The sequence below is a fragment of the Culex quinquefasciatus genome, chromosome 1 (genome assembly GCF_015732765.1).
Source record: "Culex quinquefasciatus strain JHB chromosome 1, VPISU_Cqui_1.0_pri_paternal, whole genome shotgun sequence".
NCBI lineage: Eukaryota > Metazoa > Arthropoda > Insecta > Diptera > Culicidae > Culex > Culex quinquefasciatus.
In genome coordinates, this window is record NC_051861.1 from 67,251,961 (window position 1) to 67,314,273 (window position 62,313).

The 62,313-nt window shown below is 37.2% G+C and overlaps 1 protein-coding gene and 1 long non-coding RNA gene across 3 annotated transcripts; both read right to left on the bottom strand.

Moving 5' to 3' along the window:
- Positions 1-6,733: 6,733 nt before the first annotated feature.
- LOC119765457 lies at positions 6,734-7,803 on the bottom strand. Its single transcript, XR_005276745.1, has 4 exons — positions 7,750-7,803; positions 7,102-7,385; positions 6,930-7,043; positions 6,734-6,871 (listed from the first exon to the last, which is right to left on the bottom strand). It is a non-coding gene; the product is annotated as an uncharacterized LOC119765457 (long non-coding RNA).
- Positions 7,804-33,798: 25,995 nt separating this feature from the next.
- LOC119765518 lies at positions 33,799-59,935 on the bottom strand. Of its 2 annotated transcripts, XM_038249524.1 has the most exons (5): positions 59,638-59,935; positions 45,604-45,760; positions 40,611-40,795; positions 40,299-40,418; positions 33,799-35,829 (listed from the first exon to the last, which is right to left on the bottom strand). In XM_038249524.1, exons 2-5 carry the CDS (start codon positions 45,608-45,610, stop codon positions 35,197-35,199), a joined length of 945 nt encoding a protein of 314 aa, XP_038105452.1. In that variant the 5' UTR covers positions 45,611-45,760; positions 59,638-59,935; the 3' UTR covers positions 33,799-35,196. The 2 variants fall into 2 exon arrangements, with proteins under 2 accessions (XP_038105452.1, XP_038105451.1); XM_038249523.1 differs by lacking the exons at positions 45,604-45,760; positions 59,638-59,935 and having other exon boundaries at positions 40,611-41,050.
- Positions 59,936-62,313: the final 2,378 nt, after the last annotated feature.

Sequence of the window (62,313 nt, forward strand, 5' to 3'; positions counted from 1 at the left end):
TCCTGGCGAATCCGCCAAAATCCTTTCCTCGTTAATCCACAGCAGCCCCCCGCCACAAAAACACAAACAATCACTTAACCACAACATATCACGGCTCCCAAATGCCACGGAACGAACGAACACACACTCCCTCGGCCACAGAACGTACTCACAACCCGCGGCGATTCGCGGATTACAATTTATCCGCGGAAAACTACTGCGCGAAAACGTACACAAACCAACCCGCCACGAACGCAAAAGCTGTCTGTCTGCCGATTGCCGATTCCTGTCACGACATGTCGCGCGCGTTGCGTGCGAGCAGTGAACGAAAGAAGAGAAAAAAGAGAGAGTGAGCGAGCGCGTGGGCTCATTTTTGCGCTTTGCGATGAAATTTTATATGCGGTAAAATACTTTTTAATGTGATTAGTTTAACTAGTGCATTTAAAGTAAATTAAAGTGAAAAAAAAATCAATAAAAATGTCCATTAACAAAACTGTCATTTTAGCTAAGTCCCGCTTGAAAAAATTAACTTTATAAATCATCTCATAATCCAGGGTTTTAAAAAATATTCTAAGTGTAGGAAAAGTGAAATTTTGTCAAGGAGTGAAAATTTTACTAAGTCCAACAAAAACAAGATAAAACTAGAAAATATCATCTCATGATGAAGAGGTCGAAATTTTTCTAAGTCCCAAAATAAAATTGGCTTTCGAAATTCTGCTAAGTCCAGCAAAAACAAGATAAAACAAAATAATATCATCTCATGATAAAGATTTCGAAATTTTTCTAAGTCCCAAAATAATTTGGCTTTCGAAATTTTGCTAAGTCCAGTGAAAGCATGATAAAACAAAATAACATCATCTCATGATAAAGAGGTCAATTTTTTTTCTAAGTCCCAAAATAATTCGGTTTTCGATTTTTTTCTAAGTCCGGTAATATCATGAGAAAATGAAAATTTAACAACTGATGATAAAAGGTCTACAAACATAGAAAGGAACATAGATTTCGGCGCGCATTTTAAGAGTTTTTGGAACAAATATCAAACATGCCATGATATCAAAAACAACTCAAGTTATTTTTTTGTTCGTCCTATGATGCGACTTTCTGCCCGGGCGCCCGGGCAGAAAGTTACATCTTCCTGCAAACTTGTCATGTTCGCAAAAACACAAACATGTCAAGTACCTGTTAACTTCCAGTTAAGAGTTAATCAAACATAAACGCGAACATAATTTACTCTACGCATATCAAAAAATTATCAACTTAAGTTCGTGTTGGAAACTTCAAATTATCATGCTATGGTGCGGAAAAATATCATCCATAAACATAAAATTATCCCGACCAGTTCATTTTTCCTGGAAAAATATGGGACGAAAAATATCATACAAAAACATAAAAGTTTCATAACAAGTTGTGATGTTTCCAGATATTTTTTTTCTGTAATAATTTGGTTGCTTTAGAAAGCGTAATACACAGTAAGAAAATATAAGTTTCATATAGACTGTTTTTCAATTGTATTTCAATAAAACAAATTAATTTAATGATATAATGTGATTTTCTAGTAAAAATTATTTTTATTGAATAAGCCTAAAATTAAAAACTCTAGCAAACAAACTGCTGGAAGACTAAACATAATGACAATCTAAATTTTTTTTAAATATTTGTATACAGTCATCCCTCATATTCGGAACAGTTTACAGATCGGCCAATGTTCAAAAAATCATAGAAAATCGATAATTGAACATAATGATTCGCTTTTACCTTCATTTGAAAGCTGTTTTTGCGATCTTTCGAATGCTGTATTGAACAACTGCAAATTTTAACATTTTATATCAAGTTTTTGAAGAAAAACTTTGACCCTTGAAATCCACAAATTCGGAACACTTTTTTCTTACGATGTAAACAATCTTTTTTATCGCTCCTGGGGTACATATTTAAAAAAAAAGTGACTTCACATTCTGAAACCAATAAAACTCATGCTTAGTAATGTTTTATTAATGGTCTGCTAACTTTTTTTGTGAAAATATCAGTTAAATTCAGGTGTTCCACAATTGTGGGAGGCACAATAACATCCCTCAATTATGGAACAGGCAATTTGGAAGCAGCGTTTTGCTGCTCTGAATAAAATGGTCTCGAAATGCAGTTTTTTGTTTAAAAGTTCTATTTATATTAATGAAATAGCAAAAGAATGTCCAAATAAAGGTCCTAAAAATAGTAGGGTACACAGAAAAGATGCATTTGGCATGCTTTTGACAAATTATCACAAAAGTGTTCCGAATTTGTGGGTGTTCCGAATATGTGGGATGACTGTATCATTTGCCGTATAATTCGAATTAATTCAAAGTTTAGTGTGAATAAGTAAGGCTGGTACAAATTTTATTTAAAGTTTTTGTCACTTCTCCCTTCGAAGTTTGCCCGAAAAATCAGGGGGCAGCAAAAAATTACATCCAAAATTGCATACTACTAACAATATTAAAACAAATCAAACTTTTTGTAAAGCCAAGTCAAAGAAAAAGCTTCGAAAATCTGTACAATTGAACTAAACAAATCAATAATGCACTAATTTATTTGCATTGGCCGCTGAAAATTTTCCTGAAATTCTAGCAAACCTATTTGAAAGTGTAGAAATTTGTAAATATTGTCAAGGCAGAAGCGTTACAACTGGGCAACGTGGCTCGGTCTTATACAAACATTTAAATTTATAAAATTCTCAAACAAAAAAAAAAATAAACAAAAATATGGTCTTTAAAGGAAAGAATCTAAAAAATATATGCAATCCTTATCAATAAATAATTAATTTTCAGAATTTTATATCAATCTGTCAAAAGTCAATAATGTGTATTCAAAATCAGCATAAATAACAGAATGAAAAACTGAACTTTGCTAAACAAACATTGAAATGTTTGAAAGAATTTCTAAACTGAAGTGATAGGTTCACTTTGAAATAATAATTCTCGTACATACCTTGTTAATCCTCATCCAATCCATCCAGAGAGCATATGATTGCAGCACAATCCATTTTTGCAGCTGATTGGTCAAAGTAAACAAAATTCTAGAAGCCGAATGTCCAGAAAATGCCCGTTAGTAGATCTGTAAGAGAAAATAAAACACAAAGCATCAATTCTCAAACAAAATTTATGGAATAATTAAAAATTCAATAGTAAACAAAGAAAAAGAAAACAAGCAATACTTATCTGAGTTTTAAAAATCGTCGAAAAATATTTGTCGGTTGACTAGTAGAACCAACATCTGTAGCCACTTCAGGTGGACTCATCTTCCTCCGTGAAACTGCTTGCGAGTCACACAATTTAATCATCTCCTCCGGAATCACAAGAGGAAGGTTCAGAAACGTAAACAATCACACGCACGGACCAAATACGGTTCCTCCACAAATCGCGATTCTGATGACGCGACGACACAAACCAAAACAAATCGAAACTGCTGTTTTCCTCCACCGAGAACTGTCAAATTCGCCAAAATCATTCCGACGTTGATCCGCGTCTTGATAGCACCTGCTGGAGGAGGAGGAGGAATGATGACCAGCGACATGCAGGCAGGAGGATTTCGATTCTGCGAACTGCGGCTTTGTCATGCACCCGCTAACGTAACTTTTTCTTCTCCAACGAGCCACAAAAACATCAACTTTCACATAAATAACAACATTTCGCAACTCTCACATAAAACGACACCAACGAACGCACATTCCCACGGCCAAAATACGCACTTACAACCCGCGGCGATTCGCGGACTGTTGTTAATCAGTGGAAAACTACTGCACCAAAAACGTAAACAAACCCTTGTCCCTTGTCCTGGCGAATCCGCCAAAATCCTTTCCTCGTTAATCCACAGCAGCATCTTGGGCAAGAGAATTACTTTTCTGGGGCAGCGGCTTGGCCGAAACTTTCCTTGCACCCGTCAACACGGAGCGAAACTTTTCTTCAACCCCAGCCACAAAAACACAAACAATCACTTAAACACAACATATCACGGCTCCCGAACGCCACGGAACGGACGAACACACACTCCCTCGGCCACAGAACGTACTCACAACCCGCGGCGATTCGCGGACTACAATTTATCCGTGGAAAACTACTGCGCGAAAACGTAAACAAACCAGCCCGCCACGAACGCAAAAGCTGTCTGTCTGCCGATTGCCGATTCCTGTCACGACATGTCGCGCGCGTTGCGTGCGAGCAGTGAACGAAAGAAGAGAGAAAAGAGAGAGTGAGCGAGCGCGTGGGCGCTTTGCGATGAAATTTTATATGCGGTAAAATACTTTTTAATGTGATTAGTTTAACTAGTGTATTTAAAGTAAATTAAAGTGGAAAAAAAGTCAATAAAATGTCCATAAACAAAACTGCCATTTTAGCTAAGTCCCGCTTGAAAAAAATAACCTTGTAAATCATCTCATAATCCCGGCTTTTCAAAAATATTCTAAGTGTAGGAAAAGTGAAATTTTGTCGAAGAGTGAAAATTTTGCTAAGTCCAACAAAAACAAGATAAAACTAGAAAAATCATCTCATGATAAAGAGGTCGAAATTTTTTCTAAGTCCCAAAATAATTTGGCTTTCGAAATTCTGCTAAGTCCAGCAAAAACAAGATAAAACAAAATAATATCATCTCATGATAAAGATTTCGAAATTTTTTCTAAGTCCCAAAATAATTTGGCTTTCGAAATTTTGCTAAGTCCAGTGAAAACATGATAAAACAAAATAATATCATCTCATGATAAAGAGGTTAATTTTTTTCTAAGTCCCAAAATAATTCGGCTTTCGATTTTTTTCTAAGTCCGGTAATATCATGAGAAAATGAAAATTTATCAACTGATGATAAAAGGTCTACAAACATAGAAAGGAACATAGATTTCGGCGCGCATTTTAAGAGTTTTTGGAACAAATATCAAACATGCCATGATATCAAAAACAACTCAAGTTATTTTTTTGTTCGTCCCATGATGCGACTTTCTGCCCGGGCGATTTTCTGCCCGGGTTCCCGCCCGGGCGGAAAGTGAGTTGGTGGATATAACTTCGAACTATCTTGGCTTGTTTATTCGCATCTTGCTGTAAACTCCTCGAGTTATGACGACTTTTGAAACCGACTGCGTATCATGGAAAGTATATTCCATGATCATACTGCATTATCTACAGTTGATATTGAGGTGTTAGTGGTAGTTTTTGGACTTAGCAAAAATTTCGAAAATTTTCTTTTTTCCAAAAATCTACCCGAACCTCATGAAATGATTATTTTGACTTTGTTTCAAATTTATGCTGGACTTAGAAAAATTTGCAGTCACTGACCGAATTTTCAATTTCCGATACTATGAATAATTTTCATGAGCTGATATTTTAAAGTTTGATTTTATTTATGCTGGACTTTGAAATTTTTGCGTATATTTTTCAATTCTTTACTTTTACAGAAAAAGCATTTTTGGGACTTAGAAAATTTTGGGAGTTTGGAAACATGATAAATTATTTTGATGTTTATTTTTGCTTTGAACCAAATTTTCGGAAAAATCGTCGAAATTACAGGAAATTTTCGTCCGATTTTTACAAAAACTTCAGTTTGTTCCTAAAATAATGTCCCTAACAAAACGTCTTCATTGAAATTTTGAAATTTGAAAGTTGGTTTTAATAATTATTGATATACCCCTACAAAAATCGTTCCGGCACTTAGAAAATTTACGGGATCCGTATCACGACAAGATTTTTGGTAGAATTTTATTGATTTTTTGGACTTAGCAAAATTTTGGCTTTCGACCAGTAAAATATTTTCAACACTTAAAATTTTTCGAGAACAGGCAACTGAAAAAAAATTGGGACTTAGAAAATTTTTGGGAGTTTGGAAACATGATAAATTATGTTGATGTTTATTTTTGCTTTGAACCAAATTTTCGGAAAAATCGTCGAAATTACAGGAAATTTTCGTCCGATTTTTACAAAAACTTCAGTTTGTTCCTAAGATAATGTCCCTAACAAAACGTCTTCATTGAAATTTTGAAATTCGAAAGTTGGTTTTTAATAATTATTGATATACCCCCCTACAAAAATCGTTCCGGCACTTATAAAATTTACGGGATCCGTATCACGACAAGATTTTTGGTAGAATTTATTAGATTTTCAGGACTTTGCGAAATTTTTGCTCTCAGCCAGTTGAATATTTTTCAACATTTTGAAAAATTATTTTGATAAGAAACATTACCAGGCTTTTTGGAATTTTACTGTAGATTTTTGGACTTAAGCAATTTTAGGAATATTTTCATAAACTGTTATTTTTAATTTAAAAAAAAAAATGAATATAGAGACTTTGGATTTTTCGTGATTTGGAAAATTATTATAACATTTTGGCAATTCAACGCTTTCTCCACAATTTTTTAATGAGTTTTTAAAGTAAAATAATTTTTCAACTTTGAAAAATCTTGTTTTGATGTAAGTGCGTATATTCCTGCAATATTACTCATATTTGTGAAGAGGAAGAAGGGGGGGGGTCTGAATTGTGGCGGGGTGCATTAAAAACCAATAAAATTATTTTTGGGATCAAAATCTACTTTATGAACTTTATATGATTTTTGGAAGATTTCAGTTGTTTGCTACTATAAACTCAACTTGATGTGGCATTGTTGGTCAAATAAACTCAACAAGATTTTTCGCAGATACGCCTCGAACAATTTATGTTCGTGGCCATGTTCGGTTATCTCTTAACCATACCCTGGGGTGAACTTGACTTGTTCGTGTTTTTACGAACATGAGTAGATTTTTCCAAGATGCAACTTTCTGCCCGGGCATACCGGAATGGGACAGCGATCGGGGTCTCTCGCAGATGATGGACGATTTCGACGTGGGCACCGGGTCAGGGCAGATCGCGCACGGAGTTGACGGAACTTTCGCAGATCGTGGACCGCCTAGAAATAGAACAAATCAAGTTCCAGAATAGTTCATACATCCCAGAATAGGTCATACCGGAATGGGACAGCGATCGGGGTCTCTCGCAGATGATGGACGATTTCGACGTGGGCACCGGGTCAGGGCAGATCGCGCACGGAGTTGACGGAACTTTCGCAGATCGTGGACCGCCTAGAAATAGAACAAATCAAGTTCCAGAATAGTTCATTCATCCCAGAATAGGTCATACCGGAATGGGACAGCGATTGGGGTCTCTCGCAGATGATGGACGATTTCGACGTACGCACCGGGTCAGGGCAGATCGCGCAGGAGGTCTCTCGCAGATGGACGATTTCGACGTACGCACCGGGTCAGGGCAGATCGCGCAGGAGGTCTCTCATAGATGGTGATAAAATCGATATGAAAGCAATGGATGATTCAGCGGACTACGATTGGGTTGAGTCCAACGCAGATGGCGAACGATTCCGACGTGCGGGCGGCCAAATCTTTGTTGAAATGCAGCGTGTTAGTCTCCTAATTAAAAAAAAAAAGTTTTATAAGTCTTCTCAACTTTGGCCAACAATCTGTGCACCGGTGGACCGATTCCCCGCAAAGATAGCATGCGGAACTGATCCCCCTTTGGACGAATTTCTTGGCCATGTTTTACAGAAGGAATCCTTCCACCGGTGGATCAGTTCCGCATTCCAACTTTGCGTGCAATCCGTCCACCGGTAAACCGTTTTCTTCTGCAAAAACTTGCCAAGAATCCGTCATGCCTTTTTGATCTTAGTGGGCAATCCGTCCAACCGCGAACCGATTATTTTCGGTCACCTCTTTAGGGATTGACAATCCGTCCGTTGCTGTATTTATGTTTCCCCAAAAAAAGACCGTCTCTTACCTAAATTTCAATCCGGAATTCCGGCTCCGATCCGACTTTCAGGTTCGTTCAATGTAAAATGACAGTTCAACATTTGACACGAAACATTTCAAAACGTTTGTGAAAATTTTGCTAAGTCTAAAATCACACTTTTGGGAGTTCGCTGATATGAACTTCTTTTTTGGTGATTTTTACACTTTTACAAGTTGGGGGTTTCGCACTTTTTTGAGTTCGCTTAAGCGAACTGTCAAAAGTGCGATTTCTGAACTCCCAAAAGTGCGATTTTCAGTAACCGTGTACTAAGGAAATGCGATGCTTTTGAAGGATGAATCGTTGGTTTTGGAGACACCGGACGTCGATCCAATGCGCACCTTGGGGACAGAATGGACAAGCCTAATTCCTTCTGGAGTGTGTTCATTGGACCATCCCCTACACACCTGTCTTTATTCCGAGTGAATCCATGTTGTCCCCAGACCTGTAGAAACGATTGAACGGAAAGCACAAAAATCCCATTGTAATTTCCATGTAAACTTTAAACCGCTGGGGACAGGCGAATTCTCAACCAAATGGGCTGATATTTGGCATGAGAGTCCCTATTGGTATCCTCAACTAGGGGAACCTCGGTTTGCCTGATTCTGAGAACTTTTGGTTTTGGAAGAAACACCTAATATATATATGACCTACGCCGTGTTAGGGTGGTCTGAAAAATTGCCATTTTCGTCGATTTTCGCAAAAAACACTTTTTTCGAAAAATCATAACTCCTCGCCATTTTTACCGATTTCAATTGTCTTATACGCAAATGAAAGGTGATAAGTTAGCCTTTCAAGGACAAATAATAAGAAGTTTCAAAAATCTAGCCTAATATACGAAAAGGGCGTATGAAACTTTAAAATGTCGTTTTGACAGTGTCTGGACCAAAGAGCCTATGTCTGGAAATATTTTTATCGGATTCTCCGGACATTTTTACTTAACATACTAAAAAATGGGAGGAGTTCATTAACAGGATTCCGAGATATGGTTTTTTGAAAATAAAATCCGTGTTTTTTGACGCGCCGCGCGCAAAAACCGGAGAATGACGAAATTGGCAAAAAATCAACTTTTTTCACTAAAACTGCGATAACTTTAAAATTTCAGCGATGACCTATAGATGTCTGGGTACCAAAATTTTTGTAATTAAAAGACGCAACTTTTGGTACCATAACATCTATAGGTCATCGCTGAAATTTTAAAGTTATCGCAGTTTTAGTGAAAAAAGTTGATTTTTTGCCGATTTCCTCATTTTCCCGTTTTTGCGCGTGGCGCGTCGAAAAACTCAGTTTTTATTTTCAAAAAATCATATCTTGAAAACGTACGGTTCGACATCGCCAATTTTTGATATGTTACGTGAAATTTTCCGAGGAATCCGATAAAAATATTTTCAGACATAGGCTCTTTGGTCCAGGCACAGTCAAAACACCATTTTAAGTTTTCATACGACTTTTTCAATAGTTAAGCTAGATTTTTGGAACTTCTTACTATTTTTCTCAAATAGCCAAACTCATCACCTTTCTTTTGCGTCTAAGACAGCTAAAATCGGATGAATTGGCGCGGAGATATGATTTTTCGAAAAAAGTGGTATTTGCGAAAAATGACGAAAATTGCCATTTTTCGGACCACCCTAGCACGATGTAGGTCACTCTAATGGCCAAACAAAAAAATACGGGTCTAATTATTTTGGCCAAGGAACCCCCAGAAAAAATTTGAGCCCGATCGGAGAACTTTTTTTTGGGTTTAGGCTCTTTTCAAATGGAATTGCTGTATATACAGCAGTTCCATATGAAAGTTAAAGAAAACAAATAAAAGTGCTTCACTTTGGCTCAAAATTTTTCTGGAGGTTCCTTGGCCAAAATAATTAGACCCGTATTTTTTTGTTTGGCCATGAGGGTGGCCTACGTCGTGTTAGGGTGGTCCAAAATATGGCCATTTTCGTTCGATTTTCACAAAAACCCCTTTTTTCAAAAAAATCATAACTTCGCTCCATTCCAACCGATTTTAGCTGTCTAGGGCGCAAATGAAAGATGATAAGTTGGACTTCCAAGAAAAAATAATATGGAGTTTCAAAAACCTAGCCTAACATTTGAAAAAGTCTAATGAAAACATCAAATGCCGTTTTGACGGTGTCTGGACCAAAGAGCCTATATCTGAAAATATGTTTAGCGGATTCCTCGGACAATTTTACATAACATATCAGAAATTGGGCGAGGTTCATTAACAGGATTCGGAGATATGATTTTTTGAAAATAAAATCCGGGTTTTTCGACGCGCCGCGCGCGAAAACGGAGATTGACGAAATCGGCAAAAATCAACTTTTTTCACTAAAACTGCGATAACTCGAAAATTTCAGCGATGACCTATAGATGTTAGGGTACCAAAAGTTGCGTATTTCACTTACGATTTTTGGTACCTAATTTTGATCCGTATTTTTTCGTTTGGCCATTAGGGTGACCTACGCCGTGTTAGGGTGGTCTGAAAAATTGCCATTTTCGTCGATTTTCGCAAAAACCATTTTTTTCTAACTCCTCGCCATTTTTACCGATTTCAATTGTCTTATACGCAAATGAAAGGTGATAAGTTGGCCTTTCAAAGAAAAATAATAAGAAGTTTCAAAAATCTAGCCTAACATATGAAAAGGGCGTATGCAAATTCAAAATGCCGTTTTGACGGACCAAAGAGCCTATGTCTGGAAGTATTTTTATCGGATTCCCCGGACATTTTTACATAACATACTAAAAAATGGGAGGAGTTCATTAACAGGATTCCGAGATATGATATTTTGAAAAAAAAATCCGTGTTTTCTGACGCGCCGCGCGCAAAAACCAGAGAATGACGAAATTGGCAATAAATTAACTTTTTTCATGACCTATACATGACCTATACATTAGGGTGGTCCAAATCCGGACTTTTTTGAGGCTACCCCCTGAAATCAAAGATTGACCCATCACTAGGCTTAATTCCAAATTTGAGCTCATTCTGAACACGGGAACCCCTCCTCCAATCGCTTAAAGTTTGTATGGGAAAAATCGTCAAAATGTATGGAGAAAAGCAACTGTTTTACTTTTTTACCTGTGGAAGGCGCCATAATTAACCGATTCTTACCATTTCTCAAATGTAGAATCTTCATTAAATTTAGAACAACTTTCCGGAAGACACCATATTTTTAGGATTTTTTCCCGCAAAGTTATTAGCGCCCAAAACTGACCCTTTTGCGCGGCCAGCTGTAAGGGCTACCTAACAACGATGTTTATTTCCAATTCGTACACGCACGTGCTCTCTCTCAGGTTCAAACTCTCTCACGAGCTTGCTCGCCTGCCTGCAGGGTAGGTAAACCATCACCATCGCACTATCATTGATGCATATTTCGGTGCGTTCCTCGTCTCTTAAAATTTCTCTTCTCTTTCGCAGCCGAGTGATGGTCGGCTTGCTATCGCGAATATCGAAAGCCCACCACATCGACGAGAAATACCCTCTCGCTGGCTCCGATGGAACTATCGTTCCAACCGGAGAGGCACGCACACGAAATTGCTGTATACATACACTGGAGCTCACGCACACAAATGAACTCATTTCTACAGGGCTTACGGGCGAGAGAATTTCACGATTGCTCTTTCTCTTGCTTTTGAGCGAGGGGACTGGCTGTGTGAGAGATTTTTTCCGTCTTACGCATCGGGAGAACGCCAAAAATTTGATGATTTGAGCGAGGGACGATATCTAAAAGCCCTCGCCATCGGTGAGGAAACGAGTAAATACCATCCCTGCCTGCCTGTTTACCAACAAGCGCGCGCTGTTTCTCTGCTTGGACTTTTGTTGTCGTCGTCGTTTTCGTTTGCTATCCGCTGCGCTGCGTTGCTGGCATGTTTATTTTAATTTTCAACTAAAATAGCAAGATTGTTTTGAGATATATTTAGCATATAAATTCTTAAATTATGACAAAAAAAAAAAAACTGCGCTGAAAAAAATAATTTGAAGAAAAGACAGCTTAGGCTCGATTAAAAAATTACAGCAAATGTCATGAGAACAGGGTCTGTTTGTTTTTCTAAGCATTACACGCAGTTTTTCATATATGCTAAAGAAACATGATAATGATTCAATTATTTTAAAAAAAAATCTTCAGGTAATATAAAAAAATACAGCAAATGTCATGAGAACAGGGTTTGTTTGTTTTTCTAAGCATTACACGCAGTTTTTCATATATGCTAAAGAAACATGATAATGATTCAATTATTTAAAAAAATCTTCAGGTAATATAAATGTTGTTCCTTTAGGTAGTTTGCTATAACAAAAATATACTTACAAACAAGGCAATTTTACAATTATTGCTGCAAATTTTCATTCATACTCTCTAAAATTATTTTTTATTCTTTCTGTGTTCCTAGACCACCTGCAACAAATATTGCAACTGTTTATCATTTTTTGTCAGTTTACCTGTAAATTTTTCGATTCAGGAAACATCTCTTTCTGCACAATCGTTAACTACCTTCAGATCCTATAGTTGCGGCATTTCTTTAAGATACTCATTTGGATTCAGTTTAAAAAAAATCTTAAGAAAATTCCTTCCTTTTTTATCTAAAAAATACTTCATGGTATGTCTTGTAACAAAAGCAGATAAATTAAAATCCAAAACGTTTGCAATTAGGTTTGGATCAGAACAGAAGACGATTCATGGATGAACTAATTCATCAAATTTGTATTCTCTCTCACACGCTCTTATAATATAATATCTTTTGTTGATCACATATTACATTTAATTTTATATCTCAAGACAAACCTGGTATTTTAGTTCAACATTATAATAAACATGTCAAGAACGCAGCGCAGCGGATAGCAAACGAAAACGACGACGACGACAAAAGTCCAAGCAGAGAAACAGCGCGCGCTTGTTGGTAAACAGGCAGGCAGGCAGGCAGGCAGGCGAGCAAGCTCGTGAGAGAGTTTGAACCTGAGAGAGAGCACGTGCGAGAACGAATTGGAAATAAACATCGTTGTTAGGTAGCCCCTTACAGCTGGCCGCGCAAAAAGGGTCAGTTTTGGGCGCTAATAACTTTGCAGGAAAAAATCCTAAAAATATGGTGTCTTCGGAAAAGTTGTTCTAAATTTAATGAAGATTCTACATTTGAGAAATGGTAAGAATCGGATAATTATGGCGCCTTCCACAGTGATGGATCAATCTTTGATTTCAGGGGGTAGCCCCAAAAAAGTCCGGATTTGGACCACCCTACTATACATGCCTGGGTACCAAAAGTTGCGTCTTTTAATTACAAAAATATATATATACACACACACACACTACCACACACGCACGCAATCAGAACGGGCTCACCAAATATGTCAGTTCCGAATGGGCTTCCTGCAGCTCCTCAGGACCGCGCGCCACCGGACGAATGTCAAAAAACGGCCCAGCACGGCCTAGTGCAATGCCGCCTCACCACGGTCAATTCTCAGGAGCCTAGCGGAGCCGTTGCCTCCTTTGATGATCCACCCGCCAGCGCACTCGACCAGTCATCACCCCAACACTGCTCGCATATAACGAAAAAACACGACGATTCAACGCACACACATTAAGAGTGAGAGGCCGCCCTCAACACAAATACCAGTGCAAACAACCGACGGAGCACAACCGGTACCGAAAATCCGGATTTTTTACGGAAACACGTCAGAGAACACTCAGAACCAAGCTTCCCATGCGCCAGTGCCAACGCACACCGCGGGTTTGGTTTTCTAGCTTCGGTACGTGCCTGAACCCATTTGTGTATTGGTATCTTGGTACATCGTACCAGCGCACCACGACACTCTCGGCTCGCCCCATCGGTTTTGTGTCTGGCACTCACCACATACGTGGAACTCCGTACAAATTCTCTCTCAAAAACTAACTTAATCCACCTATGTGGTTGATGCCTTCCTCACTTTTTACCAACAATGGGTAATATGAGTGGTTTGGACACATATTTCAGCTATTTTTTTTTAGGTCCAGAAAAATAAGTACACAGATATAACTTAAGTTGTCATAACTCGAGACAGGGTTGCCAGATTTTCAATTATGTGGACTCGTTGGAAAGGTCTCTTGATAACCTAACCAACGATGGGTCGGATGATGGTTCCGGACATCGTTTACATACATTTAAGTGAGATCCGGCTTCAAAAAAGTACATAAATATCACTTAAGTGGTCATAACTCGAGACAGGGTTGCCAGATCTTCAATTATGTGGACTCGTTGGAAAGGTCTCTTGATTACCTAACCAATGATGGGTCGGATGATGGATCCGGACATCGTTTACATACATTTAAGTGAGATCCGGCTTCAAAAAAGTACATAAATATCACTTAAGTGGTCATAACTCGAGACAGGGTTGCCAGATTTTCAATTATGTGGACTCGTTGGAAAGGTCTCTCGATTACCTAATCAATGATGGGTCGGATGATGGTTCCGGACATCGTTTACATACATTTAAGTAAGATCCGGCTTCAAAAAAGTACATAAATATCCCTTAATTGGTCATCACTCGAGACAGGGTTGCCAGATCTTCAATTATGTGGACTCGTTGGAAAGGTCTCTTGATTACCTAACCAATGATGGGTCGGATGATGGATCCGGACATCGTTTACATACATTTAAGTGAGATCCGGCTTCAAAAAAGTACATAAATATCACTTAAGTGGTCATAACTCGAGACAGGGTTGCCAGATTTTCAATTATGTGGACTCGTTGGAAAGGTCTCTCGATTACCTAACCAACGATGGGTCGGATGATGGTTCCGGACATCGTTTACATACATTTAAGTGAGATCCGGCTTCAAAAAAGTACATAAATATCACTTAAGTGGTCATAACTCGAGACAGGGTTGCCAGATCTTCAATTATGTGGACTCGTTGGAAAGGTCTCTTGATTACCTAACCAATGATGGGTCGGATGATGGATCCGGACATCGTTTACATACATTTAAGTGAGATCCGGCTTCAAAAAAGTACATAAATATCACTTAAGTGGTCATAACTCGAGACAGGGTTGCCAGATTTTCAATTATGTGGACTCGTTGGAAAGGTCTCTTGATAACCTAACCAACGATGGGTCGGATGATGGTTCCGGACATCGTTTACATACATTTAAGTGAGATCCGGCTTCAAAAAAGTACATAAATATCACTTAAGTGGTCATAACTCGAGACAGGGTTGCCAGATCTTCAATTATGTGGACTCGTTGGAAAGGTCTCTTGATTACCTAACCAATGATGGGTCGGATGATGGATCCGGACATCGTTTACATACATTTAAGTGAGATCCGGCTTCAAAAAAGTACATAAATATCACTTAAGTGGTCATAACTCGAGACAGGGTTGCCAGATTTTCAATTATGTGGACTCGTTGGAAAGGTCTCTCGATTACCTAATCAATGATGGGTCGGATGATGGTTCCGGACATCGTTTACATACATTTAAGTAAGATCCGGCTTCAAAAAAGTACATAAATATCCCTTAATTGGTCATCACTCGAGACAGGGTTGCCAGATCTTCAATGTTGTGGATTCGTTGGAAAGGTCTCTCGATTACCTAACCAACGATGGGTCGGATGATGGATCCGGACATCGTTTACATGCATTTAAGTGAGATCCAGCTTCAAAAAAGTACATAAATATCACTTAAGTGGTCATAACTCGAGAGAGGGTTGCCAGATCTTCAATGTTGTGGATTCGTTGGAAAGGTCTCTCGATTACCTAACCAACGATGGGTCGGATGATGGTTCCGGACATCGTTTACATACATTTAAGTGAGATCCGGCTTCAAAAAAGTACATAAATATCACTTAAGTGGTCATAACTCGTGACAGGGTTGCCAGATCTTCAATGTTGTGGACTCGTTGGAAAGGTCTCTCGATTACCTAATCAATGATGGGTCGGATGATGGTTCCGGACATCGTTTACATACATTTAAGTAAGATCCGGCTTCAAAAAAGTACATAAAAAACGAAACTATTGGCACTACGCCCCCCGGGGCATGGCCTTCCTCTAACGTGGGATTTCTGCTCCAGCGCCTCTGACGAGACAGGAGAAACCGGGACCGACGTTTTACTTCACCATCCGATAGAAGCTCAGTGGATAAGGCGGGAATCGAACCCGCGTCTCATAGCATCATCGGGATCGGCAGCCGAAGCCGCTACCCCTGCGCCACGAGACCCACGTATATGAAAAAAGTACATAAATATCCCTTAATTGGTCATAACTCGAGACAGGGTTGCCAGATTTTCAATTATGTGGACTCGTTGGAAAGGTCTCTTGATAACCTAACCAACGATGGGTCGGATGATGGTTCCGGACATCGTTGACATACATTTAAGTGAGATCCGGCTTCAAAAAAGTACATAAATATCACTTAAGTGGTCATAACTCGTGACAGGGTTGCCAGATCTTCAATGTTGTGGATTCGTTGGAAAGGTCTCTCGATTACCTAACCAACGATGGGTCGGATGATGGATCCGGACATCGTTTACATGCATTTAAGTGAGATCCAGCTTCAAAAAAGTACATAAATATCACTTAAGTGGTCATAACTCGAGAGAGGGTTGCCAGATCTTCAATGTTGTGGATTCGTTGGAAAGGTCTCTCGATTACCTAACCAACGATGGGTCGGATGATGGTTCCGGACATCGTTTACATACATTTAAGTGAGATCCGGCTTCAAAAAAGTACATAAATATCACTTAAGTGGTCATAACTCGAGACAGGGTTGCCAGATCTTCAATTATGTGGACTCGTTGGAAAGGTCTCTCGATTACCTAACCAATGATGGGTCGGATGATGGATCCGGACATCGTTTACATGCATTTAAGTGAGATCCGGCTTCAAAAAAGTACATAAATATCACTTAAGTGGTCATAACATGAGACAGGGTTGCCAGATCTTCAATTATGTGGACTCGTTGGAAAGGTCTCTCGATTACCTAACCAACGATGGGTCGGATGATGGTTCCGGACATCGTTTACATACATTTAAGTGAGATCCGGCTTCAAAAAAGTACATAAATATCACTTAAGTGGTCATAACTCGTGACAGGGTTGCCAGATCTTCAATTATGTGGACTCGTTGGAAAGGTCTCTCGATTACCTAACCAACGATGGGTCGGATGATGGTTCCGGACATCGTTTACATACATTTAAGTGAGATCCGGCTTCAAAAAAGTACATAAATATCACTTAAGTGGTCATAACTCGTGACAGGGTTGCCAGATCTTCAATGTTGTGGACTCGTTGGAAAGGTCTCTCGATTACCTAACCAACGATGGGTCGGATGATGGATCCGGACATCGTTTGCATGCATATAATTGAGATCCGGATATATGTGAAAACACATTTTTATTCATAACTTTTGAACTAGTCATCGAAACTTCAAACAATTCAATAGCGATGTATGGGACCCTAAACCAAGTCGAATGCAACTGGTTCGATCAAAATCGGTTCATCCAGTGCTGAGAAAACTTGGCAAGATTTTTGAACACATACATACATACACACACACACACATACACACACACAGACATTTGTTCAGTTTTCGATTCTGAGTCGATATGTATATATGAAGGTGGGTCTTCGAGCTTTTAATAAAAAGTTCATTTTTAGAGCAGGATTATAGCCTTACCTGAGTGAGGAAGGCAAAAGTGGGCCCGGAAAGATTTGTCTAGTGGTATAATAAGGATTTTGTCCACGACATTGTCATGGCATCCTTTGACCAAAGAAATTTCACTATACCAGATAGACAGAAACCAAACGTAAACAATCAAGCTCTGCTTACGGATGCGAAAAATTGTATTATTTAATCGCAGCTGAGAGGTATTTTCAACTAAAACATTTCAGCAAGTAATATTACTGAAATCTTACTGTAGAAGCTTCCTTTAAGTCACATAGGAAAAGTTGCTGACCCCGTCAAGCTGCTTGAAGAAACACGACTGTCTATAGTACATGTCCAATGACCAATCACCAAAAACATTAGCAGCAACTCCACAAATTTTGTTAGATTTATATTTGTAAGTAAAGTAAATCTTTCCCAGTTCCTGAGGGAACACCCTTGAAGAGTATCGGGGCCGGCATTTACAAAGCGGATTCAGTGGCAGTTTCATTCTCAACTTAATGTTAACATGTTAGGGTTAATGATAACATTCCATAGGTCGCCTCCCTAAGGTGTCGTGATAAGGTCCAGTTTGTGACGATACACTACCTTCCCTTTACTAAGCAATCGATTCCAGAAGGAAAAAGATCACCAGTTGTGTTGGTCCGAGCCGGGATTTGAACCCCGATCTACCGCTTACGAGGCGGAAGCGTTACCACTGGGCTACGTGGCTCGGTCTATATTTATATTTGCGTGAAACCAATATGGAAAACTTATAAGTAGGTTTAATAAACATAAATGATTTGAACGGCATTATATCTAAAGAAATTTAAGGATTATTCCATATCCAACCATTTTTTATTTATTTTGTCAATCGTTTTGATTGACTGTCCCAGTTTCATCCATGGATTACTTTGATTATGTTTTGACAGGTTTATACCAGAGTTTCACCGGGCAGCAATTTACGAGGGGTATAAATTTTGAAATCCTAATGTTTTACACAGTTTTGAAACCCTCGATCCATCTGGCAGAATATCTTGTCTAATTGTTGCAGCTCTCCACCGCTAGAGGTAGGACCGTACGATTCTCTCTTTTTGAAATTAAGTTCCACCTATGTGCACTCACCCATGGCATGAACCCAGCATGCCGTGGTATGTGTCGTGGTATTGAACCCGTTTTGTACCGCCAGCGCGTACCACGGCACGTACCTCGGCTCGTAACGAGTGAAGCACCTTGGCTCATATACCGGGTTCATGCCATGGGTGAGTGCCAGACACAAAACCGACGCGGCGAACCGAGAGTGTCGTGGTGCGCTGGTACGATGAACCAAAATACCCTCGGTTCGTGTGAGTCGGGTACGGGTGTAAACCGAACAAAGCAGGCGCAAAGCAAACCCGAGATACAAGTGAACCGCGTGTACCGCACGGTGCAGGGAAGCTTGCTCAGAACCAACAGATCTCCTGGTTCCCTGGAAAAACCCGGGCCGAACAAACCAAAATACGGGCCGAATACTCCTAAAAAACACTTTAAAAAACAAAACCAAACTGACGCGGAGAGCAACGAACCGAACGCGGCAAACGCTCACACACCCATTACCAATTCTGTGAGCATGGTGATCTGGAATATCTAAAACGTTGCTGCAACAGAAGTGAAATGTGGCGATTTGCTCAAAGAGAGATAAGCAGGGACGTACTCAGGGTGAATGATTCAGAAAGCCTATCACATTTATTCAATTTACTATTTTTCAATAGGTTTTGTACTTCATTCTTAATAATGATTATCGGTTAAAACAAAGAGATTAAATTTAAGTTTCAAGGAAGAAAGGGTATTTTTGCTTTAGCCTTAAATGAAGTAATATTTTGTCGAACATGAAAATAACATAATAAAAATCATAGAACTTCGAAGATTGGCGTCATTTTGTTCGATAAATTATGGGCTATGGATTATAAATTTTATTTAAAGTTTGTTGCCTCTCACTCAGTCGGCCTGGGTTCGATCCCAAACGGTCCCGGTGGCATTTTTCGAGACAAGATTTATCTGATCACGCCTTCCGTCGGACGGGAACATAAATGTTGGCCCTGGTCCTAAATTACCTAAATTAGATACCCTCGCCGCATCTGCTAGAAGCACTTGGACGCGTTGATCAATAACTGCTACCTGGTTATTTATTGACATAAGATTTCATCCCAATTAATCATTAGCAAATTAGGCAAAAATTGTAGGAAACTGCTTAACTTAAGTTAAAAAAAATAGTATACGGGTCATTCCACCTGAAGTGTGCAAGAAAAATGCAAATTTGAAAATTACCATCTCTGATTCTGCTCAAATTTGGCAGAGCTGTTGAGACTATCAAAACATGCAAAAATCCCGAATTTCATCCAAATCGTACCACCCTCCATTTGTGTACCCTCCCAAAAAATCGACTTTTGGCGATTTTTGAGCAAAACCCCTATCTTCAAACGACGATAACTCAGGAACCGCAAATCTTAGAGGATCGGTCTTAGACTCAATTTTGAAGGAAATTGGACGTAGAAATCCATCAAATTTTCGATTAAGATGTTTTGTCTATCTGTATTGCGCAATTGAAAACTTTAAATGGCCGTATCTCAAAACAGTCCTATTATTTTATTTTAAATTTGACCTCACTATCGTATTCTCCGGCCAATTTTACATAAGAATCACTTATCGACAGAAAAGAATATGTTTCGTTCCAGAGATATCGAATTTTTAAGTATTGAGTAGGTATTTGAGATTAGCTAAATTAGCTTTATTTGCCGCATCTGCTAGAAGCACTTGGACGCGTTGATCAATAACTGCTACCTGGTTATTTATTGACATAAGATTTCATCCCAAATAATCATTAGTAAATTAGGCAAAAATTTAATGTACACCACTGTAGAAAACAGCTGTATAATCTTAAATTAAAAAAAAATATACGGTGAATTTGTATGCTAGCCCACAGGACAGAGCAAGAACGACACGCAATACAGGGCAGAATGGAATTCACACAGAGCTAGCAGGAAATAGCAATTGATCTTGTAAGTAACACTTCTTAAGAAAAAGTGTACGATACATTATCGTTTGAAAAATTATGAATTAACATGAATGAAACTCTCGTGAAGCATAATTAACACCTAAACTCCCAAGCTCGAGAAAAGGTTTATGTGCTAAGGAGGAGGATTTCTGGAAAGTATAAAACTGAAAAATGTAAGAAAATCACAAAGATTAATCTCATTTATGATCTGATTAAGTTTAAATTCAGTTGTGTTGATTTCTGGTTTTTGTTCCTTTTGTTTGTCAATCATTTCGAAATCTTGGAAGACGATACAGCTGCTGTCCACATGTAGGTATCAGAAGTATATGGTTTTGTTTTTTTTTTTTTAAATTAAATGTACCAGAATTGAAAAAAAATCATCAATTATTCAGATGAAACTGGCTCACAATATAAAAATCGGTTAAATATGCTCAATCTTTCAAACCGTAAGGCAGATTTAGGAGTTTTTGCTGAATGGCACTATTTCGCTACCGCACATGGCAACCCATGAGAATTAGCTCTACATTTGTATGCTTTATATAAAAGAAAAAAATAGGAATTAGGAAAAATATGAAAATAATATAAAAATGATAAAATTGTATTGTAAAAACACTGTAGCATTTGCAAATAAATATTAAAAGTTCAAATTTTACCTAATATGATTCAATGACACTGAGATCAGGAAAAAAAAGTAAAAAAAAAGTTGATTCTGGATGAGTGTGGCAGAAAAATAGATTGTTCAAAGTATTGATTATCTCTATAATAGTAGCTTATGCAATAAGTTGCAAAAAGAGGATTTTTTCAGCACGAGTCGTACATTTATCCAACGAGGTTCACCGAGTTGGATAAACACGAAGAGTGCTGAAAAAATCAAGTTTTGCAACGAGTTCCATACAACATTTTTTGCAATTCCAAAAAACATCCATTAAGTGCAATTTTATGTCAAATTTTCATGTATTTTGTCAACAAATCGTTTAAATCAAAACAATGTTGAAAGTGTTACTTTTCAAAACAAGTGCTGAAAGTTCAACTTTTCAGCACCCATTTGAGTGCTCAAAAGTAGATTTTTTCAGCATTTATTTTGAAAAGTGTTGCTATTCGATTCTGTTATTTTTGGTACAGAAAAGTAGGCTATTTCGTCGTTCAAGAATGACAGGAAAAGTAAAAAGTTTCACGACGGAATTGCAAAAAAATAATTTATCATGCAGAACACCAGGTAGTATTTATTCATCAGCACGACTGAGTGCTTCGAGCAGATGCGGCGAGTGTAGCTAATTTAGCTAATCTCAAATACTCAAAACTTTAAAATTCGATATCTCTGGAACGAAACATATTCCTTTCTGTCGATAAGTGATTCTTATGTAAAATTGGCCGGAGAATACGATGGTGAGGTCAAATTTAAAAAATAAATAGGGCTGTTTTGAGATACGGCCATTGAAAGTTTTCAATTGCGCAATACAGGTAGAAAACATATTTTAATCTAAATTTTGATCACGGAAATGGATTCTACGTCCAATTTCCTTCAACATTGATTCTAAGACCGACCCTCTAAGATTTGCGGTTCCTGAGTTATCGTCGTTTAAAAATAGGGGTTTTGCTCAAAATCGCCAAAAGTCGATTTTTGGGAGGGTACACAAATGGAGGGTGGCACGATTTGGATGAAATTCGGGATTTTTGCATGTTTTGATAGTTTCAACAGCTCTGCCAAATTTGAGCAGAATCGGAGATGGCAATTTTCAAGTGCTGTTCCGCTTCAGATGGAATGACCCACGGTGAATTTATGTGCTAGCCCACAGGACAGAGCAAGAACGACACGCAATACAGGGCAGAATGGAATTCCCGCTGAGCTAGCAGGAAATTGAAATTGATCTTGTAAGTAACACTTAAGAAAAAGAGTACGATACATTATCGTGTTAAAAATTATGAATTTACATGAATGAAACTTTCGTGAAGCATGATTAAGCAAGAGGATTTCTGGAAAGTATAAAACTGAAAAAAGTGAGAAAATCACTAAGATTAATCGGATTTATTATCTGATTAAGATCAAATTAAGTGGTGTTGATTTCGACACCGTCCGAACAATTATCTTTTTTTTTGTCAATCATTTCGAAATTTTGGAAGACGATACAGCTGCTGTCCACATGTATCAGAAGTATATGGTTTTGTTTTTAAAATTTATTGTACCAAAATTGAATTGAAAAAAAAATCATCAATTATTCAGATGAAACTGACTCACAATATAAAAATCGGTTTAATATGATCATGCTCAATCTTTCAAACCGTAAGGCAGATTTTGGGGTTTATTGATGAATGGCACTATTCTGCTACCGCACATGGCAAAAGCTCTAGAACCCATGAGAATTATTTCATCTACTACATCCAGCTCTACATTTGCGCGCGCTTTAAATAAAAGAAATAATTTGATAAAGTGGGAAGGAATGAGGAATTAGGAAAAATATGAAAACAATAGAAAAATGTTATTTTTTTTTATTGTGTTCACAGAAAAAAAAATCGTGGTAATATTACATCTGGAAAGGGGTACATCTTTTATGTCAGAAAAAATGTATAATATTACCTCTAAAAAGGTGTAAATTTGCCTCATTTATGATATAAATTTACATCATATAATGCTTAAATTTACCCTAGAAAATGTTGAATTTTACCAAGGAATAAGCAATATTACATCTAAAAACTAACTTAATCCACCTATGTGGTTGATGCCTTCCTCACTTTTTACCAAAAATGGGTAATATGAGTGGTTTTGACACACATTTCAACATTTTTTTAGATCCAGAAAAAAAGAACACAGATATAACTTATGTGGTAATAACTCGAGACAGGGTTGCCAGATCTTCAATGATTTGGACTCTTTGGAAAGCCATTTCAATTGCCTAACCAACGATGGGTCGGATGATGGATCCGGACATCGTTTACATGCATTTAAGTTAGATCCGGCTTCAAAAAAGTACATAAATATCACTTATGTGGTAATAACTCGAGACAGGGTTGCCAGATTTTCAATGTTTTGGACTCTTTGGAAAGCCCTTTCAATTGCCTAACCAACGATGGGTCGGATGATGGATCCGGACATAGTTTACATACATTTAAGTGAGATCCGGCTTCAAAAAGTACATAAATTTCACTGAAGTGGTAATAACACGAGACAGGGTTGCCAGATCTTCAATGTTTTCGACTCATTGGAAAGCCCTTTCAATTATCTAACCAACGATGGGTCGGATGATGGATCCGGACATCGTTTACATACATTTAAGTGAGATCCGGATTCAAAAAAGTATATAAATATCACTTATGTGGTAATAATTCGAGACAGGGTTGCCAGATCTTCAATGTTTTGGACTCATTGGAAAGCCCTTTCAATTGTCTAACCTACGATGGGTCGGATGATGGATCCGGACATCGTTTACATACATTTAAGTGGGATCCGGCTTCAAAAAAGCACATAAATATCACTTATGTGTTAATAACTCGAGACAGGGTTGCCAGATCTGCAATGTTTTGGACTCATTGAAAAGGCCTTTCAATTGCCTAACCAACGATTAGTCGGATGATGGATCCGGACATAGTTTACATACATTTAAGTGAGATCCGGCTTCAAAAGTACATAAATTTCACTGAAGTGGTAATAACACGAGACAGGGTTGCCAGATCTTCAATGTTTTGATTCATTGGAAAGCCTTTCAATTACCTAACCAACGATGGGTCGGATGATGGATCCGGACATAGTTTACATACATTTAAGTGAGATCCGGCTTCAAAAAGTACATAAATATCACTTATGTGTTAATAACTCGAGGCAGGGTTGCCAGATCTTCAATGTTTTGTACTCATTGGAAAGGCCTTTCAATTATCTAACCAACGATGGGTCGGATGATGGATCAGGACATCGTTTACATACATTTAAGTGAGATCCGGCTTCAAAAAGTACATAAATATCACTTATGTGGTAATAACTCGAGACAGGGTTGCCAGATCTTCAATGTTTTGGACTCATTGAAAAGCCCTTTCAATTACCTAACCAACATTGAGTCGGATGATGGATCAGGACATCGTTTACACACATTTAAGTGAGATCCGGCTTCAAAAAAGTACATGAATATCACTTATGTGGTAATAACTCGAGACAGGGTTGCCAGATCTTCAATGTTTTTGACTCATTGGAAAGCCCTTTCAATTACCTAACCAACGATGGGTCGGATGATGGATCCGGACATCGTTTACATGCATATAATTGAGATCCGGATATTTATGAAAACACATTTTTATACATAACTTTTGAACTACTTATCGAAACTTCAAACAATTCAATAGCGATGTATGGGACCCTAAACCAAGTCGAATGCAACTGGTTTGGTCAAAATCGGTTCAGCCAGTGCTGAGAAAACTCAGTGAGAATTTTGGTCACATACATACATACACACACATACACACACACATACACACACACATACACACACACAGACATTTGTTCAGTTTTCGATTCTGAGTCGATATGTATACATGAAGGTGGGTCTAGGAGCTTTTAATCAAAAGTTCATTTTCAGAGCAGGATTATAGCCTTACCTCAGTGAGGAAGGCAAAACTAACTTAATCCACCTATGTGGTTGATGCCTTCCTCACTTTTAACCAAAAATGGGTAATATGAGTGGTTTTGACACACATTTCAGCATTTTTTTAGATCCAGAAAAAAAGAACACAGATATAACTTATGTGGTAATAACTCGAGACAGGGTTGCCAGATCTTCAATGATTTGGACTCTTTGGAAAGCCATTTCAATTGCCTAACCAACGATGGGTCGGATGATGGATCCGGACATAGTTTACATACATTTAAGTGAGATCCGGCTTCAAAAAGTACATAAATTTCACTGAAGTGGTAATAACTCGAGACAGGGTTGCCAGATCTTCAATGTTTTTGACTCATTGGAAAGCCCTTTCAATTATCTTACCAACGATGGGTCGGATGATGGATCCGGACATCGTTTACATACATTTAAGTTAGATCCGGCTTCAAAAAAGTACATAAATATCACTTATGTGTTAATAACTCGAGACAGGGTTGCCAGATTTTCAATGTTTTGGACTCTTTGGAAAGCCCTTTCAATTGCCTAACCAACGATGGGTCGGATGATGGATCCGGACATAGTTTACATACATTTAAGTGAGATCCGGCTTCAAAAAGTACATAAATTTCACTGAAGTGGTAATAACTCGAGACAGGGTTGCCAGATCTTCAATGTTTTTGACTCATTGGAAAGCCCTTTCAATTATCTAACCAACGATGGGTCGGATGATGGATCCGGACATCGTTTACATACATTTAAGTTAGATCCGGCTTCAAAAAAGTACATAAATATCACTTATGTGTTAATAACTCGAGACAGGGTTGCCAGATTTTCAATGTTTTGGACTCTTTGGAAAGCCCTTTCAATTGCCTAACCAACGATGGGTCGGATGATGGATCCGGACATAGTTTACATACATTTAAGTGAGATCCGGCTTCAAAAAGTACATAAATTTCACTGAAGTGGTAATAACTCGAGACAGGGTTGCCAGATCTTCAATGTTTTTGACTCATTGGAAAGCCCTTTCAATTATCTAACCAACGATGGGTCGGATGATGGATCCGGACATCGTTTACATACATTTAAGTGAGATCCGGATTCAAAAAAGTATATAAATATCACTTATGTGGTAATAACTCGAGACAGGGTTGCCAGATCTTCAATGTTTTGGAATCATTGTAAAGCCCTTTAAATTGTCTAACCTACGATGGATCGGATGATGGATCCGGACATCGTTTACATACATTTAAGTGGGATCCGGCTTCAAAAAAGCACATAAATATCACTTATGTGTTAATAACTCGAGACAGGGTTGCCAGATCTGCAATGTTTTGGACTCATAGAAAAGGCCTTTCAATTGCCTAACCAACGATTGGTCGGATTATGGATCCGGACATAGTTTACATACATTTAAGTGAGATCCGGCTTCAAAAAGTACATAAATTTCACTGAAGTGGTAATAACACGAGACAGGGTTGCCAGATCTTCAATGTTTTTGATTCATTGGAAACCCTTTCAATTACCTAACCAACGATGGGTCGGATGATGGATCCGGACATAGTTTACATACATTTAAGTGAGATCCGGCTTCAAAAAGTACATAAATATCACTTATGTGGTAATAACTCGAGGCAGGGTTGCCAGATCTTCAATGTTTTGTACTCATTGGAAAGGCCTTTCAATTATCTAACCAACGATGGGTCGGATGATGGATCCGGACATCGTTTACATACATTTAAGTGAGATCCGGCTTCAAAAAAGTACATAAATATTACTTATGTGGTAATAACTCGAGACAGGGTTGCCAGATCATCAATGTTTTTGACTCATTGAAAAGCCCTTTCAATTACCTAACCAACGATGGGTCGGATGATGGATCAGGACATCGTTTACACACATTTAAGTGAGATCCGGCTTCAAAAAAGTACATAAATATCACTTATGTGTTAATAACTCGAGACAGGGTTGCCAGATCATCAATGTTTTTGACTCATTGGAAAGCCCTTTCAATTACCTAACCAACGATGGGTCGGATGATGGATCCGGACATCGTTTACATGCATATAATTGAGATCCGGATATTTATGAAAACACATTTTTATACATAACTTTTGAACTACTTATCGAAACTTCAAACAATTCAATAGCGATGTATGGGACCCTAAACCAAGTCGAATGCAACTGGTTTGGTCAAAATCGGTTCAGCCAGTGCTGAGAAAACTCAGTGAGAATTTTGGTCACATACATACATACACACACATACACACACACATACACACACACATACACACACACAGACATTTGTTCAGTTTTCGATTCTGAGTCGATATGTATACATGAAGGTGGGTCTAGGAGCTTTTAATCAAAAGTTCATTTTCAGAGCAGGATTATTGCCTTACCTCAGTGAGGAAGGCAAAAAATCAATTGTTTACTTATTTAACACTTAAAATCATTTATGACTCCCCCTGGTCATCGCAGAATCGCGAGTTGGTCTAAAATGTTCGAGATTGCCTTTCTGGTGAAGGCGATACATTTGGGGCCACGACTTATACGAACCTAATGCAGCATGTCAAAGAGAAATGCGTTTCGTCCCGAGTGATCATCAACTTGTCCATCATGGGTGTTGCGGGTCGCAGCAGCATAGCTTTGGCGAAACGGTGTCCATTCCGTAAGGCCAGTTCGAAGCATCTTCGGCACGATCTTGGTCAACGCAGACCGCGGCGCGTCAACGCTGTTTACTGATCTTTCGAGTTAAAGAACCGATGCTGCCGCAAACTTTAAAATTTTCCAGTTTCCGCCGCTGTTCATAAGATGTTCACCTGAAAAATTACGAGAATTTTAACAAAGTGTCATGTTCTTTACAACAAAAATACTTATCTAAATCGTTATCATCATCGATGTTGGTGGTCAGAATAATCCCAGAGTGGTCCAAACACCTGAGCGCTGCGCCCGGGGGGATGGCAACCCTATTCCGACCAAAGCAAACTGACAACAGTCGACATTAGCACGGTTGTCAAATGAGAGCCCACAACAAAAGCACTAGCTGTCAAATAGTAGCCCATAACAAATCATTGTTTGGGTTTTTGATTTTAAAAATTCCCGCAATTCAAACGATAAATACCTGAAAAAACAGGTGAATTGTGTTGCTGATGCCAAATTCTATCATATCCTTGGAGATTCCATCCCAATATTGGCTGAAAATTCATATCGAAAAAGTGATTTTTCTGTTTACCTTTTTGCTTTTTTCTTTGGTCGATCAAAGTAGCGCCCGTACACTCTGAATCGGCATTACACATTTTTCAGTTTGGTTTTACACATTTGCATGGGACTTTTGAGTTTAACCAGGATAACACACTTCGTGTTACCAAAGTAATATGAATAATACTGATTCTGAGTGTTTGTTATCTGAACTTCCAAGATGGCGGCTTCTTCGCTACCCCCTGGCTGCGCCTGACAACGACTGGCAAAATTCCTCCAACCCGAGCGAAACCAGCACCAAAACACGTACACACACGCAAACGATGACGGCCATGGAATATGCCACGAATCTGGAGGGGGCCAAATTCCCGGACGCGGTGACCTTCTCCATCCGAACCAGCAGCAGCATCAAACACACACACGACGACGGCACGGAATCTTCCACAAATCCCGAACGGGACAAACTCCCGGACGCGGCGACCTTCAAATTCCGCCAACCGGACCAAAACCGCACCAAAACCTGCACACACACGCACACGACGACGGCCACAGAATCTGCCACGACTCCACTATGGGGTTTCAGGCGGCCATAAATCGAAAAACCGACATACTCTAATTATTTTTTTGGTATTTTTTTTTTCGAAAATAAACATTCTAACTAAGAAAAATCCGGAGTTTGAAAGTTGTAGGTTCAATATTCACTGAATTGCAGACCTTCAAAGGCGAAAATGGTAAGAAAAACATGTTTTTGACAAAAAATGATTATTTTTCATAGTTGTACTGTGTAGCTGTTTATGTATTTTTCCTGCATCATTATAAATATTCAGAAAGGTAATTGATTCAACTTTTCAATAACATTTTACAAAACACACTTTTATAGGCTAAAAATAATAAAAATCAAAAAGATGGATTTTTATTCAAAATTTAGTTTTTTCGACTTTGTTAATGGAGTACTTTTTTTGTGTGCATTTGTGCGATCTGAAAATTTTGCAGCTTAAAATTTGAACCATGTCCTAACTTGTCTCCAAATTTCAAAGTGCACTTATGTGCACTTTTTGAGTTATGCCATTTTGAACATTTTGATTCATGCAAGAAAATTAATGATTTCGCGTATACGCTTGGTTAAAATCACATTATTTACCTGCGGAGGCAGAAATGACGTACCTGCTATGTATGTTTTGAAATTGATTTGATATTCATGACTTTGTTGGTACCGTAAACTGGGGTGACTTTGATAGCCCGGGGTGACTTCCCAAGCAGCACACTTTGTCAGATAAACGTATTTCCTAACTGGTTGTATAACCAATCCGCCTCGTTGTCACAACTTGTTCTATAACTCCTGTGAACTGGAAAAAGCGCACTTTTTTCTGTTGTATAACTTGCCAGAAAAAGATGCAAGTTATCAGAGTAAGTTGTACAATTGTATTTGACAACACTGTGCCATCTAACAAGAGATTCGACGAAAAAAAGGGGGCGTGGTTTACGGCTGTGCTGTCAAATCAAAGCGCACACTGGAAAGGAAAGTTAGATTGAAAACAGCTATCTAACCGTCGACTCACTTACATGTAAACAAACGTTCCTTATTAGAATTTTAGTCAACGACGAAGCTAATTAAAAAAGTACGCTTGTTTCTGCAAGATTCATTTAAAATAATTCGAAATTGAATTAAAAAAAGCAAAACAATCATGGCGCGCATGTGATTAGTGCGAAATTCCCTGCATGGCGAACTTTTAGATTTTCCTTTTTTGATGAACTTCCTCTGTCCCAAGATTCGATCCGATGACTTCGACGATTTGTTGTTATCTCCACGGCAGGTCCAGGCGCGCTTCCACATCTCTCCGCGGGGCTTCATAGTAAACAAGCTGGCCCAAGCGTCAATAAGAAGGCTGCTGTCTGTTTTATTAGCTAAAGAACTTAATTCCAACGAAGGCTGTCATTGGAATTGAAGTTATATAAGTTTGCTTCAAATCAGTCTTTACAACTCCACTATATAACTTTGTTATAACAAACCGTTTCAACTGTCATTTCGATTACCGTATCACGGAGTAATATTGAATGATTTTGATTTGTTGTTTTCTGTATCATAAACTCTATAAGCTGATAATTTTTGTAGCTTTTACCAGCGATATGTTCACAAATGAATCGGTCAACAATCAAAACTATTGCAATCTTCAATACATAAACATTTTTGAAACTCGAAATTCCTCATGTACAAATTTACACCACCTAACAATACGCAATGTCAAGTTGAATATGTATGTTGAGCATCAGTTATATAATCTATTCTCCGATAACATTTGTGTAACAAAGCGAGAAAACCTAAGGTTATTTATAGAATGGTTGGCCACGCCCATTTTTAGAAGATGCCGTCACATGACAATGTTAGATAAGCAGTGAAACAAACAGTGCAATATTGTTTTTATTCAACTAACTGTTTTCGAGTAAAACATTGCAAATGAGGAAACAGCATCTTGGCATATCAGCACTTTGACGTTCAATTACAGCTCATAAAAAGTGTTTTCGAGTGAAATAAATTGATAAATAGCTCAATAGGAAGTGAGCAAGTAAGTTTCTATCAAAAGTGTTCCAAAATAAATTGTTTTAATAGTGAAAATCAGCAAATTGAATGAAGTTAGGAGCGATTGCATATTGCCTATGTTGTGTGTAAAAGTTGGAAAAGAGTGAAGTTGACTGTGTTTTAACACTTGTATAGCACACATCTCATGAGTTACATAAGTCAGTTATACAAGTAGTGAAACAAACTGATATGTAACTAACGTTGACATTTTTTCTCGTATGTTAATCCAAAACAGCTGTCTAACTATTATTCAACAGTCGACAAGTTATGAGTGCTACTTGGGATTTGATAGGTTTTTCAAATGCCCGTCAAATTAATATTTAAACATTTTTGAGAATTTTGAGTATGTAAGCATTAAGGGAAAGCTTATTATCGAACATATATGCAAAAATGTGACTGTTACATTGATGTATCAAAAATAGTGGCCAAATCAAATTTCTATCAATGTCACCCCGGGCTATCAAAGTCACCCCAGTTTACGGTACTTAGGTACGTTTAATAAAATTAGAAATTCCTATTCTAAGTATTTTACAGAAACGATTCGTCGAATATTCATATCAGTTCGTTGTTGTGTTCTTTTGAAAGTATGGATAATAATACCGTAGTGTCCCTGTACGATATAACGAAGCACTATTCTGAAAACGTGAGAACTGCTTTCGAGTATATTTGTAAGAATTACAACATTGCAGAACCATCACATGATCAACTCAGGAAAAACCCACAGAGGAAAAACTACGCATGCTGTTCTGTAGCTTCAAAACGAGGTATACAAAAGCCCATAGAAGAAGTTCATATTTTAAGTAATCTAAAGACAATCGGTTACATAGTGATTTTGATTTAGAAGAATTTATCGTGGAAAACGTGAATTTTGCAAGTGGATCAACCAAAAACGTGGACGAGAATCCATACAATGTTCCATAAAATAAACCGTCTAAAATTCTAAAACACCGCAAAAATCAAATTTTAATTGGAGGGGATGGGGGTCTTCAAAGAGAGGTGGATTTAAACTCAAGAAAAAGAGGAGGGAGATTGAACGTAAATCAGAAACTTTAACATAGCATAAACCGCCATTCCGTGCATCAAATAGACAGAGCAAGAATATTAAAATTCACCACTTTAATGCATGTGGCCTCAAATATATGAAAAAATCGAAAATTAAACTTTTTTTTGGAAAAATATCAAAATTCATTTGTTTTCATTATACTAAGTACAAACAACACAAAAAAGTCACAAAAAAGCAAAAAAAATATTTTTGGCCGCTCGCTTATATGGAAATACCCCATAGTGGACTCCCGAACGGCACAAACTCGCGGCGAACGACAAGTTCTTCCAACAGAACCAGAAGAAGCTCCCCTTAACTTTGAACATTCCAAACAACAATATTTGACAGTTGTCAAATTTGCAGTCTTTCGAAGTAGATGTGCGAAATCTATTGTGTGCAATATTGAATCAAAGAAGACGAAAAAATTACACCTTCCATCGAAATATTTAAGATTTGAAGAGTAAAATGTGTTAGAGTAAATTTTCAGTAGCAATTCATCTAAAACAGATGTAATATTACATATTCTTTTTTTAAGCATTCCATTTTCAGGCTTCCATTTTTATACAATTTTTTGCTGTGTTGTAAAAACGTTGTAGCATTGGCAAATAAATATTAAAAGTTCAATTTTTACCTAATATGGTTCAATGACACTGAGATCAGGAAAAACAGTTCATTCAAAATTATCCAATAAATATTCCTTAAACAAAAAAAAGATTGTTGTGCAATACAGGTAGAAACATTATTTTAATCAAGGAAATGGATTCTACGTCCCATTTCCATCAAAATTGAGTCTAAGACCAACCGAGGGAACCACCGGGTTGAGTGTGTATATAAGTTCCTGGCAACAATATCTACGGAACATTTATTAGAGAGAAGTTGACCAAATTGGGCACTATTTTGATGACACTCAGTTAATTTCTCCCCATACAGTCAATTTTTGAGTAGAAATCATGCCTTAGAGACCGCCACGACATGTGTGTTAAAGATTCCTGAATGCATACACAGCGACATGATGGAAGATTGTAAAAAAAATATTTATACAATCAATTTTCAGCTATTTTAACCCAATTTGTATAATTTTTTGATACAAAATTGACGTAGCTAGTATTAAAGCCCAGAATTTTTTTAGAAATATTAGCCAGCTTTTAAAATTTTGATACAAAATTTGCTCCAGATAAGAAAGCAAATTTTAAAAAGATTGAGGGCGCATGAAAAAATCATGAGTAGAATGCAATTTTACTCGGTAAACTTGAAATGGCCAAAGACTAAACCTTCTATACATTGAAGAAAACCAATTTTGTGTGTTGACGACGAAAACTGCGACAGGTTTATTTTTCCAGACTTATCCAGTTTTGTTTTGTAGCGACACCAAAACGGAAACATATTTATTCAGAGATTATTTAGAAGTTTGTTGCGCTTGAAATCATTTCGGCTTGATTTCGGCTGCACGTTTGATTTCATATTTGCACATATTTGCAACATATTTGTTACATTGTTGCAACACCATCAATTTTTCCTACAAAAATTAGCACCGCATAGGAAACATTGCCGCAACACGTTCACAACTATAGTACAGATATTTCTGGCTATCGTTGCCAATCGCGTTGTTGTCGGGCGCTTTTTTTGTCACCAGGAGTGTTGCGTACATGTTGCCACAGCGATTTTGGATTGTTTTGAATTAGTTGCATGTAAGGCTTGGCAACAATAAATGCTGCTTGGGTAGTGATGGGTCAATCTTTGATTTTAGGAGGTACCCGGATATGGACCACCCTAATGCACACAAACCAGGGCATACCGTGAAAATCAAAGAACTTATTTCTTTCAATGAAACATTCTTATGAACAGCCTATGTATGCCGAGGAATGTATGCATAGTGGCTCTTTTTGGACATATCGAATAAATGGACAAAAACTCATCAAAATAAAAAAAAACAATACCCGTTAATTTTTTAAAGTTACACGCCTTATTTTCTTTTCGTTCAATAATAATGAAAAACATAACTTTAAAATTGGACTGTATTGTCATAATTGCTATTTCTGTTTAATTAACATATGTAGAGTACTTCGATGTGAATACTGACATGAGAATGTAATAAATTAAGACATGAAAAGGTAATAAATTAACACTGGAAGGCAGATTACTTATCCTTGACTAAAATAATGCTGTTAGAGGGATTTTTACATGCAACAATAATGTTCAACAATAGTTTAAGGCACCTGTTTTCATTCTGCAATGAAGCTGCGATGCCTGACGATGACATTTTGATTCCCTAAACGTTTGTATTTTTTTGTCTTATAATACTCAGGAACTTTTTGCTTAACTTTTATGCTTCAACTAGCAATTTATAGCTAAATAAATAAGTTTTGTCTTTTGTACAATTATTTGACACGGATGTGGTACAGGTTGACTGATATTACTAATACTGCTTCATTTGAATAACCACACAGAGTATTCATCCTAGTATTTTTGGTGTGTTTTAAGCCTATTTGTTGTATTCTACTTTATGTACATTTTTACCGATATCACAGCATAGAAAGTCATTAGCAATTTAAAAATAAATTATGAAAATATATTAGTCAGTCCTTCTTATATTAGCTATATCATACTGCTTTGAACGAACATGATCAATTACCGACACTCAGTAAATTCATGTATGTTTATGGAATTAATCTGTGACGTTTTGATGAAATGATAATGTTCCTCAGATCATTGTATTTCTTTAAAAAGATTTAAATATCAGGATTGTTCCTGCTATTCATTTAAACAATGTTAAAAGTTCAGCATAACACTTGCAGCACAGAGTTCTCGGTAAGTATGTTGTGAGTTTGCCAATCGAGATCATGACTAACAGAAGATGCAGTGGTTACAAATTATAAGTCACTTGTAGAATTTAATAGTTATTAATGCCATGACATAATATTGATGCTGTGAACTGACCTACTTTCAATGGATTTTTATTGCAGCCAATATAAAATTTAATTCTGAATATGTAAAGAATTGTCAGTAGTTGATTTGTTTTCTATCAATTCTGTTTCCTTAACAATACTAATTTTGTTTATTATTTACAATTGGCCTCTGAGTAGTTGAGTGGAGTAGATGGTTCGGAATTTTGGACAAAAATAGTTTTTGAAAATTTCTTGGATGCTTCTAGGTTTCTAGTTGATTTGTCTCACTTATTTATCAATATTTTTTAGCATGTATACTGATTAACTACCAGAGCCTGCTTAATTTTTTTATTATCGAATCTACCTTGAAAAATATTTTTGGCAATTTTCTTATGAATGCACATTACTTAACACAATGTCTTTTTCGTTAACATTAGGTTCATTTGTTAAGTTTGTTATGCTTCCTGGCATAATTCACACGATTTCAGATTCGGGTGGTGGTTCTATGGCAAGAGAACTTACATTTGAATTTTGTGAGCTGCCTTTTTATTGCCTTTACGTTGTACTTTCTTCTGATTTTGGTCGATATTTTTTGACTGTTTTCTTTCGTTATGTTTCTTTTTATTGTTGTGTGTGCGATCCATCGGTGGTTTGGGCGTGGCCGGACTGCTGGGTTTATTATTTACAATGCAGCATTTATTCCTAAGGAGTTTCCCGTTCTTTTTGCCCTTTCGCGGCTTCTTTTTGGGCATCTTCGTGGTGCGAACTTTCCTCGTTGTCTTGGATATCGTCCTGTTGTACAGTATGTCTACGTGCGTCTCCATAGCATTTAAGAAACAACGGAAGCGACATTTTAAGAACCATTTGTGCAAATCCATGTCGGAGTCTTCCGTCACATCAAATTTGATCAAAGAGTTCATTTGCTCTTTCGTGTATCCTGTGTTTTCCTTTTTTTGTTCATGAGATTTTGAGATGTTTCGATACTCTTGAATATCGCACAGCAATTGTTTTGCCTGTTTGCGTAACTCCTCGAGCTTTTTCCCGGCTTTGCCATCTTCATTTTTTAAGTTATCCAAATCAACTTGTTTCAGATAAATTACCTGGATCGAAGCTAAGTACACTTGCAACCGAGGCTCCCAAGTAGTTTGATTCTGCAAAAGTTAAAAAAAATACGAATAAGATTTAAATATGCGTAAGATTTGTATTATTAAAAATATATTGCAAAAAAAAGCTTTAGAGGCAGTATAAACCACCTAATTTATCTCACATTGTATCCATATGTCAGTAGAATAAATCCCAACTATCTGTAATAAGCAGATTTAGGCGGAACAAACTTTGCAATCTGGTTATTAAAAAATCGCAGACCATTATATTGAAAGAGTGCTTGTATCCGGGGCCAACTAATTTTTCTTAATAAATTAAGAGATGCCAACAATAATTAACATGAGCGTTGAAATGACGTTTTCGCACATTTCAATTTGTTTCTAATGGGTCTAATGGATTAAGTAGGGAAAAGGAATACAAGTCGGAAACGGTGTTTTTTTAACATTTTTAAATGTGAGGGTATGATCTAAAAGGTTCCCGTTGTTGCTATAAAGCAGAGCTACCCGGCCGTAAGGTTACGGGCTTCGCCTTGTAAGCGGAAGGTGATGGGTTCGATTCTTGTCTGGCTCAGCAAAGTCAGATCTCTTCAAAGAGTAAATCTGCTCACTGGGAATCCTGTCCGGTAGGGCATGGGTTTCGACTAGCGGCGTGCTGAATTTCTAATCTTTAGGTCGTGATTGGTCGTCTCGTACCGGGATGATGAAGTTTTTTTTCATGCCTTATGACGTTTTGCGTATTCACACTAGCGCACCATTTGATTTGCTGGCTGGTCAAAATTTAACCTTACTTTTTTTACGTATGTACACGCAATACATGCGCTCCTTTATATTTTTAGCCATGGCAGATTTTGCAAAGTTTTTAGCACATCAGAAAACGCAAATCAGTTTAATTTGATGCCAAACTACTTTTATCTTACATTTTTTTTTTAGACAAAGAAGCGTAAAACGTTTGTCTTATTCATGAGTAAATTATTTCAATAGACATTTTTTGCTTAATATAGGCCTTGACCGTTTGTTAATTATTTTGATTTATTAAAACATCAGAAAATGAAGTTTCAAAGCCTAATCCGTTTCAACACTATTTGCATTGAGATGTGCAGGACAATTTATTCTTTATGGATTGCGCTAATTAAATTTAGCAATTCTTTTTTAAAGTGGTCAAACACATTCCTGTACTTTCCGACGGTTTCTGTATTTAGATATGATGGGTAGAAATTTCATCAACATTTATTAGAAAGTCGGTATTATAAAGGAAAGGGAAAAGAAATAAATGAAATTATTTTATTAATTTATTGATGTAAAAATTATGTACTTTATCAATCTGAACGGTGTTTAAACTTACCGGGTCCGGTGGCGCAGTGGTTAGCGTTATAGCCTCTCACCAGTAAGGCCTGGGTTCAATCCCAGACGGACCCGGTGGCATTTTTCGAGAAGAGATTGGCCTGATCTCGCCTTCTATCGGATGGGGAAGTAAAACGTCGGTCCATTTGCGTAAAAGAGGTTTTGGGTGACTTACCACACAAAACCTTCGGACGAATAGAAATGAGCAGAAACTTGCAACAGAGACCACAAAAGACCCGGGGTCGTTAAAGTAGATTGCTTTGCTTTGCTTTCAAACTTACATAAACTTCAAATTTCAAATGAAAGCAAAATGCACTTGAGAATGCTATGCCAATAGAGTGTGCTCGCAATTTACCGTTGTAGGTTGGAAATTTTATATTTTTCACCAAGCTTTTGTTCCACCTTTTGATTTCTTTGGCTCTAAAATACAATATATGATTGTAAATATGGGTTGTGTGAGACTGAGAATTTTCATAAATCAAACTTTTTATGTTCCGACCCGTCCTATAAGTTGCACAAAAATACACCATTTCGCGAGACAACCATTGGAGCCGGCGGTGCAGCATGTCTTATGCCGATCTCGACAAGCGGGACGAAATGATGGATTTGGATTCGAAAACGGAAAAAGGATCATTCGCCTCTGAAATTATGGACCATCGATTTTTTAAGGGAAAGATACGATGATATAAGGTAAGTTAGGAAGGTGCTGTGACATGATAATGAGTTATAATTTTAATTACAGGTCGGAACAACGGCGCGGCGTCGGCGCAGTTTGCCTGCGCGCGAGTCGCGATCTTTAGTTTTATGCTGTTTAAGTTTCATTCTATGACGAGACTAAAAGAAGGATTGAACAGTTTAGAGACCGATGAGGCAGGGCATTTATTGCCAATGTTGCGATTATTCTTCTGTAAACACAGCTATATTTTGGAAATGCAGATAGAGAAAATTTAGAAATCTAAGGTTTGCGGTTTCGCCTAGCTTGCAGCCGGTGGCCTCGTAACGTGATCGTCAAAACTGTTTATTTTATTTTCGAAAAAATAAAATCATGGGCTTGTTATGACTTGCAACATCATATTTCGCCGCCGATGTAAAGGTTTCATCTAATTCATCCGATCCTGGTCGAAATGATGACGAATCATGGCAGCATTTTAGCCACCACACGTCCGTGGTAAAAGCGTGTGAATCATTGACATTTCAGTAAGCATATTTGCTGACAAATTAAGTGTTTTCGGTTTTATGATGTGATAAATTCGAAAATCGTTTAAACCATTGAGAAACATCATAGCAAAACATCTCAGCTTTGCTTTTGAGAACGAGGGAGAATTGTCGAAAATAAAATTCCAAACCCAATTGATAAAGAGATAATAAGTTCAGATTGTTATATTAGCTGAATTGTTCCACAATGCACACGCTCGATATGCTTCTTCACGGTCATCGCGGGTTTACAAGTTGGAACAAAAGAGGTGACGAACGCACAACGATGCGCGGAAAGCCAGCCCGCAGTGAAACTAAACTATCCGCATTAACAACGCACAGGTTTTTAGCGGTCTCTATTTCAAGTTTCTGCTCGGCTCTAAGGTATCCGAAGGCTTAAATAACAAGACAGACACTCCCCACAGGGTTGCCACATTTGATTCTGTATTTTTGAGGGTCAAAAATCTGTATATCTGTATCAGGGGGACGAAAATCTGTATTTGGCATCTGTATTGACATTTTTAAACAATTTTTCAAAAATAAATTGTTTTTTAATGCATTAAAATGCCATACAATCTAAAATTGTATGTTTGGGCTCATTCAGCAATTAAAAAATATATTTAAAGAATTAAAATTATTTATTTAAAACTCGGGAAAATCTGTACATCTGTATGTTTTTCTTAAAATCTGTATTTCTTTATTGGGACTATCCATAAACCAACCATCTTTTTTGTATGGAGCGTGGACAATCGCTTAACCCCCCAAAGTGTCCACGTGGTTTATGGATGGTCCCTATATACAGATTCTGTATGACCTGTAAAATCTGTAAAATACAGATAAATCTGTATTTGTGGCAACCCTGCCCCACTCCGACGGAAAGTGTGATCAAACAATTTCGTCTCAAGAAATGCCATCCAGGGTTGACTGGGATTGAACTCAGGCCAACTGGGTTGAGATGTAACCATGCCTACCACTACACCACTGACCCCGGCCAGAAGCGTGAAAGATAATTTAATGATAAGCTTCTGGCTCCGAACATACCACGACTTTCGCACGCCGCGGACGCACTGCACGCTCATATGGATCGATTGATCGTATCGTTACAGTAATAATATGTTTGGTAGCGCGGCATGGATAGAGAAAAAAAGGAAAATATGCTGCCGTTGGTGTGGTTTCAGCAGGATGTTGGATCCGCGGGAAAGATCGGTTTTCCTTGTCGCGCGGTGAGTATGTACACTGTTCTGTATTATAAATCAGAAAACAATCCGCTAATCAGTCAAAAGGCAAATAAAAAAGGCCATATCTTAGAATATCGGCAATCCATTAGCGAAAAAAACAAAACCATCCACATTAGCAATTAACAGGTCGTGGCGGTCGCTTTTGCAAGTCTCTGCTCGGCCTTTATGCATCTAATAGCTTTAATAAGGAGAGCAGTTAAACCTCGTTTCACACCATGGACCCATCGTCCCTTAGATTCGAACTGACGACCTTTGGATTGCACGAGTACAACCAGCGACTCCACCGACGTAGGCTTAATTTGGAGACAACTCTTACATATCTTAACACTTTGATCGGCACCAACTCTCGACTAGAATTTAACCCAGGCCAACTGAAGTGAGTGGCAACCACGGTTACCAATAAACCACCAGCCCAGGTCTTTAGCGACCATGTGTTAAACTGATGTAGTCAGATGTGTTCGATGCAATGCAATTTAAGACAAATCATAATGGTCCCAATTTATTTTTGTCAGCCGCTCAAAATAACGTCATTGTTTTAGGTTTTAGGCAGCAAATTATTTGAAATAATTACCGCTAAAGCGCAGTAGGCTAATCCCTTGGCTACTGTTCTACAGAAACATGTGCGTTGTGTTCGGTTATTCATAACTGCGGGAAGTTTGTTCTCATCTTTATCATGAAGGTATTCACAATTTAACCACTTTTTTTTATCTATCTGTTAATGTTACTGAAAGTAGCGACGCTCACCTTTTTGTACGGCTCTAGAAATGTGTACTTTTCCGCCTTGGAGTTCCAGTCGGTGTTTTCTCCGGATTCAATAGTAATGTGCTCGATTTCTTGCCTTGTTCGAAAAATGGCATTTTTTATCTGTAAATAATAACAAAGACCTTATGTTAAAAACATGACTGACAACATTTATTGTTTGTAGTTGAAGAAAACACCTACTGAAATCTTTCATTAGAGTAACATTAAAGATCGCCATTGAATACTACTTTTTATATTCTTCACTTAATTTTAAATTTACACCACAACTGGAGGAAATAAAGTTGATTCGCTTACCCGTTCAAGATTTTCAGCGCGCTGGTATTTGGTAAAATTCCGCGTAAACGAATTGTTATAGCTGGCCATGCTGCAAGGATTCATCCAAAGGGAGTCACTTTCGAACAGTGGCGGCGGTTGGGCATGCTGAAAGTGAGGTGCAGTGTTGCACTGGTGCAGTATTGCACAGATCACAACCGTAATCACTGTAATATTATGCGAGATTTTACTTAATTGCTTCATTGTACCGAATGGTTGACGAACTGATAAAATCAATCAATACAAGAACTCTCGTTTTCTAATCACTCTTCACACAAATATTTAAATATAGGGTATTTTCTCATGGCATAGGAGTATTTCTTCTTATATTCTTGCACATTCACAGGTATCCTAGACATTTATCACGACACTTTCGACGAATGCGCTGACTATCTGTCCGAACTCTTGATCCCGTTTTTGACACCCCGATGTGTCTATCTTGTTCAGCGTCCAGAACTCAACTGACTTTATAGTTTAATTTTCAAAACTGAACGAGGTGTTTTTTCCTCCTTCCTTTCCTCAAAGCTATTCACGCAGCCTGCGAGCAGCTAAGAATTGATTTCTCTATGTACCGGGGCCCTACACCAAATGATCTCTGAATGAGAGAGCCCCGGCTCAGAGAGTTTGCTACTCTCTGTGTGTCGAATGCGATAAAAGTTCAAAAATATATACATGTAATACATCATCGGTGTCATGTCACACTTTATGAAACATAAAATACAGAAAAATCCAGGTCATGATGCAAAAACGGTATTTTAATTTAGAAATATGTAATTTAAAAATTATGTTACCTTGTTTTGAATAGTTTGCTCAATCGCTTTTCAAAAAAATGTTTATAAAGCTCAGAAGTTGTAACAAGAGAGACTATTTATTTTTAAAATATGTTATAGGATCTGGTTAAACTTATATAACTTGAACAAATTAAGTTAAATATGAAGCCAAAAATAAATAAATAAATCACTTACGTTTAATTGATATTTTTATTGGTAAAAAAGAAATATTACTTTTTTTGCAAATAGAGAATTTGTGGTAAGATCGCATTACAACGACGATATGTATTCGTTTTCTTTGCGGTCAGTCGCATCGTGTTGAGTTTCGTACAATTGTGTATTATGATGAGTAAGAGAGAGAGAGAGAGAGAAAAAGATACAGAGAGTGAGAAAAGGTGTTTGGGTGGTTTTTCCTTAAGACGGGTGTCTGACGCTCGGTTGTACATATTGTTATTCCTGACGTAGGTGGCTGTAGAGGTGGTCTATGGGGCGGTTTATTTGAGAAGCGCAGCCCTATTAGTATAACTACATCCTTGTTTAATTGAGAACAATAATATTTAGGCGATGTATTATTATAGCATTTATTACAATCTATTTATAACAAATGGCCCATCTTGGATTGTTTCTAGCTTCTTTCATTTGTCTACCACACGATTTATGTGACAATTTTGTATTGTTAAAATTGACGAGCAAAAAAATAAAAATAATCTTATGTCGACAACATTTTTCGTTAAGACAAAAACTTATAAATGCGACTATTGAATGAACAGTGTGATATATTATATTATAAACAGAATGATTCGATCAAATATCAGCTGTAATTTCCCTATCATCTTTTCAAATATCTAAATTTAAGACCGCCTTTTAGATTTTTCCCGATATATATATTTCTTTTGAAATTAAATTTTAAAGTGAATACTTTTCTCTTTTAACACAATAATGCGAAAGGTAGCAATCCCGAAGCGTCATTGGTATTGCCATCACCTACTTATCTCGCAAGTTTTTTGTTTTGATTTTATTCTGTACATTGTAGCCCCTTGGGAAGTTGAGCGCAACGCTACCAGCGAAGAGCATTTAAACCACACAGCAAGAACGGTCACTTTTGTAATCCTGTGCTTTTTATGCTTTTGCTGTGTGCCTTATCCACATTGGTCAGCCCGAAGAAAAAACATAAATTCCCACTGTTTTTGTGTACCCCTTTCTTGTACTGCTTGCTTATGGAGTGCCTACATGCATTAAACCATACATATCCTGTTTGATGTTTTTTGACATTTGAAACTGTCCTACCATTTAACACTTTTAGAAGCTTACACATAATTGCCGTGCAAAGCAGGATTATGCGAGTGTTTTATGGACATGTTTGGATTATGCAGATTATTCTTACATACTCTGCTTGATTCCATTGATACCATTTTTTAGAATGGCTTAGTTTTTAAATTTATCAGAATTTAGCTGGTAAATTCAGCATTTGAACGAATTTCTTTTTCTTAAAATTTTTCATATTTTCTGCAATAGCACATCTCACAAATATTGTCACTCAGCCATAGCCTCGTTTCATGATTTGCAGCGATGGTTTGACTTTTCTGTGAAATTGATTGAACTGGAGCCGAACGTGGACGTGATACAATTTAATTTAAGTAATGCTATTAGATCATTTGAAATTAACATTGCATCAGATGATTAATAATAGATCATTGGCGGCTATTCTTTGTTTGTATACGGGGGAGCATTTTTAAGGTTATCGCCCAACAGAGGCGTGAGTGAGATAAACAAACATTAAATGCAAGTTACCGGAACATCACTCTGCCGGCTCTTCGGTCCAGCCCGTCGTTCAGCCTGCTGTGATGCGAAAAATTGGTCATGTTTCAAGTTCAACCACATTCAAACGAATTCGTCCAGTCATCACAATAGGTCAATTGGTATGCGTTCAGCCGGGAAAAAGCTGTGAATCACTTATAGCGAGCTGAGTTGATATGTTGCTCGGTAGTATTTTTTATCGTTCTTGTGAAATTCTACTACCACGACACCCTATCACCGCTGTGTTGGTAGTACGAAGCACAGTAAGAAAAAAAAAATATGCATTTTAATAATGTTGGCTACTAATGGAAATATCTATCTAGTTTAATTTTTAATATAAATAAGTTCTATTTATTGTGTAATTTTTTCAACATTTTTTACTGAGTATCTCTAACGTTCATGACGCAAGGGGGAAAGTTTCTTGAATGAACGTAGATATAAGTCACAGCTGATGCTTGATTCACTCGTTTGTTTACATGGCGCTCGTGGAACGCAGTGTAAAACGCCGGTATTTTGCTGAACAAACCAAACATTTATGATAAGGAAGTTGTTGTTACGGAATGGAATGATAAAGGAACCTTTGAATGTTGGGGTCGATAGAATATGCATCTAGCGATATTGGTTAACAAATCTTGCACGACCTTCATCTAACAAGGTTGCGCAATGTAGGGAATCACCTTGTTACACGTCATAGCGAATGCGTCAACACACCTTCCCACACGCTCAACCGTAGAGCACTGGAGGAGGATGGATCGCCTCGTTCCGTTTCAGAACAGTGTCGAAGCTGTAGTTTAGCAATTTGAATCATTTCTTTCGAGTGACGTGTTTGCAATTATGTGATGATTAATCTACGAAGCATGTAGGGGCTACTACAAATGAGCAACAAATTTGGACGATTTCATTTTTCGTGCTTGAGTTTCTACGTTCCAAAAGCTTAAGACACTTATGGTTGTTCAAAAAAGATGCATAATATCTTGAAATTGTTTAAAATTTTGAACAATGGCTACTCCTAAGCAGATAAGTCAAATCCTTTGGCAAGAACATGCTTTGATCATAAATGTATAGCTGCCTGAAATAAATTAACCACCACCATAAATGTATAGCGTCATCTTGATAGCGGAGTAGTATACACGTTTAAAACTTTAAACAAGCAAACATGCTTTGAGTGTCAGAATAGCTGTTGTTATGACACCTTAATGATTATCAGAGGTCTTCCATTTGGGTGTAAGTTCATCCGTGACATCAAAGAATTCCAACATTGGCAAATTATGTAAGCTAAGCACGAGCTGTTATGTTTTAGACATTTTTCTAAGAATCGCTGATTTCCGACCGTCAGCGTCAGGGGATACCCTCCTAGTGACGTCATGTAAAGGGTACACCTTGGTTGTGTGCATACACAGATAAGATTGCTACGTAGGGGGGTGTGTGGTTTCTATATTTATCTCGGCCTGCTACCGGCTATCAAATAGCGGTACAGTGTAAGCATAACGTGCATTCCATTAATCAGCTGGGTTTACCCGATTTATGAATGAACGTGAAAATCGCGGTGGGAGCGTCTACCGTTCCGATTTGTACTTTTTTCCTCTTGATGCCTGCGCGCGGCGTTTACTTTCGGTGGGCAAATATGATGTGTTTATTTTGTTTCGACGTCAGTAGCGTGTTGTTAAAAATCAGTTCTTCGAAGTACGAGTACGTCATTCAACTTTAAAGATGAATGAAATCATAGCTCAAATAGTTCGGAGTATCCCCCACGAAACTGACAGGAATACCGGTACTTTAAAGGTGATTTTCTAATTGTGTGCTAAACAAGATTTGTGCAAGTAACAACAGTGATTTGCAAAACTTTTCAATATGTTTGTAATTCACCAAGTTACTGGTTTTGTTTTATAGCTAATCACAACTTTTACTGTTTTTCATTATCACTACACAGACAAAATATTTCTGAATGTTACATTATTAATGATGTAACACTTTTGCAAGTCATTAAACATTTAAATTTAAATGCGATTTAATGTAAATATACAACAAATCCTACGTAAAAACATGATTTTACATGTGACACAGACGATTACATCGAATCTTAAGTTTAAATTAACTGAGTTTACAAGTGATTCATAATTTCCGTGTCGAGTAAATGTATACTATTTTTTCTGTGTAGGGATAGTTATTTTTTCTCGCATCTACACGTCCCCCTTTTTCTTATAAAAGCAGGCGTGAAATTTCACTAAGCCTGATTATCACTGACAAATGTGAATTTTGGAGCCTGAACCGAGCCAGTGCAATTTTTTGCAATTTTGAAAACTTATTGAATTTTATGTTGTTCTTTGTAATTTATTTGAATCGATAGCCTGTTAACACTTCGAGTTTTGTATTTATTGATCTCATGGAAAATAATGAAATTCACTTACCTAACATGTTATGATCTCGACTACGACACAGTTACAACACAAACTTTTAGTGGACACTGATGATAGAATAAGGTTTCCCAATCCATTTATACACTAAATTATACTGGAGGCTCGCCTCCCGCAACCGCTTTGATATTGGTCGAACCTAATCAATGCCCTGATAACAAATTTCTTTATCTGTGTTACGCGAATTTGTGACGAGTGCTTTTATTGATAACGCCGTATTTTGGGAAAGATAAGGTACACATTATTTTAAGAAAATGAAGGCGAATAAGGCGAAATGCCTTACATTTACTAAGAATAGATTCGTTTCTAAAAATATCAGGCAAGCATTGCCATCGAACCATATATTTTTTCATGGTATTTGGTGGATAGCAACTAATGGAGCGAGGTGAGTGTGTTTTCGAACTAATGAATTTATCTGTTTTAATTGTGCTTTCAATGTAATTCGAAAAGTACATTTTATGTTGGGTGAACCTCCTTCCAACAAATCTGGAGGTATTTTTTGACACCCCCAACTCAAGGCGGTGTCAAAAACACCCAAAAAGTAAAAACTGGAAATTTGTTTATTGGACCTTTTTAAAAAAAACTCCAGAAATTAGTTGTTGCATACACTCAACCCCCGGTGGTTGGTCACTTTTTGTTTGACAATTTTAGTTTGTATCCCCCGTTGGTCAAACTAAAAAGTGACGAATTGTCACTTTCTACACGGTGCTCACACACTATCAAATCAAACATTTTGTATTGTGTGTGAACCCCGTTTAAAAGGGGTTTCAAACTAAAAAGTGACCCCTTTCGTTTGACAACAGTTGGTTTCAAACCATCGGGGTTCGAGTGTTTGAGTAATCAAGTACACTGAAAGCCCGACCATGGTAATTTTAAAAACATTTTCTTATTAAATTAACCGTGTCTTTTCGGTGCATGCATCCAGAAAATTCCATGGTAGCAATTACGAAATCATGATCATTTTTTCCATATTGGGGAGTCAAATTGCCATACCGCCTTGGACATAGTAAAATTGACTGCACATCAGTCAATCCAAGCACGGAATGTTTTCAGCAAAAATACGTCGGTGCGTGTTCTCAATTTAACTCTACAATATAGTAGCAACAACCATGGTTGGTTTTTCAGTACTCTCATATTGTATTCATATTGTACAATGCTCGAAGCACATGGTACAAAACTGGTACCTGGACTTATTTTTACACCCAAAATTCAGAGTCGAGATAATCGTTCTCTCAAAATTTATTGAGGGCTAAGTGCCAAAATCGATAGAATAATTGTACCAACTCACACCATCATAACAAATGAGTTCATTCGTTAGTTGAATCAATAAATCTCCAACAAGTGTCATACATCGACTTCTGACTTCTCCTTGGTCACCAAGCTGTGGTGGCCGAGGCAGCTAAGTCATTGGATTGATTTGTCAAAGGTCTCTGGTTCGATTCCCGTTGTCGACACTTTTGGTTTTTTGTTTGACGGATGAACTTTTTTTGCAAATGAACCTCGTGAGAATAGTTCTATCGCCCATCTCGAGCTGTTTTGTCTGCGTCCGTGAATGGTACCACTATTCTCTCGACTCGAGACCATCATTCTCTCGGACTAGCGCTGCCAGTTTTGGGTGTACACAGCAAAAAATCCGATGGTAAAATCGCATGCAAAAGCATGCACATCACCTTCGTCAAAATAAACACTTAATATTACACACTGCATGTAAAATTTTTGCAAACACAAAAAAAAGTTGCAACCGACGGGATTTAAACCCAGCACCAACAGTAAGGACTGGCGCCTTAGCCTACTCGGCCAGCAGACCGATGAATATCTGTAAGGATAAACGCATATATAAGCTTGACATTTCGGTCAAGTAGGTTTCCCGTACTGATGGGCTACATATTTCAGGGTGTAAAATCACATAAAATAATGGAATATTTATTTTACACCCAGCACTTTTACACGCAGCTGGATTACTACTTTTTTAGCTGTGTAGGTCCAAAGAACTAAATTTAATATTCACTTATGGTAAGTTGTGTCCCGCCCGTGTGGATCAATCGGACCGCGCACTGAACTCACAATCCAGATTTCGGCGGTTCGAATCCCGCGGCGGGCGCTTTAAAATTGTTTTGTGTAAATATGGATATTCGGCGCCGTCGCCGAATGGTGGTTGGTACAGCCATCCCACATATTCGGAACACCCACAAATTCGGAACACTTTTGCGGTAATTTGTCAATAGCATGCCAAAATTAGCTTTGCTGTCGACCATACTATTTTTAGAACCTTGATTTGGACATTATCTTGCTATTTCACTAGTAAAAGTAGGACTTTTTGAACAAAAAACTTCATTTGAAGACTATTTTGTCCAGAGCAGCAAACACTGCAAATGGCCTGTTTCATAATTGTGGGATGTTATTGTGCCTCCACAATTGTGGAACTGAATTTAACTGATATTTTCACATAAAAAGTTATCAAACCATGTACAAAACATCACTAAGCTTGAGTTTCATTCGTTTCAGTGTGTGAAGTCTTTATTTAATAAATATGTACTCCTGTAGAGATTCAAAGTTTGTTTACATTCGTAAGAAAAAAGTGTTCCGAATTTGTGGATTTCAAGGGTCAAAGTAATTCTTCAAAAACTTCATAAAAAAGTTAAAATTTGCAGAAGTTCGATACAGCATTCGAAAGATCGCAAGAAAAGCTTTCAAATGAAGGTAAAAGCAAATCATTAAGTTCAATTATCGATTTGCTATGATTTTGACATAGGACTATGTCTCTACTTACTATATTGGGAGGCCAGTTCAGAAATTCGATCCAAAGCGTCACTTTTAAGCGTTAAAAAAGGGGACATTTTGAACGCTTATATCTTTTTTCCTTGTGAATCAATACAGACGGTTGGACCACCAATCGAAAGAGGAGGACTTCAGCTATTGTTTAACTACATAGATAGTTTGACTAAACATAGTTAAAGCACTTAAAACATGCAATCAAAATGAGTAATTTTCAGTACAAATCGGACAGATGACCAATCAGAGCGAGCGTATGCATTCGAGACCGCGCCCCTTTTGTGCCGTTCTGGCTCTGCCGCTATTTAAGCAGAAAATTTCGCAAAAGCAAGTCACTTTGGAACGAGCACTCGAACTGTGCACGTCGGGGAGCAGCAGCAGCAGCGGCCAATAGAAGAAGAGGACCAGCAACCAGAAGGAAGAACCACCGGCAGCAGAAGGAGGAAATTCGAGCGAAGCGGACGGCGTGAAGTCGCTATGATGCGGCGGTTCTCATAAAAATGTCGAATTGGTGGTGGAAAAACCTGGAGTGGCCTCAGAATTTGGGGCATTTACAGAACCATACTATCTGTGGCAATATGGGTATCAAAATTCATGGTTTTGATACTAAACATAATAATGGCCATTTCGACAGTAGTGGCCACTGGAGTTGTGCCCTCGAAGTAGGTTCCCCGGGGCCTGGGGGGACATTTACAGAACCATACTAGTTGTGGCAATATGGGTATCAAAATTCATGGTTTTTGATACTGAACATAATAATGGCCATTTCGACAGTAGTGGCCACAACCTGGAGTGGCCGGTGCCCTCATGGAAGGTTCACCTTGGGAGAACATTTATGACAATTTTGCCGCGAATCTATGAAACAAAATAAAATAATCTTATTCCAGATTTCACTGGCAATCCAACAACACATTCAAATTGTTTGGTCCTATGTCTTTCGGTTATGTCTCTGACATACCATCTTGAACTTTTTTGAACATTGACCGATCTGGAAACCGTTCCGAATATGTGGGATGACTGTACTAGCTAAGACTACCAACTCTTGCTGAGCAAAAATCCGTACACTTTGTCGATATGACACCATGGTACAACAAAAACTGGTAATGAATTATTTAGATAAATTAAATTTAATAAATTTGAGAATTAAAAATGTAAAACTGTGTCGTTTTTACAGCTAACAAATTTCACAAAATGCTATCAGAGTGCTTATGACTTGCACGTTTAAAAGCCCACTGAGAATTTTGGCTCGAGCCTCGTCGATCTGGCTCGAGATCGAGCCTGAATCGAGTCGAGACTCGAGCCAATAGTCTCAGAGGGAGTATTCATAAAATAAACCGCGATTTGAATCAAATCAATATGTTCTTCATTTTTTTGTTAAACGTTTAAAAGTTTACGAAATGTCAAGTTTGCTTTTACGAATAATATCGTTCTTATTGTTTTCACAAACACTTTTCCAGGGTTTTTTATTGAAAAGGTCCTATAACATGTGAAGCACAACAGTTTATAGGACCTTTAAAAAACTCTAGATTGGTTAATTCAAATGTTCAAATGTTTTCATAAGTTTTAGAAAGCCTTTGAAAATGGACAAATATATTTAGTAAGGAATTTCTAAAAGAACAATTCTAGAGTTTTATAAAGGTCCTATCAACATATGAAAGACAATAGTTCAAAAACTCTAGAATTATTGATAATCAAGTTTGAATTGAGGAAACTCCGGAAAACTCTTCCTTTTTAAATCAAACTCACAGAAAAATACAAATTTCTAGTTAACAAAAGCTTCGACAAAATCAAAAAAGCAATTCAATGATTAAAAAGTTGTTAAAATTCCGTACAAATCCGTATTATGCGTAAAATTCCTATAAATATTCCGGCCTGTTAATAATTCGCGAAGAGGTTCAAAAATCCGTATGGTAAGGAAAAAATCCGTACAGTTGGTAGCCTTAGTACTAGCAATGGTGGCCGACAGCTATAAAGACAACTTCGTTTTTATAATTGGTTCGTTTGAGGATAGTTCCGCACTGAGTGCCGCACTCAGAGTTGTCAAAGTGTTTTTGAAGAAACTCGCGCTACACTCAAAGTCAAAACCCAGTCAAATCAATCCGAATTCTGAAACGGAATCTAATTAGAATCGTATTTTTCAGACCACCTTAACACGGCGTAGGTCTCCCTAATGGCCAAACAAAAAAAAAATACGGGTCTAATTATTTCGGCCAGGGAACCCCCAGAAAAATTTGGAACCCAATCCGAGGACTTTTGTTTTTTTCCATGCTGTTTTCGTGGGGAATTGCTGTATATATTTCTATCTTGATTTCTATACTATATTTTTTATACTATGTGACATGACTGGAAAAGCTTCACAAATTTCTTTGAAAATGTCTACAAAAAGCGACAAAAAAATATGTCAGTCAATGTAAAATTTTAGACAAGTTTTGAATTTGATGTTTTATATGGGTGATTCTCCGCCAACTCACACAGCAGTTGCCCCGACCCCTCTTCGATTTGCGTGAAATATTGTCCTAAGGGGTAACTTTTGTCCCTGATCACGAATCCGAGGTCCGTTTTTTGATATCTCGTGACGGAGGGGCATTTTTGAGCATGCGAAAAAAGAGGTGTTTTTCAATAAGCCTGAAACGGTGATGAGATAGAAATTTGGTGTCAAAAGGACTTTTATGTAAAATTAGACGCCCAATTTGATGGCGTACCGTCAGTGGGGGTGACTATGGGTCAAACACGATACACCTCTCGTAATTTCTTAATAACAAAAACAATTTAAATGACATTGAAAATTTGTTAACGTAGATTTGTTCTTAGATAGTTTACTAACATTTTCCCAAAATTTGATGAACACTACACAGTAAAAAATCCGATGGTAAAATCGCATGCAAAAGCATGCACATCACCTTTGTGAGCAAAAGCATGTCATATTGTATGAGAAAACGTGTTCACAAAAAGCATGTACAAGTATGAAAATTGACCCAATCTCACCTCTTAGAAAGGGTGACATTGGCCACCCCTAGAGGGGGGGACATTGGATTTATCCTTTCCGTCCGCACACGGTACCATTTTACTACCGAATCGTGCTCTTTATGCTCGTTCGAGGGAATCGTATTGACACGCTACAATGTTTGAAGTGGAGATTTTCAAACATTTGGGTAGTTTTCGAGCAATTCTAACAAAAATATTAGAAAAATGATTTTTCGAGAGGTCATTTGTGGCCAAAAACGTACCCCAACTTTAGACAGCTGCCAAAATAATAGGATTTGTTCTAGGAACGAGATTTTTTCAGCGAAGTCATCTTAAGATGTCTCCTACAAAACCCTTTTAACAGAATTCAGTTTCATTGAGAAGAACCTGAGAAATGGTAAAATCCGTAAAAAATCACTTTGACCCAATCTCACCCCCCAGACCCAATGTCACCCCCACTGACGGTACTCAGAATTCCGAAAAAATATTTTTCATCGAAAAACACTTAAAAAGTTTGAAAAACTCTGCCATTTTCCGTTACTCGACTGTACATTTTTTTGAGACTTGTCATTTTAAGGGTTTACATACATGTAGAAAATCACAAAATTTCATAATTCAGAAAATTCATTAAATCAACTTAAAAGATGATTTTCAATCACTCCTGAAAGTTTCATGAAGATATTATATGATTTAAGTAAGTTACATACGATTTAAGCTGAAAATTTTGCCATGCGCAAAGTGAACTGTCAAATTTCGCGAGCGTTTTTCTCTGAACACAGAGTTGATTTACGGGTGCCACGATATCTCGAGATGAGATGGACCAAATTGGCTGAAATTTGGGGTGAAGACTCGCAAGACATATCTCGTGTGCATGACGAAGCCCGATTTCAAAATTTTGCATTTAAAAAAAATACAAAAATTGAAAACTTTCGTTTTTTTATATGGAAAACATAAAAATATTTTTATCTTTTTTCAAAATAAACTTTTTGAAAATCGGCCTTCGTCATGCACACAGGACCGGTTTAACGAGTCTTCACCAAAATTTTGAGCCGATTTGGTAAGTGCAGTGTTGAGATATCGTGGCACCCGTTTTTTGAAAATGCTAACTTCATATAGCTGTATGTCGGCAATGATACAACCAAATGTCTTCAACTTTATTTTGGTAATAGTTGAAAATGTATATTTTAATGTCCTGAAAACAGATTTAAAAAAAGTTTAAGTTTGTGCTCAAACCAACCTCTGACATTTTTGCCGATTTACATGTATGTAACCCCTTAAGGGAAATTTAATGTACTTTTCGAATTTAGAAGAAGAAGGGTAATTTTTTCATTCAGAACAGCGATTCTCAACGGGGGTACCGGGCCTACTTGATTTACATGGCAGGGGGTACCAGCCTAGAAGAAGGTTGAGAATCGCTGACTTAGAACAAAATTTGTCATTTTCAAATTTATTTTTTGCCTTCCTCACTGAGGTAAGGCTATAATCCTGCTCTAAAAATAAACTTTTTATTAAAAGCTCGAAGACCCACCTTCATATATACATATCGACTCAGAATCGAAAACTGAACAAATGTCTGTGTGTGTGTGTGTGTGTATGTATGTATGTGTTCAAAAATCTTGCCAAGTTTTCTCAGCACTGGCTGAACCGATTTTGATCGAACCAGTTGCATTCGACTTGGTTTAGGGTCCCATACATCGCTATTGAATTGTTTGAATTTTCGATAAGTAGTTCATAAGTTATGTATAAAAATGTGTTTTCACATATATCCGGATCTCACTTAAATGCATGTAAACGATGTCTGGATCCATCATCCGACCCATCGTTGGTTAGGTAATCAAGAGACCTTTCCAACGAGTCCACATAGTTGAAAATCTGGCAACCCTGTCTCGAGATATGACCACTTAAGTGATATTTATGTACTTTTTTGAAGCCGGATCTCACTTAAATGTATGTAAACGATGTCCGGATCCACCATCCGACCCATCGTTGATTAGGTAATTGAAAGACCTTTCCAACGAGTCCACAACATATAAGATCTGGCAACCCTGTCTCGAGTTATGACCACTTAAGTGATATTTATGTAGTTTTTTGAAGCCGGATCTCACTTAAATGCATGTAAACGATGTCCGGATCCATCATCCGACCTATCGTTGACTAGGTAATCAAGAGACTTTTCCAACGAGTCCACAACATCAAAGATCTGGCAACCCTGTCTCGAGTTATGACCACTTAAGTAATATTTATGTACTTCTTGAAGCCGGATCTCACTCAAATGCATGTAAACGATGTCCGGAACCATCATCCGACCCATCATTAGTTAGGTAATCGAGAGACCTTTCCAACGAGTCCACAACATTGAAGATCTGGCAACCCTGTCTCGAGTTATGACCACTTAAGTGATATTTATGTACTTTTTTGAAGCCGGATCTCACTTAAAGGTATGCAAATGATGTCCGGATCCATCATACGACCCATCGTTGGTTAGGTAATTGAGAGACCTTTCCAACGAGTTTTCTTTATTGAAGATCTGGCAACCCTGTCTCGAGTTATGACCACTTAAGTGATATTTATGTACTTTTTTGAAGCCGGATCTCACTTAAAGGTATACAAACGATGTCCGGATTCATCATCCGACCCATCGTTGGTTAGGTAATCGAGAGACCTTGTAACCTATCGCTTGTACGTAGTACAATCTCTGGTCACAATGCTTCGCATCATCCTGTCAAACTGAACCGTAGGGACAAGTTAGGATATTGTAATCAACCATTACACTTAAACAACATACAAAACATGGTATCCCTATTCCTAAAACGGTTAGCACGACTCACATCTCTTTGAGCAATTTTCGAAATACGCAAGAACAAAGACTTAAAATTAATAAAAGGGACTTCGTCATTTTGAATCGTCCTCATTTGCCGCTACCGACTTGAACCCGTTACATATGTTCTAGTCCAACCTGTTAATGTTTCGTAATTTAAAGTGCAGTGTTAACGTTAAAACAGTGTTAAATGTTAACAGCATTCCTGTAGCCGGCAAAATGTGTCAGGAGTTGGTCCCAACAACGCACCATCCAAACTAATCGTCAAGGACCGCGCTCAACGTAAAAGAGGTCGTTTGGTTGGTGGTGCATGGAGTCACAAATAGTGAACCTCCAAGTTGGCAAAGCGCGCCAACCCGAGAATTCTGTAGAGCGCAATGGCGGAGGCCATCCGGTTTTTTTTCTACCAAAGACAAAGACACCAAAACCGTTGCTGCGCCAGGCCTGGCCGGAGGAAGATCCTCCGACTTGACTCGACCACCGCAGGATACACTAGAACACACGAACACACACACACATGGTTAGGTTAGTTTTAAAACGACGAAAAATCAATAAATTAGGACAGTTAAACGCAATAAACTTGAATTTTTCCATAACCCAAAGCGACGATCTTTTGTGATTCTTTTTGCCAGGACAGTGCGATTAGCTGAATCGAACCAGGATTGTGAAAGGGTAGGTACAATTCTCCTTCCCCACGTCAAATGTGAGCAGTTGCAGATCTCTACATCTCTCTCATCTCCAAGAGTCTCAAGTTCTGGTTTTTTTATTTAATTTTTAATTAATGAACGAGTGGTGGTAATTGCCCCCTAGTTCGTTATTACAACCTTTCCATCGAGCTTACAAAATTGAAGATCTGGCAACCCTGCCTCGAGTTATGACCACTTAAGTGATATTTATGTACTTTTTTGAAACCGGGTCTCTTTTAAATGCATGTAAACGATGTCCGGATCCATCATCCGACCCATCGTTGGTTAGATAATCGAGAGAACTTTCCAACGAGTCCACAACATTGAAGATCTGGCAACCCTGTCTCGAGTTATGACAACTTAAGTTATATTTATGTACTTTTGAAGCCGGATCTCACTCAAATGCATGTAAACGATGTCCAGAACCATCATCCAACCCATCATTAGTTAGGTAATCGAGAGACCTTTCAAATGAGTCCACATAATTGAAGATCTGGCAACCCTGTCTAGAGTTATGGCCACCTAAGTGATATTTATGTAGTTTTTTGAAGCCGGATCTCACTTAAATGCATGTAAACGATGTCCGAATCCATCATCCGACCCATCGTTGGTTAGATAATCGAGAGAACTTTCCAACGAGTCTACAACATTGAAGATCTGGCAACCCTGTCTCGAGTTATGACCACTTAAGTGATATTTATGTAGTTTTTTGAAGCCGGATCTCACTTAAATGTATGTAAACGATGTCCGGATCCATCATCCGACCCATCATTAGTTAGGTAATCGAGAGACCTTTCCAACGAGTCCACAACATTGAAGATCTGGCAACCCTGTCTCGAGTTATGACCACTTAAGTGATATTTATGTACTTTTTTGAAGCCGGATCTCACTTAAAGGTATGCAAATGATGTCCGGATCCATCATACGACCCATCGTTGGTAATTGAGAGACCTTTCCAACGAGTTTTCATTATTGAAGATCTGGCAACCCTGTCTCGAGTTATGACCACTTAAGTGATATTTATGTACTTTTTTGAAGCCGGATCTCACTTAAAGGTATACAAACGATGTCCGGATCCATCATTCGACCCATCGTTGGTTAGGTAATCGAGAGACCTTTCCAACGAGCTTACAAAATTGAAGATCTGGCAACCCTGCCTCGAGTTATGACCACTTAAATGATATTTATGTACTTTTTTGAAACCGGGTCTCTTTTAAATGCATGTAAACGATGTTCGGATCAATCATCCGACCCATCGTTGGTTAGATAATCGAGAGAACTTTCCAACGAGTCCACAACATTGAAGATCTGGCAACCCTGTCTCGAGTTATGACAACTTAAGTGATATTTATGTACTTTTTGAAGCCGGATCTCACTCAAATGCATGTAAACGATGTCCAGAACCATCATCCAACCCATCATTAGTTAGGTAATCGAGAGACCTTTCAAACGAGTCCACATAATTGAAGATCTGGCAACCCTGTCTCGAGTTATGGCCACTTAAGTGATATTTATGTACTTTTTTGAAGCCGGATCTCACTCAAATGCATGTAAACGATGTCCGGAACCATCATCCGACCCACCATTAAATAGGTAATCGAGAGAACTTTCCAACGAGTCCACAACATTGAAGATCTGGCAACCCTGTCTCGAGTTATGACCACTTAAGTGATATTTATGTACTTTTTTGAAGCCGGATCTCACTTAAAGGTATGCAAATGATGTCCGGATCCATCATACGACCCATCGTTGGTTAGGTAATTGAGAGACCTTTCCAACGAGTTTTCATTATTGAAGATCTGGCAACCCTGTCTCGAGTTATGACAACTTAAGTTATATCTGTGTACTTATTTTTCTGGACCTAAAAAAATAGCTGGAATATGTGTCCAAACCACTCATTTTACCCATTGTTTGTAAAAGTGAGGAAGGCATCAACCACATAGGTGGATTAAGTTAGTTTTTTTTCTAACTTTGCACGGAAAGAAGTTCCATCTTAAATTTAACAATTGAAATTAGCTGGCTTCAAATTGGTAGAACAGTGATTTTTGCCTTCCTCACTGAGGTAAGGCTATAATCCTGCTCGAAAATTGAACTTTCGAAAAACAGCTCGTAGACCTAAATTCATGTATACCTATCGACTCAGAATCGAAAACTGAACAAATGTCTGTGTGTGTGTGTGTGTGTGTGTGTATGTATGTATGTGTTCAAAATTCTTGCCAAGTTTTCTCAGCACTGGCTGGACCGATTTTGATCAAACCGGTTACATTCGACTTGGTTTAGGGTCCCATACATCGCTTTTGAATTGTTTGAAGTTTCGATAAGTAGTTCAAAAGTTATATATAAAAATGTGTTTTCACATTTATCCGGATCTCACTTATATGCAGGGTAGGTAAACCATCACCATCGCACTATCATTGATGCATATTTCGGTGCGTTCCTCGTCTCTTGAAACTTCTTCTCTTTCGCAGCCGAGTGATGGTCGGCTTGCTATCGCGAATATCGAAAGCCCATCACATCGACGAGAAATACCCTATCGCTGGCTCGGATGGAACTATCGTTCCAACCGGAGAGACACGCACACGAAATTGCTGTATACATACACTGGAGCTCACGCACACAAATGAACTCATTTCTACAGGGCTTACGGGCGAGAGAATTTCACGATTGCTCTTTCTCTTGCTTTTTGAGCGAGGGGACTGGCTGTGAGAGATTTTTTCCGTCTTACGCATCGGTATGTTCATTGCTCGCTATTTCATCGGCGTCGTTTTCGCTTCGCTCTCTTGATGCAGTTTTGGGAGAACGCCGAAAATTTGATGATTTGAGCGAGGGACGATATCTAAAAGCCCTCGGCCATCGGCGAGGAAATGAGAAAATACCAACCCTGCTTATATGCATGAAAACTATGTCCGGATCTATCATCCAACCCATCGTTGGTTAGGTAATCAAAAGACCTTTCCAACGAGTCCAAAACATTGAAGATCTGGCAACCATGTCTCGAGATATGGCCACTTAAGTAATATTAATGTACTTTTTGGAAGCCGGATCTCACTTAAATGTATGTAAACTATGTCCGGATCCACCATCCGACCCATCGTTGGTTAGGTTATCAAAAAACCTTTCCAACGAGTCCAAAACATTGAAGATCTGGCAACCCTGTCTCGAGATATAGCCACTTAAGTAATATTTATGTACTTTTTGGAAGCCGGATCTCACTTAAATGTATGTAAACTTTGTCCGGATCTACCATCTGACCCATCGTTGGTTAGATTATCAAAAAACCTTTCCAACGAGTTCAAAACATTGAAGATCTGGCAACCCTGTCTCGAGATATAGCCACTTAAGTAATATTTATGTACTTTTTGGAAGCCGGATCTCACTTAAATGTATGTAAACTTTGTCCGGATCTACCATCTGACCCATCGTTGGTTAGATTATCAAAAAACCTTTCCAACGAGTCCAAAACATTGAAGATCTGGCAACCCTGTCTCGAGATATGGCCACTTAAGTAATATTTATGTACTTTTTGGAAGCCGGATCTCACTTAAATGTATGTAAACTATGTTCGAATCCACCATCCGACCCATTGTTGGTTAGGTTATCAAAAAAACTTTCCAACGAGTCCAAAACATTGAATATCTGGCAACCCTGTCTCGAGATATGGCCACTAAAGTGATATTAATTCACTTTTTTGAAGCCGGATCCCACTTAAATCTATGTAAACTATTTCCGGATCCACCATCCAATCCATCGTTGGTTAGGTTATCAAAAAACCTTTCCAACGAGTCCAAAACATTGAAGATCTGACAACCCTGTCTCGAGATATGGCCACTTAAGTAATATTTATGTACTTTTTGGAAGCCGGATCCCACTTAAATGTATGTAAACTATGTCCGAATCCACCATCCGACCCATCGTTGGTTAGGTTATCAAAAAACCTGTCCAACGAGTCCAAAACATTGAAGATCTGGCAACCCTGTCTCGAGATATGGCCACTTAAGTAATTTTGATGTACTTTTGGAATCCGGATCTCACTTAAATGTATGTAAACTATGTCCGGATCCACTATCCGACCGATCGTTGGTTGGGTTATCGAAAACCTTTCCAACGAGTAAAAATCATTGAAGATCTGTCAACCCTGTCTCGAGATATAGCCACTTAAGTAATATTTATGTACTTTTTGGAAGCCGGATCTCACTTAAATGTATGTAAACTATTTCCGGATCCACCATCCAATCCATCGTTGGTTAGGTAATCGAAAAACCTTTCCAACGAGTCCAAAACATTGAAGATCTGGCAACCCTGTCTCGAGATATGCCCACTTAAGTGATATTAATTCACTTTTGAAGCCGGATCCCACTTAAATGTATGTAAACGATGTCCGGATCCATCATCTGACCCATCGTTGGTTAGGAAATCGAAAAAACCTTTCTAACGAGCTCACAATATTGTTGATCTGGCAACCTTGTCTTGAGATATGTCCACTTAAGTGATATTTATGTACATTTTTGAAGTCGGATCTAAAAAAAATAGCTGAAATATGTGTCCAAACCACTCATATTAGCCATTGTTGGTAAAAAGTGAGAAAGGCATCAACCACGTAGGTGGATTAAGTTAGTTTTTTTTTGTTAAATTAGCTAAAATTACAGGTAAATTTACCAACTTGGGATTGGTGAAACAGCTAACCCTGATTGCTGATTTGCTATCCAAAACTGACAGCCCAAATCAAAATTACAGGAGAGATTTCACCAAAAATAATGGTGTTTCAGCACAATTTTGCCTACTTTTTACCGAAAAACTAGCTGGAACCGGCAGCATGGATTTTTTAACAGATCATCAGTTCGAGACCAACACAAAGCAAGAGAACGTCTCGTATCGTGTTTGATCCTGTTTAAGCCGCTCAGTTCGCGGAGTTTTGTGACGATTCTGCGTTTGAAAGTCGAAAGTGCAAGTGCAAAAGGTGGAGATGGTGCGTGAGTGAATGGATTGAAAGCCAGGAAGACTTTCTGCGGGCTGAGATCTTCAGTTGATTAGGTGAGAAGTTTTTTTTGTGTTGAGGGAAAGAGGTTAGAATTTGAGCCTCTAATTTTTGTTTAGACGATTGGTGGTCCCTTTGTCGTTAACCCTTTGGCGGGGGAGGTGGAGGTTGGCGTTTGTCCACACTCCACTTTTTTGTATAGACATCTGTCTACGTGGGGGAGGCTGCGGTACAGAGTGTCTAGATATAGACTGGCCAATGACAAACCACGAGCAGGGCACTTTATGCCTTTGAAACACATAAAAAATAGAGTTAAATAATGTTAAATTTCTTTAAATTAGGTGAAAGTTAATTTGAATTACATTTGGTTGAATTAAGAAAAAAGTAGAATTCAGTTAAATTAAGTTAAATTGATTAAATTTTGTTAAAATCAGTAATATTTAGATAAATTCAATTAAATTTAGTTAAATCATGATTAATTAAAATCAAGTTTAATTAATAAAGTTAAGTTCAGTATAATTAAACTGAACATAGTAAAAAGAAATTAATTTAGTCAAGTGTGGTTATATCTAGAAATTTTCGTTAAATTTAATTAAACTAAGATACATTTTTTGAAATTTCGTTACATTTGGTAGAATTTAGTTCAATTGTTGTTAAAAGTTGTTTGGTAAAATTAAGTTAAATTAAGTTAAATTAAGTTAGATTAAGTTAAATTAAGTTAAATTAAGTTAAATGAAGTTAAATTAAGTAAAATTAAGTTAAATTAAGTAAAATTTGGCGCAGGGGTAGCGGCTTCGGCTGCCGATCCCGATGATGCTATGAGACGCGGGTTCGATTCCCGCCTTATCCACTGAGCTTCTATCGGATGGTGAAGTAAAACGTCGGTCCCGGTTTCTCCTGTCTCGTCAGAGGCGCTGGAGCAGAAATCCCACGTTAGAGGAAGGCCATGCCCCGAGGGGCGTAGTGCCAATAGTTTCGTTTTAAGTAAAATTAAGTTAAATTAAGTTAAATAAAGTTAAATTAAGTTAAATTAAATTAAATTAAGTTAAATTAAGTTAAATTAAGTAAAATCAATTTAAATTAAGTTAAATTAAGTTAAATGAAGTTAAATTAAATTAAATTAAGTTAAATTAAGTTAAATTAAGTTAAATTAAGTTAAATTAAGTTAAATTAAGTTAAATTGAGTTAAATTAAAGTCAATAAAGTTAAATTAAGTCAAATTAAGTTAAATGAAAATTAAATAAAGTTAAAAAATTAAGTTAAATTAAGTTATATCAGCTGAATTAAGTTGAATTAAGTTAAATTAAGTTAAATTAAAGTTAAATTAAGTTAAATTCAGTTGAATTCAGTTAAATTTAGTTTAAATTAAAGTTAAATTCAGTTAAATTAAGTTAAATTTGAATTAATTAAATTAAATTAGTTAGTTCAGTTGAAATCAGTAAAATTCAGTTAAATTAAGTTAAATTCAGTTAAATTAAGTTAAATTAAAATAATTAAGTTGAATTCAAAGTTAAATTAAGTTAAATTAAGTTAAATTAAGTTAAATTAAGTTAAATTAAGTTAAATTAAGTTAAATTAAGTTAAATTGTTAAATTAAGTTAAATTAAGTTAAATTAAAGTTAAATTAAGTTAAAAAAGTTAAATTAAGTTAAATTAAAGTTAAAATTAAGTTAAATTCAGTTAAATTAAGTTAAAATTAAAATCAAATTAAGTTAAATTAAAGTTAAATTAAGTTAAATTAAGTTAAATTAAATTAAACAGTAAAATAAGGTTAAATTAAGTTAAATTAAGTTAAAATAAAGTTAAATAAAGTTAAATTAAGTTAAATTAAGTAAATTAAGTTAAATTAAGTTAAATTGTTAAATTAATTAAGTTAAATTAAGTTAAATTAAGTTAAATTAAGTTAAATTAAGTTAAATTAAGTTAAATTAAGTTAAATTTAAATTGAATTAAATTAAGTTAAATTAAGTTAAATTAAGTTAAATTAAGAAAATTAAGTTAAATTAAGTTAAATTAAGTTAAATTAAATTAAATTAAGTTAAATTAAGTTAAATTAATTAAATTAAAGTTAAATTAAGTTAAAGTTAAATTAAGTTAAATTAAGTTAAATTAAAATTAAAAAGTTAAATTAAGTTAAATTAAGTTAAATTAGTTAAAATTAAATTCAATTAAGTTAAATAAATTAAATTAAGTTAAATTAAAATTAGAAATTAAATTAAATTAAGTAAAATTAAAAATTAAGTTAAATTAAGTTAAATTAAGTTAAATTAAGTTAAATTAAGTTAAATTAAGTTAAATTGTTAAATTAAGTTAAATTAAGTTAAATTAAAGTTAAATTAAGTTAAATTAAGTTAAATTGTTAAATTAAGTTAAATTAAGTTAAATTAAAGTTAAATTAAGTTAAATTAAGTTAAATTAAAGTTAAATTAAGTTAAATTAAGTTAAAATTAAGTTAAATTAAGTTAAATTAAATTAAATTAAGTTAAATT

Bases quoted from the DNA above. Each gene is read 5' to 3' on its own strand.
- LOC119765518 (XM_038249523.1), bottom strand. From the start codon at position 40,832: ATGAAGCAATTAAGTAAAATCTCGCATAATATTACAGTGATTACGGTT. The intron at 40,419-40,610 runs GTAAGCGAATCA...TATTATTTACAG, and splicing joins GCGCTGAAAATCTTGAACGG to ATAAAAAATGCCATTTTTCG. The intron at 35,830-40,298 runs GTGAGCGTCGCT...TAACTTTTGCAG, and splicing joins TTCTAGAGCCGTACAAAAAG to AATCAAACTACTTGGGAGCC.